The sequence below is a fragment of the Psammomys obesus genome, unplaced genomic scaffold, assembly GCF_907164565.1.
Source record: "Psammomys obesus unplaced genomic scaffold, mPsaObe1.curated_primary_1811, whole genome shotgun sequence".
Taxonomy (NCBI): domain Eukaryota; kingdom Metazoa; phylum Chordata; class Mammalia; order Rodentia; family Muridae; genus Psammomys; species Psammomys obesus.
The window spans coordinates 1-62258 of NW_026595552.1; the positions used below are offsets into that span (position 1 = coordinate 1).

General features: G+C 47.3%; 2 protein-coding genes across 2 annotated transcripts; one reads left to right on the plus strand and one right to left on the minus strand.

The window, feature by feature from the left end:
- Positions 1-3223: 3223 nt before the first annotated feature.
- LOC129685791 (GMP reductase 1) lies at positions 3224-9899 on the plus strand (the record flags this gene model as incomplete). Its single annotated transcript, XM_055619295.1, is given in 3 exon segments — positions 3224-3266; positions 6305-6464; positions 9430-9899. Coding segments are annotated over 3 exon segments (384 nt in total), but the record flags the coding sequence as incomplete, so codon positions are not given.
- Positions 9900-15218: 5319 nt separating this feature from the next.
- Atxn1 (ataxin 1) lies at positions 15219-57182 on the minus strand. Its single transcript, XM_055619296.1, has 3 exons — positions 57117-57182; positions 30313-32317; positions 15219-20786 (listed from the first exon to the last, which is right to left on the minus strand). Exons 2-3 carry the CDS (start codon positions 32152-32154, stop codon positions 20256-20258), a joined length of 2373 nt encoding a protein of 790 aa, XP_055475271.1. The 5' UTR covers positions 32155-32317; positions 57117-57182; the 3' UTR covers positions 15219-20255.
- Between the last annotated feature and the right edge of the window lie 5076 nt (positions 57183-62258).

The following is a 62258-nucleotide window of genomic DNA, read 5'->3' on the forward strand; positions in this document are numbered from 1 at the left end:
CCATCCACACCCCTCACAGCACCACCTTGGGGAACGACCATAGTCACGTGCCTTGAGCTGCGCACTACAGGGCCCGTCCTGTGGTGGACCGTGGCACCTGCTCGTGAAGCTGAGATGGGTGGGTGGATGGCTAGATGTGTCTAGTTACTCCTTGGCCTTCTGGAGTCCAGCAGTCCCGTGAGAAATTGCAGTCCACAGTTGCTCAAGTCCTTGTGTACAGCAGCCTAGTATTGGGGTATAACTTCCATGCACATTCCCTTATAGTTTAAATCATCTCCAGACTTCCTGATACAGGGCAAATGCCAGGTAAACAGTTGCTCCCCTGCATTACGTAGGGGACCACAGGAAAGTCTGTGCATGCTTAATAGAGGCACAGATCTTTGTTGTTGTTGTTTATTTTTATTTGTGGCTGGTTGGGAAAATCATAGCTGTCTAAGCTTAAGAGGCAGCTAGCCTGGAGGGCACAGCACAACAACAGCCACAGGAGACTGCTTCCACATGGTAGGAGAGAACCGACTCTCAAGGTGCCCTCTGACCTCCACACATGCTCTCGGATATAGAGACACACAGAATAAATACAAAGGAAAATCAGCTCTGTGCACAGGATTTCAAACCATAATCAGATTATGTAAACTCATGCCTCTGTGAACGTAGGTCCCCAACAGTGTGACTTCAGAATGCTCTTTGCTCGCTCCCTAAGTAGCTTGGGACCACACGAGGATTTATCACGTGAGAGCCTCAGTATTGCAGAGAGTAGAGCCATAATGTGCACGTGTGTGCATGGAGGGTCAGAGGACAGCCATAGTGTCACCCTCAGGTACTTGCCATCTTTTGTTTGATTGGCCCGGAACTTTCCTACACAGGCCAGATTAGCTGTCTGGTGAGTTTCCTGTCTCCGGGCCTCATCTGTGGCATTGCTGAGATTAGAGGTGCGTGCTGCAGCTCCAGTGGTTTACACAGGTTCTGGGTATATGAACTTGGCACCTCCCAGTTAGGAGGCAAATGCCTTCCCAACCGGGCCATCATCCTTCAGCCCCTGAGCAATTATTTTTAAGCAGAAGAGGCATGCTGGAAATTAATGAACCAAATCACTCGCATCCCACGATGCCGTTCGTCCTTAAATATAGTGCTAATAACCATGTCGAAAAACAAAACAGGCAACACTTGTCAGTTCCTGCTTTGCATAGCTGGCCAGGGCCACTTTGTTTCACAGTCTTTCAGCAGCTGACTGTCACTGTGTGAAGGTGTGAGTGTGTGTGTCTTACTAGAGCATGATGGGATTCATTGGACAGTGCTTGGACATTACCTGTAAACTGTAGAAAGTGCCAATTCCGTCGTCTTAACCAATCGTGTGAAATTTCATTCAGCACCTCCTGTAGTCTGGCACACCAGCATCGTGAACGGACAACACTTTCGATACAGTATTCTCTCTGTGGCCGTGGGTAGCACGTTAACCGAGACTTTGGGTCAACTGGAAAACCAGCTGTTTTCTTTCTTAATTTAAACAAGTTTTTATTGGGTAATTTTTTTGGCTTTCATGTATCTGTATGCCACATGTGTGCCTGTGGAAGCCAGAAGCGGGCACCAGATCCTCCAGACAGATTTACAGACAGTTGTAAATCACTGTGTGGGTGCTGAGACTTGAACCCAGGTCCCCTGGAAGAGCAGTGTGCCTATCAGCTGAGTCATACCTCCAGCCTGAAGCATTTCTTGAGGTCTCAGCAACACAGGGCTTCTAGTCAGGCTGCAGCATTGACCACATTCTGCAATACTGAGGCTCTCACGTGATAAATCCTCGTGTGGTCCCAAGCTACTTAGGGAGCGAGCAAAGAACATTCTGAAGTCACACTGTTGGGGACCTACGTTCACAGAAGCATGAGTTTACATAATCTGATTATGGCTTGAAATCCTGTGCACAGAGCTGGTTTTCCTTTGTATTTATTCTGTGTGTCTCTATATCCGAGAGCATGTGTGGAGGTCAGAGGGCACCTTGAGAGTCGGTTCTCTCCTACCATGTGGAAGCAGTCTCCTGTGGCTGTTGCTGTGCTGTGCCCTCCAGGCTAGCTGCCTCTTAAGCTTCCCTGCCTGATCCTTGTCTCCACCTCTCATCAGAGGAATGCTGGGATCCCAGATGCCTGCTGGGATCACAGATGCCCGCTGGGCTCATGGGCACACAACGCCACATGTTGTTTTTTATACATGGGTTCTGGCGATCAGACTTGGCCTTTGGGTCATCAGGTTTGCATAACTGACACTTCTGCTCGTCCTGCTCCTAGGTTTGGTTTTTGTTTGTTTGTTTTGTTTTTTTAATCTAACATAAAACTCTAGAAAGTTGAGTGAGTGGGATAAGCAAGGGACACATGGAGAGCAAACGCCCGGAACTCCGAATCCTCTCCTGCCTCCAGCTTCTGAGTGCTGGGATCGCAGGCATGCAGCGGCAAGGTTAGCTAAGCAGCAGGATTTGAATCCTCCTCCTAATTGGGGGCCAATTAGGTGATAGAGAAAGAGTGATGAGCACGCTGGAGTAGTGCAAGCCTGTAATCCCAGCACTCAGGAAGTCCTCTTTCTATATCACCCAGGCTCTGCTGGGAAGAGCAAGTAGCAGCCTGGGCATTTGGGGAAACCTGAACGCTGTGTCCCAGGAACTTTGAACCTGTGACTGCAGCCTGAGGTTGCAGCTTAATCACGCTGCCCACCCAGCTAGCCTGTGCTGTGTGGGCAGAGTGGGATGCCAGCAGTGAGCACTTTTTTTTTTTTTTTAAGGACAGGATGGACTGGAGACCCAAGGCAGCTGAGAAGATAAAGGAGCCGGCTCCATGCCCTTCTCTCGGCACCTAGCACTTAGACTAAATGAATCTCGCCCTCCGCAGGCAGGGAGGGAGAGGTGGGCTTCTGACTTTGAAGGAGCAGGGTCCGTGGAGTGGCTGGGCATGTTATACAATGGTCTAGCAGAGGACAGTGACCAGTCTGGCATGCTTTGTCCTCCTCCCCAGACATAGGTGCTTGAGCCCAGAGGATGGACGGACAGGGGTGACAGCCTTTGACCGTCAGAGTAAGGATGGGGTTGGGAGACTGAAGGTGCAGGGCAAAGGGGAGTAACTTAGAACACCGGAAAGCCAGCCTCCAGGCTGTCGGGCCAGCGGCTGGGAGGTAGTTCCTGGCCGCTTCCTCCTCGCTGGCCTGGTCCCACCTTGCTGATATTCTCTGCTTTCTTCTTTTGAAGGATGGAGGCTGCACATGTCCAGGAGATGTCGCCAAAGCCTTTGGTAAGTTCCAAGGTCAGCCCTGCCAAAGGGGGAAGAGAGACTGGCGGAAAAGGAGGGGGTCTGGGCAGCTTGGAAGAACCAGATGGAGGCAGAACCCCCGAGGGGCTTCTGGGCTCATCGGGAGTTTTCTTTGCCTGGATTTCGTTCCCCTCTGACAAAATCCTGGCTCGGTTTTGGTTCGTGTCTGTAGCGGAGCGAGCACGGTGCTAGAATGTGGGTCTGGAGTGATGTCATGCAAGGCAGGAGTGGATCAAATTGCGATGTTTCGTTGAGAAAGAGAACACCCAGGGTACCCGTGACACTGCAGAGCACTTACTCTGCCGTGCAGAGGCCAAGGGCTGCTTTTGCTTTTAGTCAACCTGGAGCAGCTTCCGGCCTTCCTCCCCTCCCCCCCAACTAAGAAAGAGGTCCCCACGTCATCCGGGCTGGACCCAGTCCTGGCTGGAGGCTAACCAGCCTGCTTTCCCACTAGAGGGCAGCAGTGCCCGCTGTAACCCAGCAGGGTCTGAGCCGTAGGGCCTCTGGGGTCCTGGTTTTTGCTGCACCTGGCACAAAAGGGCCAGGGTGGTAAACTAGGGCTGCTGAGCATGCGCATACTGCTTGCTTTCCACAAACCATACAGAAGCCAGAACTAGCTGCCCCGCTCCAAACTGTTAAGTGGTACCGTGCAGTTTGGTATGAGTACACTACAGTATGGTGTACTACAGCGCGTGCGTGCGCGCGCACACACACACACACACACACACACACACACACACACACACACACTGTGCTAGAAACTTACCTGTCTTAGTGATAACAAAAGTTCTGGTTTTTTTATATTTATTTATTTATTATGTATATAGTATCTTGCCTTAATGTATGCGTGTAAGCCAGAAGAGGGCACCAAATCTCATTGTAGATGGTTGTGAGCCATCATGTGATTGCTGGGAATTGAACTCAGGACCTCTGGAAGAGCAACCAGTGCTCTTAACCTCTGAGCCATCTCTCCAGCCCCTGTTCTTAACATTTGAATTACATCGCGTATTTGTATGTGTGCAGGCACACGCACGTGGAAGCCAGAGGACCAGTCAAGATTGTCCTTCCACCACGTGGGGTCTGGGGGCTCGAACCGGGGAGTTTCGGCTTGGCAGCGAGTGCCTCTCCCTGATGAGCCATCTCGCCAGCACCTGTTCTGTGTTTAAAGTAGCCACAGAGGGGGATTCGGATGGTGTTCCTGCTGGCAGGGTTTCCTAGCAACCCAAAGTGTATCATAAAAAAAAAAAAAGGATGCTCCCCCCCCCTCCCCCAGGCCAGCTGTGGAAGGAAACATAAACCCTTCGTTTATTCTATCTTGCCTGTCTTATGGTCCAGAGGACAGAGGTCCCCGGATTGCATGGCAAGGTCGTAGTCCTACAGTTACATGCAGGGAGAACTCCAGCTCCCTGGTGTCTGTGGCCTTGGCCTTATCCTGGAGCATCACTAAGTGTCTGGTTCCCTCTTGGTACCTCCCACGGACCACAGCACAAGGTGGGAGCTAACCACACTTAGAAGCGACTGCTCTCCAGAAAGCACCTGTTCTGAGGCTTGGGACCGGCCCTTCGCTCGGCTTTCCTCAGGCATTCTCCCCTACTCTGTTAACACGCAGTCCTGCGTGGACCAAGGAGTGAGGGGAAGAGAGACCTTGTCTAGGAAAAGCCAGTTGGGAAGCAATTTGAGTGCTGAGAAATAAAAGCCACTAGGAACCACTTTAAGTAGTGATGTTTTAACGGATCTGTGCTCAAGGTTCCTGCAGTTGGCTTTCTTCCTCTGGAGGTGTGGCCAGACCCTTCCACTGCCTCCTTAAAATCACAGCAGGAGGGCAGGCGGGGCATCCCTGCCTGGAGCTGCTGGCAGTCCACTGTGCAGTCTGTGCTGTGCCCTGCTTGCCAAGGGGCCAGCGCTACTCAGCATCCCTTCCTAACGGACAGAGCATTGAGGGATTGTGGCGTTCTGTGTAAGTGTTCAGATGGCCCCAGCGGAGACATCAAGGCTGCTGCTTCACCTGCTGTTGGCCAGCCCATTCACCCCGATTACTCGGCACCCTGTTATGGACGGGTTTTGTTCTAAACGGAATCCTCAGTGACTCGGCAGGAGATATTTCTATTAGCACCTCACGTCGTAGCCCACTTTTCAGTTGACAAAAGTTAATTTGGTTCATGGCTGAGGAGGCTGGGATGCCCAAGCACACAGCATTGGCACTTGCCTGATCCCTAGAGAGGACCTTCTTGCTGTCTGTCCCACAGCCGGACCGAGGGCATCGCATGGGGAAGGGAGCAAGTGTGTTCTTTCAGAGCTACTGAGACCTTCATGACTGCGTGTAACCTGCATGACTACCCAGAGGCATCACCTCCAGAAGCCATCATTTTAGGAATTGGGGGGGTTGGGGGCGTTAGCTTGCAACACATGACCTCCCCTGTATGGTGCATCATATTTGATATCCATAGCTGCCCAAGAACAGCATGGAAAGATCACTTAAAATTTTGCTGAATTGCTTTGGTTTTGAGATAGGGTCTCAAGTAGCCCAGGTTAGCTAGATAGCCAAGGATGACCTTGAACAACTTCTCCCCCTCCTGCCTTCACCTCCCAAGTGCTGAGATTACAAGCATGTACTACCATGCTTGGTTTATGCAGCGCTGGAATCAAAAGCAGCACTATCCTGGAGGATAGTGCCAACTGAGCTACAGCCCCAGCCTTCAGTCCTTGTACTGAATCCAAGGTCAGGCAGCTTGCTTTCTAAGGTGCGGGAAACTGGTCACGCTCTTGTTGGTCTAAAGGAGCAAGACCTGCTCAGAAGGTTTCCCAGCCAGTCACTGGTCCCTTCAAGGCAGTGACGACTGTCCTCTCTTCCCCCCCATCTCCAGCCCTCAGTGTCTCTGACTTCCTGCAGTTTCTGGTCTTACAGGAAGGCTGAGCTGTTCTGTGCACAGAAGGGTGTACTGGGCAAGACCCTCTTTCCAGACCTTATATTCTCTGAGCCTGCCTCTGCCTTGTCCTTTTGTCCACTTGTTGGCATGTAGGAGCCGGTGCAGACTTTGTCATGCTGGGAGGCATGTTTTCAGGCCACACAGAGTGCGCAGGAGAGGTGATCGAGAGGAACGGGCAGAAGCTGAAGCTCTTCTATGGCATGAGCTCGGACACAGCCATGAAGAAGCACTCGGGAGGCGTCGCCGAGTACAGGTACTGCTGCCACCTGGCTTAGGCTGTGTCTGCTGGCCTGGCTAGCTGCTCTGTGTTCCGTTCCCTGAACGGGAGGGGCTGGAGATGTGATTATAGGCGTAAGTGTGGGAGGGCCAGGTCCAGCTTCAGGTGGCTATGCGTTGAGTATCACCTTGTCCTGAAAGAGCCTTTGCTGAACAACTTCTTTCCCCTCATCTCCGGCCTAAGATAACTCGTTCTGCAAGCCTCAGGATGAAGAATGATCTCTCACTGTGCAGCAAACAGAGCAGGCCTTTCATAGAGGACACTGTGGCTTACAGTACTTCATTTGGGCTGGTCACCTGCCCCAGGCTCGGACAGCTGACACTGGCAGTGTTTTCGGCTGATTAACTGTATAACCTGACTGCTGAGGCATGGTTTATTTGTCTGTTTTTAGGTTTATTTATTTATTATGTATACAGTGTCCTATCTGCATACACACCTGCACGCCAGAAGAGGGCTTCAGATATCATTATAGATGGTTGGGAGCCACCATGTGTTTGCTGGGAATTGAACTCGGGACCTCTGGAAGTGCTCATAACCTCTGAGCCATCTCTCCAGCCAGTCCACGATCTCCCCAAGATCACATGGACTTTTCCATCCACTTCCAGAGTAGCCTCGTGTATGCTCAAGAACCGTGACAGAGCAGACCCTGTCTGTCTGTCCTCCAAAGAGCCAGCCACTGTAGCTCATCAGAGCCAGTACTAAGGACAGGGTGCAGGAAGGACACAGGGCAGAGGGGCTCATGTGTTTATAAAGAAGCCTGGCCTCACACAAGGATGGAGAATGGGAAGCCTACCCTTCGCTGGCTGGCCAACACTCTCTGTGGCCAGTCAGAAAGGCTTTTTTTCCCCCCCATAGGGAGGGTGTTGCTATTCTCCCTAGTCGTTTGTTACAGCAGAAGAAGCTGGGTGGACAGAGGTGTGGGGCTGGCCTCAGTGAGAAGTGGGGCCCACTCCTTATTATCCTTCAGAGCCCACTGTTCAGCCAGTAGCTACCGTCACCCTTCGAGGGCCACACGGAGTCTGTGCTGGGCCAAGGTGGAATTGAGCCACGTGATCAGGTGGCCCCTTTGTGTTCCAGCTGTTGAAGAGAGCCCTCCCCAAAAGCAGTGGACAGGGAAAAAAGCAGGTCAGGCTGAAGCAATGGAGATGCCAGGAGCTGAGGGAGAAGCCCCCTGTGGACATTCAGCAGGGTGGAGGTGTAGACACACTGAGCCTCACTTCCGGAGTTCAGATCTTCGAGTTCATTTAGGATACTGAAGGAAGCAGGACCACCGTCCGCAGTTAGCCTGAGCATCCAAAGTTGACCCTGCTGCTGTCTTGTCTGCACTCTCAGCCTCTCTGTGTGAGTGATTGGCACATGTGTGTACCCCCTCCCCCCACTCCGATCTGGTGTTTAACTCCTGCCTGGTTATTAGTGTAGCGCTAGCTGCTTGTCTATCATTAGCACTCACTTGGGTGATACAGATGAGACGACTTTGGGACCCCACAATGAAGTACACACAAGAGATGACATCACCTCAGCAAAGAGAAAAGACCCCGGGAAGGTCATGAGCCGCCTGCAACGGCAGCCGTCATGGGGACTCACGGGCGTGTTCTGAGATCTAAGCCATCTTGGATGTGTCGGTGACCCCAGTTTCTTGAGCTTCGAGCTCTGACCTAGCCACCAAGCAGCCCATTGCCCAGACAGTGGTTTAAGGGGCTGGAGTCTATGCAAGGTGCACAGAGCACCCATGTTAGGAGAAGGGAATCCTTTTCGAATCCCAGGCGATGAGTTTCAGACTGTGAGTTTCTTTTTCTAGTTAATGGCTAGTCCCAGAAAGTTCTAGAATTCGGGTACTTACTAGGATCTGCCTGGGCCTCGCTTTCTGTAATGCTGCCGTGAAAGCACGCACAGACTGTGTCTCCATTTTGCGGGATCCAGGTCTGACTTGTGATGCAAGCTGTTGGTTTGTTTGGTGGCCTTCGTGTAAGCGGCAAGGGGACACTTAGATGTTGCCTATGTTTATGCCTGCCTGAATTTCCAAGCACGGCTCCGAAAATGTGGAGGTGGCACCCAAGGTTCTGAGGGTTCTCCACCCACAGAGCTCTCAACCCTGGCTCTCAGCGGTGGGTGTGGCGGCACACGGAGCTGCTGGGTGGCCGTCGGGGTGCAGTTACTGCACCGCCAAGGCAGGACTTTTCATGTGTGTCGTAGGCAGACCCGTGTTGTCCCTGAGAACACACAGCGTTCACGGAGCTGGTGCCTTTTCTATTGGTGAAGAATGGATGGAGGGGGCTGTAATAGGAGGCAAGCCAGCGGGTCTGTTTTCCCCAGGGAAGAATTAGGCTGTTGGCTATTTGGTAGCTAGCGCCTGAGTGGAACCGTAAGAGTGGAGGGACATGGCTAAGGAGAATGTCACCGTTCCTATAAGGGTAGAGGAATGCAGCATCTGCCAGGGACTTAGTAGGGATGGGAGAGTGAGTAGAACACCACCCTGTGGCCACACCATTGTTGCACTCACAAACTCACTAAAGCTGTTGTTACCTGGGTAAGACTCGGACTGGATGGAAGAGGGCCTCGTGACCCCCCCCTTCTCCAAGGGGCTATGAGCAATTAGTAGTTGCTGGGGGAGTCATTTTCTTCAGTGGTGTGACCACCGGTGAGGACCCCATGCTCTTAATAATTGACCTCCACCTGCTGAGTTTATTGACTCAAGGGGACACAATAAAACAAGCCAAAAAGACATGAAAATGGGGGTGTTGGGCTTATGAGTAAAGAGCAGGGCTTTGATGGGAGCAGGAGCAGGATGAGAGAAGGTGACAGCGAGTGAAAATGAGCAAAACACACCATTTACATGTATGGAATGGTCAACAAAATAAAAGCCATACGGGGGGGGGGGTGTTCTGCCTGGGTTATTAAGGGAAAACAAACTGGATTAACCCTCCCCCTTCCTCTCCCCCAGGGCCTCTGAGGGCAAGACTGTGGAGGTGCCTTACAAAGGGGATGTAGAGAACACAATTCTGGACATCCTCGGAGGACTGCGGTCTACCTGTACCTATGTCGGGGCTGCCAAGCTCAAAGAGCTCAGCAGGAGGGCCACGTTCATCCGGGTGACCCAACAGCACAACACGGTGTTCGGTTAACCTCCAGGAGGCCACCCCTCGCCATGCTTCTCCCACCCCTTCTTGTCTGTCCTAGCAGGCTGGCTGCCACCACAGATGCCGACACTGAGCCGCCGTCCTGAGCATGCACATAAAGGCCTTGGGGCTTGCCCTAGTGCCTGTGTGGATCCCGGGAGCACGTGGGGCCCTGGGTCAGCTCCTAGAACTCATTGCCTCTTTGTTTCAAGCAACCCCTGCAGCCTGTCCTTCCGCCTCTGTTTTCTTCCTCAAGGACAGTGGTTTCACTTTTAATATAATGCTGTGATCTTGACTGAGTGCTGAAGTTTGCATGGTCAGGAGCACAGTTGTGGTGCAGCGTCACAAGAGTTGGGAAAGCCATCCCAGCCAGGTAAGTGACCCTCAGATGGTTAACACACAAGACCCCTGGCCGTGGAGGGAGTGCGGTGTGAGGCTGGGTGTGAGCTATGCTTGTACCCCACCTCTTCCCTCCAGCTTTTGTTTCTGGGAAGAAACAAGGCGATGGGCCGGGTTGACGGACGTCTCCCTGCCTGTTTGGAGCCGATAGAAGCTAGCAGGCCGATCCTGTCCCAGATTTTTGTGTTGTTTTGTCATATACACACCCCTACCCCTTATCCTTCTCTTCCCTATCTCATCTTGTCAGATTGCCCTTTTTTTTTTTTTTTTTTAAAAGAGTCACGATCTAGTTATTAGCCCTGGCTGACCTCAGGTCTTGCTTGAGCTTCAGCTCAGCTAGGCTGGCCCCTTCTCCATGAGGTTACAAAACCATCTTGAAGTCCCATAGATGTTTTTATGAAGAGGTTCTGAAGAAGCCTCCCTGAAAACCAAGTGCTTTGTAGCCTAAAGGGGATTTAAAATGTGAGTTAGGAGTTTGAGAAAGTCCCTTGTATTACTGCTTCCTGGGAAGAACCGTATAGCTCTGCAGCAAGGTGCCCATTATTGGCTGGTAAGAGAGACTCCAACTTGGAGAAAGGCCCTACTTAGCCCAGAGAACTGTCCTGCAGGATGTCAAAGCACTGACGCTCATGAGGGTCAGGTGTTTTTCCTAACAACGCTCATCAGCAGGCACAGGGCTATGTTTTCTCTGAAAAGGCAAATATGACATTGGTGGGGAAGGACTGGAATTGCTGAGTGAGGATCAATTAATCGTCTGGTGTGTACCCTATCTGATGCTGCAAGAAAGATCCAGCCACATCAGTACCTGGGGGACTGCCAGCCTGTTTACAGCCTGGTATTTTAAGACCTTCAGGTTTGAGAAGGTTGCATGCCGAACCCTTCTTCAATCTCTCGCCCAAAGTCCTAAAGCCCTGTACCTATGGAGATATGAATGGCTGTACTTGGGGGTGGCGGGGAGGCTGTGCTCACTACTATTCTCATCACAATGACGGAATTCCTGAAAGAAGCAACTTAAAGGGGGGGGGGGTTCTTCTGGTGCAAAGTTCAAGTGATACTGTCCATTGAGGTAGGGAAGGATGCCAGTGGCTGGCAGCTGTGCCTGGCAACACAAGGCCACTCACTCACACCTCTGTAAACCAGGAAATCAGAGGGGTGAATCCTCACATTCTATCTGGGTTCCCGTCTCCTCCACCCCCTTTATCCATTGCAGGTCCCCAGCCCATGCGGTGGTACTATTCACTGTCAGGGTGGGTTTTCTCTTCTCACTTAAACCTCTCCAGAAACACCCTAACAGGCACACCTGTGATTTTACCTCCTCCGTGGTTCTAAGTCAAGTCAGGCTGACAAGGCTAATCATCACAAGAGTCATCACAAGAGATGGTATTCAATACAAACAAAAAGATGCAGGACCTGTTTAGAGGACCCCACTTCCTCTCTTCCCCATCTGTGTCAAGTGTCAGCCTCTCTTGGTGTATACCCCATGGTGAGTGTGTTTCATAGATCATCCCTGATGGCAGCTTAATGAGCCTAGAATAAGTGAGAGGAAAAGGAACTCTCAAGCCCATTAAAGTGGACTGTCCAGACCTGTGCCTTTCTCCAAATTTCTGGCGTTGTAATGAGCTGTCACCTGTGTCTTTGATAGGCCTGGTCCCTGTGTTCACACTGCAGCATCTGGCACTGTGAGGACACTGCCCTGAGGGTGCGGTGCCATGTGGTCAGTACGGGGGCTGCAGGTTTCCTTCCCCTGTAGCAACACATTCAGTTATGCTCTTTCTCTGTAAGGGGTCTTTGCAGGCCCCTTGGCATCAAATTCTAGGCCGATGAAACCCAAGCTCTTGCAAAGCCCTGGACACCTGGTGCCACCTGAAGCGAGGCTTCATAAAAAGGAACACACATTCTCTTTACCAGAGCAAATCCATGATAGGAATGGGGCTGGGGGGAACCCACTGTGGGAGCATTCTTTAGTCCAGGCAGCAAACATGCCGTGGACCGAGAAGGCTTGCTGTCAATGCATAGGACTTCCTGTGAGGGAGCGGGAGGGACGGTGGCAGACCGTGGTTTCAAGAGCAGGAGGCTGCCTACTCATATCTCTGCAGACAGAGAAGCAGAGAGAGAAATGTTGCCATTTACCTATCAGGTAATAAGTGTGGGAGAACATTTTCTTTGGAAAGTTGGGCACAACCCTGGAGTAAAGGAGAGTGAACTTGGTGCCTTTGGTCTTGGACTGGAGCAATGCTTAAGAGATTTAAGGCATGCCTCAGAGTAGCACAGCAAACTGTATTTGAGTTGTCCTAGCCATAAGTAGGCTGTTACTAGCATCTAATTGTGAGCAAGCAGGGGCTGGCCCGCTGCACATCAGGAACAGCCCTTCTAGTCTGTTTCACTGAGGCTTCCTAGAATGCTACTCCTTTTCTCATACACTAAAATATAGCGTATAGAACCTCAAATCCTTGTTTCAGGAGCCGCATGCTGCCGTGTAGCCCAGGCTGCCTGATTTACTGAGATGAGTCCTAATTGGATAGCTCACAAAGATATTACTAAGAAGAAAACAGAAGCAGAGAGTTCCCATCCTTTCCCGGCCAAGGGAAATCGCTGAACTCTTCTGGCGTTCTCTTTCTCCCCTGTGTGAACTCGGCTTTCAGATAGAAGAGCACCGCAGGTGCATGGGGGCAGGGCATACCTGGGGGTGCTTCTCCTGGAGGCATGACTTTCCTAGACAACCACCCACGCTACGTCTTTCTGAAGCCGAGTCCAGCGCCATCCTGTGCACTGTCCTCTCGAGGCAAACACAGAGGAAGGAGGCTTCCTGTGTGGAGAAACCTCTCCTCCCCAGGTTTCTAAGAAGCCCACGCTGCACGGAAACATACTCACCAGCTGCAGACCACTGACCACACCACACGAGGTGCAGAGCTGCCGGTCATTTGAGAAGAACAACCTAGAACGTTGAGCAGATAGGAGACGGCAGGTTAGGGACATCCGTGCCTCATTTCATTCCCTGCCACCGGTCTCCCCAGGGTGCCCTGAGGTGACACAGTGAGGAGGAACTTCTGTCACCATCACAGCCATTGCTTTCTTTAGGAACCTGACAAAAGGCAAAGACACAGGTTTGCAATTGGCACTGTTATTTTATTATTAGTACGAGTATTATACAATAAACTTGTACTGGTATACAGACAATTTATTTAAAACAATTTTGTTCAAATTTTGAATCAAACATTGTTTTATTATAATAATGAAATAATTTCTACCTAGAAAACCTGCAAGCACCATCAAAGAAAGGGACCATAAAATTCAATAAACAGACTCGAGTGTATCCTACAAATAGACACACCACGATTAGAAAATAGAATATGAATTCTTCCATTTTTTTTAATATTTGTTTTTAAAAAAGCTAGTGCAAGTACAACATTTTACACTGGAATTACAGAGAGTATGCACGCATATGGAAAAGTTCTCCTGTCACAATAAAAGCTCTTAACTATGTATGCACTTAAAAGTTTCTTTTCAATAAGGTGCAAAAAACGTTTTTTTTTGTTGTTTTTTTTTTTTTCCCTAGTTCTCCACATGGTAGTACCCTCAGCCCAAGTTTTGGTGTCCGTTTCCCCTTGGCCTGTGGGAGGCGTATGAATGGAAATGGGAGAGGTTGGGAACCTGATATCCAAACCTCCTCTGGTTCAGCTCTCAGGTTCTTTAGGGCCAAGACTCCACTGGTTGGAGATGCAGACTGTCTTCTTGAAAGGCCACCACAAATACTGACAGGACTCTGCTGCAACCCCCTTTCAGTTGATGCTACCTGGCATTATGCTGTGTGGGTTGGGGAGGGGACAGTAGTCACAGAATGGGGCTCTGGTGCGTTGTCAATGTTACACCCCACCGACTCAAAGGATCATCCCACTCTTGGACTAGGAAATAACTTCAGAGCAGGTGGCTTGTGTAAGAACTGGAGAAAACCGATGCACCAACCTTCTTGGTAACTGATGTTTCACAAGTTCTAAGCCGGTGTCACCTCAGCTGGGGAGTCTGGGGGGCAGTATGCTATCTTGGTAAGGGTTACTGTAAACAGTGCTTTGCACAGCCCTTCAGCTCGGCCATCCAGACAGTAAAGGAACAAGAAAGCGTGAGTGGGTAGAGTCTCCGAGTGATCTGTAGTGGAAGACTTGAGTCCTTTCAGAGACAAAGTGTTAGGGGAGTTCCTAGAGACCGCTATGGTGCAAATGGTTCCTATTGGCCAAACACACTTAATGTGAATTCAGGTGGAGCTCCTGTATGCAAGTGTCAGGATGTGAAAAGCTGAAGCCTCTGCCCCCCTTCCGTCTTTGCCAAGGTGAATGTCAGCTACAAGAACTTGCACAGTAAGGGAGGGGACGTGAACCCAAATGTAAGAATCAGGGCGAAGATCTGTTCACTGCCCCTAAGCTGTTGGTGCCACCCCGCTCCACTGTCCAATGGGAACATGACTGAGAAACAGTCAGTTGCGTCTGGCCTCTACTTGAGAAACATCAAAACGAAAGCTAGGCATTCAAATTGAGATGTTTCCCCCCCATGTAAATGAGGTGTGCGGTGGGAGGCAGAAGAAAGGCTCACCTTTTCGTCCCCACCATGAGTCCTGTCTTACTGGGAAGGAGAAGATCCCTCTTAGAAACACTTCATGTTCAGGATTATATTCTTTGGGTTTATAGGAACAGGAAGTGCTGAAAATGTCAGACATCATCCAAAGAAAAGAAGTTGCAATGGCTTAAGAAGGGAACTTAAGGAAGTACTTCCGGCCTAGGAATGGACAGTATTCTCAAAATATCGGAATACAGAGTTTCCCATTCTTCACACAAGAGCCACGTGTAACGAAAACAGACAGTAAGCATAGGTGTAGGATAGCTGAAGAGCCTCTGACATCGTAATTCCTCCAGGCCATAACCATACAAATTTGATCATCAGGACAACAAATTTCTATATACAGGAAAAATAAAACCCCAAAACATGTAACTTCCAACCCTCCTCTGCTTTGTTTTTTGTTTTTCATTTTTTTTATACACACAAAATATGAAACTCATGGTTTCAACAGATCTGTCTCTTTCAAACACTGAATGAATCATTTCAACATTCATTTTTTCTTTTGTGCAATTTTTTAAAAAAATTATCTGTACTCCCCAAAGTGAGTGCCTCAAAAAAAAAAAAAAAATCTCCCTTTTTTCCCCCCCCCCCCGCCCGCTTTGGCTGCTCAAATTGGGTGTACTTACTTTAAAGAAAACAAAACAAAAAAACTTCCCACAAGGTATAGTGCTACAAGAAAAAAAAAAAAAAAAAAGCCTATCAGTAAGGTAACATTTGAAGCGAGGTCATCTATGTAAAAGAAATCTCAGCTCCAGAGTAGAGAATGTGCAAACTGTTTGGAGTTGCCTTAGGAACAAAAATACAACACTGTCCATGGAAAAGGGAGGAAACCAACCCAACACAACCGGTCATATGCATGTGCTTCATAAAAATGTAGATTCTCTATAATTATTACTCCATTTTTTTCCTTAAATTCTCTAGTTCAGAAATTCAAAAGGCCTTCACTCCATTTTTTAAATAACGAAGTCTAATTCTCTTGCCTTTCATTTCAACCATCAAAGACACTGGATTGGAGACTAGAGGCCCTGTGTTCCCCTGGAGTCAAAGGGGGCTAACTAGGAAGCTGGAGAATGCAGAGGGTTTCAGGAGAGAGCAGACTAGTTTGTTGAGCTGCTCGCTTGTTCAGGAAACAGTTGCCATGCCAACCAACTCAGCTCAAAAAGTCTGGCTTTCTATCCCAAGAGCTCTGCCTCCTCAACCATGTCTGAAATAGGTGTTAGTGTCTTCGAAAGCATTTACAAAATAGGTTTCCTTAGTAGTCACAGATGTTAAAGGGTATTGTCAATTGTTTCCTTAAAAAGAGAGAGAGAAAAGAAAAAAATGCAAAGCTACAACAAAAACAGATTTTGGCAACATTTCAGTAAAGATCAAACTGTGTGCAAAGAGTGGATTTTCTGATCGCCAGTGGCTGCCGCTCATCTTGAGCGTGCAGCCTTATATTGCAATCTGCGCACTAGCTAAGGAGCAATCCACACGATGCGGGGGAAATCCAAACATTCCTTGAAATTGTACAACCCTACTCCAGAGCAGTCCAAAGTGCTGTCGCTGAACACGTCCGTGTTCCACACACACACACCAGCCCCATCCCTGAGTAAGAAGTGTGAAAGGTTCCGCAGAGTTCCTTGCAGGGGAGAAAGAAAGGATGCTGCCACTTCCTGGTGGGGGGGGGAGGGGAGGGAAAGAGGGATCCAACAAGCTCACCCTAACAGAAAACATACAAGGTCAAGATTCAGAGTTAAGGACATTCTGTTGCCACCACCACAAAAACCAGGCCATCCAAAATGAGTCGGATGAATTGAGAAAAGCAAAATGTGACCAACACAGACGATTATCCTGCAAGTCCAAAGGGGGAAAAAAAGAATGCAATTGGGATTCCCACTTTTAAAAAGATTTGAGGTAAGTGGCATCCTTGGCCTTTCCCACGATCCCTATCCCCTCCCGCTGACCCCAAGGTGGCCCAGACAAACTGAAATAATTCTAAAGTTAAACATTCGAAGGAACAGTCATTTTATGTATTTAGAAATTCCTATAAAGAGGTTCTTGTTTGTTGATTTCTTATTAGTAATATTACTATGTTTTCTTTTTGCCCTGACTAATTTCTTGGTGATCATGTTCCATTGTAAACACAAAAGGCCTGCTGTTATTTGTTTTAAAAAATGGAAAGCAGGAAAGAGCAGAATGAAAGACGGCTGTTGATAAATATTGCAAAGGTACAGAGGGAGGCCCATGGCTGATCCTTGTACGCTGAGGGCACTGCCATTACCATGCTCCCTACGCAGAAAGATGAACACACTGCTCCGGGAGCCTGGGGGGCCACCAAGGTCTGCAAACCAGAGGTGGTTCCTGCCCCTCCGTGCTCTTCCTATGTGAAGAGAGCGCTGCCGCAAGGGAATGGTGACTGTGGTTGCTGGGTGGTCCCCTGCAAAGCCATTGGTAGGTGTGCTCAGCACACACACACATATGCCATAAGTTGCTTGTGCTCAAAGGCAGAGGTCAAAGTCTCAAGGACACAGGAGAGACTGAAAAGTGGGTGGACTTCGGCCCACATTGCTCCGGAGTGTGTCCTAGGAACCAGTCTGCCTCCTTGCTGCATTCCAGGTTCGCTACAGAGAGAAGGGCCTTTGCCAAGTACAGTGATGGGCCTTCCAGGCACTTCCCTCAGGTCTCCTTGGCTGGCTGTCGCTGTGTCCTGGTGACAGACACACAGGCCCTCTATCCCGGTATTCTTATCCACATTAAGGGGAAAGTGGTTTCTTCCCTTGAGCCTGTCTTTGGCCAGTGAGGGGAAGGAAGGTTGACCCACAGAACGAGGGAAGAGCCAAATGGTGATGAACTTTAACCAGAAAGCACGCTATTGGCACACAAAGTATTGCACATGCTAAGAGAGCGAGTGGATGATATGGGACAAAAGCTTCAGAAGAACCAATGGTTTTTTATAATTCCTATACCTGAAATAGAACCACAGAAGTGAATGATATTCCTATTGCTCTGAACCGTGTGTGTTTCCCTGCTTTAGTGTCAGTTTAGCGGGCACAGTCAGTTCTGTCCTCGAGGTCAGCCAGAAAGCAGTGTGTGTTTTCTGAGCCCACAGCAGCTGTCATGAGTATTACCGCACGGCACCTCTGAGGCAGCCCCTTATTCCTCTCACCGTCCAAGGTGAAAAAACAAACAAACAAACAAAAGAAAAACAGAAACCTATAAGTGCCAGTACCCTGAGCAGAATATGTGGAAGATTAAGCAAGGTCTCTGAACAGAAACGTTAAAAAAAAAAAAAAAATCACAGCACTAAACAAACGATGTGACTGTAAGAATGAGCCCACTCTGACCTGCTAGCGTGCTGAGAGGGTAATGAAGTTTAGGGAGAGGCCAGCTACTCGAAACCTACTCAGATATTTTTGGTACACCCCAGAAAATGGTCTGTTAAAAAAAAAAAATCATCAGTCCCAATGAGAGCCACTATGAATGCAGCCTGTATGGCCAGCATGGCGGTTGCTTAGGGAGGTCTCTCTTTCCTAATTTGAGAAGGCTTTTTTTTTTTTTTTTTTAGTGGTTAAAAGTCAAATAAGAACTTATTTAGGTTAGTTGCAGCCAGCCAAGTAAGAATGTTTAAAAACGTCTCCCTATTTATAAAACTTGGTTTAAAGCACTTTAAGACGTACTCAGAACCCACAAATGATATTTTTGATCTCTGGGAATGAAAACTTGTGACTTTATGAAATATCCTTTCTGGGTTTTTGTACCAAACATTAGATCTTTGTTTGATTTCAAATAGAAAAAAAAAGTCATTGTGAAAAATAATATTAACACTTATTTCTCCAGAAATGAAAATACTCGCTCACATATATAAAATGTCTCTATGGAAAACTCTCAATGAGTCTGAAGAAAACTCTCAGATCTGGCTTCTCATGATGGGTATGGCAGATAACAAAAATGAAGTCTCAAGGAACAGAACCTTCTAAGAAGGGCCTAGGGTGTAGGCAGGTTAGAAAGTAATTTTTGCTACATTTATTTATGCTTGTTCAACCCCCACCCCACCCCCAAAACCTTTCCCACAATGTTATTGGATAAAAACTGCAGGAATATCACACAAATTATAAACTCAAGATGTGCAAATCGCAAAGTTCTTCTTTAGGAGTTCACCCTAAAAACACTGGACAAAAACGAGTGTGTCTTTTCCTCCGTGTCTTTCCTCGGTTTCTCTGCCAACTCTGCATACGCCTTCTAACTTTCTCCAACATCAAAGTGACAAGTGCCTGCCGTGGCAGTACTGGGTGGTCATCTATCGTCACGTGCTAGTTTACAGCTCACATTCATCCCCTTAAGCCAGATGGGAGCCTTCGACTGCTGGCTTGTGAGCAGTCTTGCAGAGCTGAAATATAGTTACAGTGTTGGAAGAAAAAAAAAAATCGAAAGCAACTTAGGTTTGTCTTTTCTTCCCAAAGAGTTTGAAGTGAGATACAGTACTCATTGAAGGACAGACCAAGATGCTCGGTTAAGAAGTCTGCGCAGCATTTTTAACTGCTTAAGAGATAGTAACAGATGTATACCTTCCATATCTAACTCCTCATGTCGCACTGGGATTGAGGGAAAAAAAAAAAAAAAACAAAAAAAACAGCGGCACCCGAGTTGTCCATAGTTATGAACTAGAAACAGTACTAGACCCTAAAAGAAAGGATGCTGCCAGCTCAGCCCCGAGAGCTGCCCTGGCTCTCTCGGGAGGGGAGCTTGCGTTTCCCTCTTGGGAGCCCAAGGCAATGCAAACAACCTGATTGGTTTTTTTTTCCTAACACTGCGCAGAGACCAGTGTGGGTGCTCCCTCTGTCCCCCAGCCCCACTGCCACCCGCCTGACCAGGAGGGACCTGAGCAAGGACTTCCCTGCCCTCTGTGACACCTGGTGATGATGTCACCGGGCCTGGTAGAGCAGAAATGAAATCCTGCACGTGGCAGCTGTTCTTAAAAATAAAAATAAAAACTCAGTGCAGTCAGGCCCCATGGGGGAAATATACATATATATCTCTATATATCTATGATTAAAAGTTGCTTTTTATAGTAAAATATGTTGGAGAGAACCACGTTCTTCGAAACTAGCTTCCCATCTGCTGTCTGATGCCTCCCCTCAATGCCCGGAAGCTGGGCCTCCTGAGGATGACTTTGCTTGTGGGAAACCCAGGTCCCCCAGTCCCATGCTGAGAGTGAGCAAGCGAACGGAGAGGGGAGGCCGAGAAAAAGAGAGCCCCTCATTCACCACCATGGCACCATGGCACCCTTCACAGGAACGCACCCAGACACCCTTGCAGGTCGCTTCCCACTGACTTTGCTCTGGAAACCAGTGAGAACTGATGCCCCTCAGCTCTGTGCTGCTGGGGAAGGCAGGCGCTCATGAAGCCACATCCAGGGCCGCCCGGGATGCCCTGGAGCTCCAGGGCCGCGGTTCTGACCACCCTCTACCTGCCGTCTCAACAGACACGCGCAGACAATGCCAATGCACCAGTCTCCTGCGACACACCTGTTTGACTCTAATGACAAGGTTAGAACACAAACCTAAAGAGAATAACATGTAAATACTGTGTTATTTAGCCTACAGTACAGTAATCTGGATACAGACAGCAGAAGAGGCCCGGGCCTCGGCTGCCTGCACGGTCTCTACTTGCCCACGTTAGATCGGCCTTCGATGCAGATCTTAACCTCCTGAGGAATGAGCGAAGGCTTGGGAAGAGTCAAAGGAGGCTCATCCTCCGACTTCTCCAGTTTGCGGGTCTCCGGTGCCGACCACCTCCTCTTCCTTGTGGCTGCGGGCTTGCTCGGTTCTATTTTGGTGAGGAAGGGTGCTGCAGGCAATCCTAATTTTTCTGGAAACTTCAGTTCGCCGTTCTCAGAGAGCACCTGCGCGCCTCCCTGGTTGATCCCGTTTTCCTGCTCAGCGTATCTGTGTCTGCTGCCAGCCAGGCTGTCCGTCTTTGCGTGCTTCAGCAAGACGCTGGCAGGGTCCACGGGCTGGCCCTTTTTAACAGAGCCATTCTTCAGGTTCTTGAGGGTGAGCGAAATGCAGACGTCCCCGACGGAGAGTTTGGAACACGGCAGATCAAAGAGCTGGCTGGTTCGCTCAGGACAGCAGGATGACCAGCCCTGTCCAAACACAAAAAAAGGATACTCTACCAAAACTTCGACACTGACCTGTGGAAACAGAAGCGGGGGGGGGGGGGGGGGGGAGGAGAGAGAGGAAGGAAATATGAGAAAATGGTTTTTCCATGTGTACGCACGTGTGTGTGCACGGAGGCAAGAACTCATCCTCAACCACTTTTATTTTTCTACTGGCTAATTTATCTTCATTAAGTTTTTGAAAATTATGTTGGGGGGGATCCCTCCCATACATATATACAATGAAATATGACCACAGTACCCCCCCATGTCCCCCTTCTAACCTCCCGCACATTCCCCAACATGCCTCACTCCAAACCGCATGTCTTGTAAAAATATATAGCCCACTAAAACCATGCAGTGCTCCGTTTATGTGCAGAGGTGTGGGGCAGTCCACCGGAAACTTACCGCAGCAGCCATTGACCACCAACAGCATAAAGGTCAAAGTGTTGAGAATAAGAAGGGGCTGAGTTCTCAGCCCTGCAGAGGACATCTCTATTAACGCCCCCCCCCCCCCCGGAGGCGGAGCATGCATGGTGGAAGAGGGGGAGGAAAGGATGTAAAAGGCTGAGAAATGGCAGCTTCCTTCCGGTCATGATGGTGTGATCGCAGTCTGGTCTTTTCTTTTTTTCTCAGTGGCCTGTTGCTCATCAAGTAGATGAGGCGGATTGGCCTGCAAGCCTTGAGGATTCTATCTCTGCCTCTCCGGCTCTGGGATTACAAGTGCATGCCTCCGTCTCTGCCTTTTTCCCCCCCACGGGTCCTGGGATCAAACTCATGTCCTCATGTTTGCATAAAAAAGTCCTTTACCAACTGAGCCATCTCCCTGGGTTCCCATGAGTGTGAGTGTTTTCTTTAACACAGACACACATGGGCTGGATGGGAAGAAAACGTGAGAATTTGTTCACCAGCCTCTCACCGCTGCAGCAGTACTTTGAAACAAGGGTGCTAACTGTTGTACTCAGTGTATTCAGACCCTGGGCAGACTAATGAGACAAGTGTGTTTATCATTCAAAATATGCTAAATCTACTAAATACCGGCTTTGTAGAGGGCTCTGGTAAAAGCATCACCCACTGACCAGAAGCAATGTCAAAATGCCCACTTAGAGTTCGCTTGTGAGGCTTTGCAGGTAGGCCTCAGAAGCGCAGTTTACCATCATGCTAAATGCTGCTAAGACCAAGATGCTAGGAGAGCCTCATGAAGAAAAGTGTGTACCTGTTTGGCACTGGGTTCCTAGCCTCTAAAAGAGCATGGAACTAATGACATTTTAGTGTCCAAAAAATTTTTTTTTCCATGACAGGGTTTCTCTGTAGCCTTGGCTGTCCTGGACTTGCTTTGTAGACCAGGCTGGCCTTAAACTCACAGAGATCCTCCTGCCTCTGCCTCCCTGAGTGATGGGATTACAGGCGTGTCCAATGAATTTAAGGGATCATTGTCATCAATAAGGGCTGAAGTAAGCAGGGAGGCCTTTCCTGGGACCCTGAAGGATGGGTAATATTGGAGGATTTTTGAGAGTGGACACTATGAGGACAGAGAGTGGACACTATGAGGACAGATAGCTTCAGTGCATGGTCCAGCCACAAGATTGTTTTGTGTGCTGAGGTCTCATGCCCTAGCTTTAATCCTAGAACATAGACTTCTTGAATTCCTGGGTTTCCTTTCTTTATTGGATTTATAGGTCATGGAAGTATTTTTAGAAAGAAAAATCACAGTGCATGTCATTCAGAGGGAAGTTTCATTGCTCTGGGCGATTTTAATCATGTTAAGGCTGCTAAAATTTTTTCTGATCTCTCTGCAAGCGGCCAGCAGTTACTGTAGAGGCTGGTTAAACCCATTAACATGCTGGGAAGAAGTGTCGATTGAGTTTGATGAGCCTTAAATAGTATATCCATATCAACCCCCTGCCAAGACTCAGGGAACATCTCGGAAGAGGGCGGAAAGACCGTAAGATCTGGAAGATGAGGAGTGGCGTGAAATGCTGTCTTTGGGACATGACATGGCCATTGCATACCCAGATTCCCCGCAGCTGTGATCACCGGCGCAAGATCCGGTCAGGATAATTGGCAGTACTAGTTTGACTTAGCAAGTTACTAAACAAAGGACACAAAGTAGGCAGGGGTATGTGTTGGAGGCGCATGTGATCAATATGCATTGTTTACACACATGAAATTGCCAAGGAATAAATAAAAGATATTTCATTAAATTTTTTTCTGAGTGCCTACTGTTTTTCAAATGATCTGACTTCACAAAAGTACTTTTTAATGCTTGTACTAGCGAGACAAATAGTACCATTTTAACTTTCTGAATTTATAAGTAGTAAAATTATTTTCCTAATATTACAGCTATTAGCCAATGGAAGTAGGATTGAATCTAGGTTTTGGATCAAGACACTCTCCTCCACCCCCCATCACCAAACATTTCCTTTCTTCTTTACTCTCCAGATCTTTATCTACATGGAACGAACACTGACATTAAAATATGGTAAAGAGGTAACTTAACATTCCTGTTATACAAGCGTCAAATAAGTGAGTGTGCAGTGAGCATGTCCTAAGCGTGAGAGAGCATGAGTGAGGACTTGTAGGAGGTAGGGGTCCTCGTCTTCTTCTGGGAGACAGATATGTTCTCAGGGGCTTCCAGGGTACATACTGGCTAGCCGGTTATCTGACTATGCACCCATTCAGATGTCTCACCAGCAACACAACCTCAATATGAGGAAACAGACCTCCTGATGGAGCCTCCCTTATTACCTCCTCAACGTGAAAAACAGCATAAAGTTCCTGTAATGATGTAGTCAACAACTACTGTATCTAAACACTGTGCACATACATATAGTTATGCTGTTTGATTGCATATTTCAATCTTAGATTAGTGCTACGTCTATACACACACATATGGACATTTCACCAAAAGCAGGGCAGAAAGAAAACAAAACGTCTGTTGTTTAACTGTGTCTCTTCTTCCTTCCCGAGACTCCCTGTTTTCACAAATGTGAAGGGAGTCTGCTCTACCAAGCCCTCCTCCCTAACCCCAAGTTAACACCATCTCCTCCATGAAGCTTCTGCCTGGAGGTAGAAGCCATCAAGTTTCTCAAAACTGCTTTTTAGTGAACAAGTCCTGCTTTTGGTCAAATTACTTAGCCTGGAACTCATGATTGCCTGCGAAGTGAAATTACGAATTCCTTTTTTACCTGTAGGTTTGGTCTGCTCTTTTCCTCAGAGGAGGATTTGCAGAATTAGGCTCCCAACGGGAAGCAAACCAGAGAATTCCACAGTGATGATGAAAGGGCTGAAAGTGGGCTACTGATTTTAGTGTTTAAAAATCATTAATAAAAACCACCAAGCTCTTCGGTGTGAAAGAGTCCGTGAGCATTCTGTTGAAAGCATCTAATCACAGGACTTTGCCTTGGTGGAAGCATTTTGGGGCCCCTCAGAAAACCCTTATCTCTGCATTGGGACACATTCAAACACAAACCCTAAACCACGGGTCAGAACATGGCTCCCACAACTCTCCGAGGGGAAGGTCCCATCAGGAGGCCCATAGTTGGCCAAGATGGACACGGTCCAACAAACGACCACACAACTAATGTTGAAGCATTCTCCATTGGATGATTTACACAGTTTCTATCCCACATGCCATAACATTATGGGTTGGAGAGGGTTAGCTTGGTGATATAGTGCTTGCAGAGCATGCATGAGGCCCTGGATTCAACCTCTAGTAAAGACACACAGAGAGATGTGTGTAAGCACACACACACACACACACACACACACACACACACACACACACACAGAATCAGCTTTAGTAGCCCATGGCTGAAATTATAGCTATCGTGAAGCTGTAGAAAGAGGCTCACAGCTCACAGCCTAGGCAACACAGTGACACCTTACTAAAACAACAACAAAACAAGCCACCAAAAACAACAATAAAAGAAAAGGTCTCATATTTAGCATTGAAACAAAAAGAAGAGCAATCAAAGACTCAGAAACACGTGAAGGAAAACCCCAGACACGCGGTTAAGTGAAAGAAGCCAGTGTGACAAGTACATACTGCATGATCTCAACTGTCGACCACTCTGGAAAGGGGCAAAACTAGGGACAGGGAAGACTGGTGAATCTCAGTGCTCTGTGGTGTGACATTGGGATATGGGTAAACACAGAAGGCATAAGGGACTTTTAGAGTGGTCAAATTATTCTGGATGGTACTGTAATGCTGGCTATAGAGCCCACTACATTTATCAAACTCTCAGAAGGCATAACCCAGAGTAAATTCTAATTCAGACTGTGGGCTGCAGTCAATAACAGCCTACTGATATTGGCCCAGTTATAATAAGTTTAATATACAGTGCAAGGTTTTCTTTTTTTCAACAGTCTCTCTATGCAGCCTTGGGTGTACCAAAACTTGCTCTGTAGTCCAGGCTGGCCTTCAACTCAAGAGATTCACCTGTTTCGCCTCCTGAATGCTGAGATTAAAGGTCTGCACCACCAATGCCCTTCTAGAAATTAAAATAATTTTTAAAATTTATTTTTACAAATGTCTGTTTGTCTATCTAGTGAATGTATGCGGGGGGGGGGAGTGATTTGTGCAAAGGTCAAATGGCAACATGTGGGAGTTGGTTCTCTCCTTTTATCATGTGACAGGCTTGGTGGCAATTTCCCTTATATGGTGAACAATCTCATTGGCCTCCAGTACAAGATTTAACAATGTATGTGTGTGTAAACTTCTATGTGCACATAAAATTCAGAAAACAACCATTGGGTACTCCTCAGGCTCTGTTCACCATCTATCTGTCTGCCAGCTATCTGTCTGTCTATATATCTACCTTTTGAGACAGGGACTCTAACTGGTCTGGAGCTAGAGTTGGTTAGGCTAGTTAGCTAGTGAGCTTCAGGGATCTTCCTGTCTCTGCTTCTCCAGCACAGGGATCATAAGCGTGTTTCACTACTCCTGTTCTTCTGTGCTTGACTGAGCTATCTCCTAGCCTCTAAATAGAAAAATTTAAACAGTAAAGTCTATGTTTTATGCTCATGATCTCAGCACTCAGGAGTCTGAGGCAGGGGGACTGCCAAGAGCTCAGAATCAGCCTGAGTGACTCCTTAAGAGAACTAAACTCAAGCCATAATAACCATGGTCTAAGGCAACCTATCACCAAGAACAAGACCATCAAGGAGGGGACATTTATATCCCAGGTTGAAGAGCAACATATTTCTTCTGTTTGTTTTCCCTGAGATGGCTCTTGCTATGATGCCCAGGCCTCTCTCAAACTTCCAGGCTCAAGCAGTCCTCCCACCTGGGGAAGCTAGGGCTACAGTCCTGCGCTACCCCATTGGGTCAAAAGACACATTAAAAACAAGTGTGGTTTACACAGTTTCCTAGAGGGATCCTTTTGATTTCAGAACTGAGAGGAAGTGAGGTATTGTCTACAGCTGGGCCACAGACCTAGCACACGGCCTTCACTCAGGCCACTGACCACGTATGTTTTAAGGAATTTGTTTTTGTTTCTACCAGACTCAACTGTAGATATTGCTGAGTATGTTTCTACTGGTAGCTAAGAGACTGCTTATTCGGGCTTATCTGCTGCCTGCATGAGTGCCTGGACTATTTTTCGAACCCAGCTAATCCATTAGAACACTGCCACCAGTGACTCACAGTCCCCAGCCGTCAAACTGAGAAATAGCGGAGTGAAAGGAAAGCCATCAGTCCACACGCAGTGAGCACAGCATCGTAGCCTGCTGTGGGAGCGTGTGTATCTGCCCACACTGGGAGAAGAAAACAGCAGTGAATATTAAGGAGCCGCCAAGGAAGCTAGGGAAGCAGTCACCTCAGGAGGACCTGGGAAGTGACAGACAACCCCAATAACACGAAGCTCAGCACTGAGGAGAGTGACAGCCAGAGGAGAGTGTTGGGCCAGAGCACTTTTCAAATGGCACACATTTTTTTAAAGTATTTATTTATTTATTTATTTATTTATTTATTTATTTATTTATTTATTTATTTATGTATATGAGCGCTCTCTCTGCATGTACTCCTACAAGCCGGAAGAGGGAATCAGACCTCATTATAGATGGTCATGAGCCACCACGTGGTTTCTGGGAACGGAACTCAGGACCTCTGGAAGAACAGGACCTCTATTTGTACACGGGTGCCCTCGCTAATCGGAAGGGGTGGACCTCCAGGTCTTGCTCAAGTCCAGTTCCTACTGATGGCTGGATACGCATGCTCATGCGGGGTAGCATGTCCATTCACACTGCCTAGCAGGAGTGTGATTAATGGCTTTCCTCAGCAGGGGGACAGACAACAAAGAGAGGGTGGCTCTCTCTGTTCACTGGGAAAGCCATCTTTCTGCCTAGGGCTGAGGAGACTGCCTTTCTTTCTGTGCATTCCTTCCAGAGTGTATGATGCTGCATTTTCTCTTTAGGAGCAAACGTCTCCCTTCTCAGAGTCAAAGTCACCTATAGAACTGTCCCAGATGCTGGGGTTGGCAGATGTGGAGGATAAAGTCAGAATGTGGCTTTTTGTCTTTGTTTTGGTTTTTTGAGACAGTTTCTCTGTGTAGCCTTGGCTGTCCTAGAACCTGCTCTGTACATCAGGCTGGCCTAGAAGTTATAGAGATCTGCCTGCCTCTGCCTTCCTAGGGTTGGGATTAAAAGCATGTGCCACTGCCTCAGCCATAACCACCACCACCTCCACTGGGCAGACTGAGACTTTTTGTCTTGAGGTATCTCCTAATGCATTTTCTCAGCACATAATTTGCTCCCTATGCAGCTATCCCATAATACTCATTCCTTTTTCTTTTCCTTTTCTAAAAGACCATGCTTTACTCCGGCTCTCATAGCTGAGACATGCCAGTAGCTTATGGCCCAATACTTGGAGAACAATAAGTGGGCTGTATTTGGGAGTGAACCCAAAGGAAGCAATCTGCCGTCCTGTGGGAATCCCAGGCTGAACCAAGGCACAGTGGGAGCAGGAAATCTGTCCCTGCCTTTGTGGAATGTCTTACTTATCCACCTGGAGAGAAGACACAGTGGTAGGGAGCCGTGTTTACAGCTTTCTCCGAGGCACTGTTCTGCAAAGGGCATAACAGTGCAGCGTACATTGAAGCCACGGGGACAGTGGGCGATAAACATAGAAAGGCATTTTCCTACTGTACTATCACTGCCTTGTCACAAATGCCAGACAAGGACAACACGAGAGGCATCTTCCCACAAGAGAGATTAGGATTCAGCTCCTTAAAAATCCGTCTGGGTACATGGCTCAGTGGGTAAGGGCACTTGCTGTGAAAATAGGAGGACCTGAGTTTGAATCCCCAACACCCACTTATAAATCCAGGGCGGCTATGTGTGCTTGTAACTGCAGCATTTGAGGGCAGACATTTCTGGAGCTTGCTGGCCAGCCAGCCTAACCTTAACGTAAGTCCCCATCTGAAGGTAGTTCGGCAGGGAGGTAGGGAGGTAGATGCCCAGTATCCTTCCCTGGCCTCTTTGTGGGGAGTTTCGGCTTTTGCATCTACACATCTACACATATCACACACACACACACACACACACACACACACACACACACACACAATATCACCACCATAGATTCCTGCCTCAGTTCCTACTGTATCCATGTGCCAGTTAGATGGAAGTAGGTAGGAGCTCCCCTGAATATACTTTTAACTTTTGGTTACTTAAGCAAATAAAAACAACCAAGCAGAGGGAGAGGGCTATACTTGGAATGTAAAGCGGATAGATAGATAGATAGATAGATAGATAGATAGATAGATAGATAAAACAACCAAGTTTGTTCTGGAAGACAGAAAAGCAAAGGCTCAAAACAAAAACAAAATAAATAGCTGAGGAGGATGAAGGGGAGAAAGCTTTAATAGTTTAGCTCCTGCCTGGTGACACACAAGGATCTATGCTCTCTCTCTCTCTCTCTCTCTCTCTCACACACACACACACACCCCTCATAGGCAGACATGCAGACCACGGATAAACACAGACAGACACACACACAGATACACACACAATTGAAAAACCCCAAACAACAATGACAAACAAAACAAAATCCTACAATCTCAAAAGATTGTCTTTTTGTAGCATCCTTAGGTTAGCCTGTTTTAGAGAAGAGAGAGCAATGGCTGGGGGCAGGGGGGTGATGGGAAAAGTCCCTTGCCACACACAAATGCACAGCTGGTCTTCTACCTCTCCCCACCACCCTACAGTGCTCTCTGGGAAGGACCATGGAGGTTGTCTGAAGCTGGCCATCCTTTCAGATCTCTGACCATGCAGGGTTTATGTCCAGGGTCCCAAAGCTATTTCTGTCCCAGAGAAAACCATCTTTCTTCCACAAGTTCCATAACTGGTTTTTGTTTTGGAACTCCAACAATTTGCTTATTTCTCCAGTTCCCTGTGTGTGCCGGTGTGAGCTGTATCTAACTAGTTGCAGAGGCCTGGGCATCTTCTCAAGCTAGGGAGAAAGTTCCTCCAGGATACCGGAGATGGAGGGCAGCCCTTGCAAGCTCAGTCACGCCTGTTGTCATTCTCTCTCCCTTACCAGGCCCCTTTGCTCGCTCTCTCTCTCCTCTTCTGGCTCTAGGATTCCAAATCTGCCACTTGTGCAGGCACTGCTTGTGGTGCACGCATTTCAGCTGTGATGACGTCAGCTGATCTCTGACAGGCTTCCTTTTATTTCTGTGGCCCCAAACCCGAGCAGTCTCTTTAGCCACAGGCCTCTCCGTGTGACTTTGCAATAGCACTTCCCGTCACAGGAGAAAAACATTAGTTCTCTCTGTTCATCATGCTGCTGAAAGCCCGGCTGTCAGGCTACAGAGGAAGTGAGGAAGTGGGGTCTGACCTCACAGGGAAGCCAATCTCTTCATGGTTTGCACATTTATTTTGTGACATTCTGAGTAGGGGCAAACACACAGAGATTGCTGCCCATGCAGGCTGAAGAGAACTGTGGGGTTTTCTTACCTCTTGGGCTTGTTGGTCTGCTTAGGCCTGGATGTGCAAATCCCTAGGCTACAGTGGCTGAATTTATTCCCAAACTGAAAGCTGCTGCTCAGAGAAAATATAATTTAAAAACTGGGCTGGGGAGGTAGCTCAGTGGTAGAGTGCTTGCCTAGCCTGCGTGAGGCCCTGGGTTCGATTCCCAACACTGAATAAACCGGGCATGGCAGCACACGCCTGTAATCCCGTAATTCTGGAGATGGAGGCAGGAGGATCAGAGGATCAGAGCATCTTCAGCTACTGTGAGGTCAAGGACATACTGGGTAGCTGTGTTTTCCTAATTTGTGAGTTCTGGCCCGTAGTCTAGATCTCACGGTATTAAACGGCCCTTCCACTCCCTCCTCATATAACCCCAAACCTAGAACAAGAACTTCACCTCCTGACACCTCTTCAGGAGCTACCATACCATCTGTGAAAGGGAGCTCTTCTTCATCACGGAAGGGTCTCAGTCTCTCTCTCTCACTGGGTGACAATGAAAACCCTACCTGCCTGAAGCAATCACCTTGCCAGGAAATGACAGAAGAAGGGTGTGGGGTCTCCCTACCTAGATAACCCTGGCGGGGGTTACCTGAGCCCGGTGTTCTCCAACAGCAAACTGTATCACGGCCACACCGGGGCTGTGGCTCTCCTCGATCCTCTCCACCGTGCTGGAGTCGATCTTGAGGTCGCTGCTAATCTCTGCACTCTGGATGAAATCCTCCGTCTTCAGGTCCTCCACCTTCTTCAGCTCCCCGTTGGCCAGCTGGATGATGGAGCCTTTCATGAAATATGGCGGCAGCGTGGGTGGCGCCGCCGCAGGGGACGCCACTGACTGCACCACCGGCAGGTGGATCTGGGCCTGCACCATGGCTGGGTAGGCGGCCTGGGTAACCAGGGCCTCGGGGTTGAAGTTCTCGCTCTTGGGCAGGGCGGTGGTGACAAACGTGTGAGGCACTGCAGCGAACTGGGGTGATGATGTGACGATGGCTGAGGCTGCCCCAGGGGTGTCCATGTCAGGGCTGCCCACGGGGATGAGCAGAGGCTGGGTGCCTGGGATCACCAGGTGCTGGGGCAGACTGCCAGCATAGGTGATTGCTTGCTGCTGGCCACTCAGGTAGCCGATGACGGGAGGCTGAGTCCCAGCATAGAAGGCTGTGGCTGGTAGGCCCACCGGGAGGGGCTCTGATGCACTGTGTGTGGTCTGAATGACCGTGTGGGGGGACAGCGCGTAGGACCTGTGGCCCGGCTTCCCTAGGTGCAGGCCGCTCTTGTCATTGAGGGTTGATGGGGAGGCCTCTCGGTGGGTGCCCTGCTGTGCCTCCAGGTCGGCCGAGGGGGTGCTGCTGTTCGGCAGGACCATCACAGATCCACGGACCCCGGGGGTGTCACGGCTGCTGTAGTCTGCTGGGCTTGGGTGGACCACCACATGCCTGGACTCATAAGGATGAGGCACTGACTTGCTGCTTGCCTTCCCCAGGCTCAGCTCCACAGAGGGCGGTGCCCCATACCTCCGGCTCTTCTCCATCTCCCCGTTCAGGACCTCCTTGGCCTGCATAGCCTGCTGTAAGCGGCTGCTTTCTGCTTTTTTGGTGGACTCTCGAGGAACGAAGTGGCCTCCAGCGTCGCTGTACTGCACGACCACCTGGGATGAGGGCCCCAGGGTGAGCGTGTGCGGGATCATCGTCTGATGGGGATGGAGGTGGACCGGGATGGGTGGAGGAGATGCTGCCCGCCCGGAGCTCTGTGGAGAGCTGGAAATGTGAATGTACTGGCTCTGCTGGGTGGGTGGAGGGGAGCCCGGGGTGACGAGGCCCGCAGCCCTGCTGAGGTGCTGCTGCACTGGGGGCTCAACCTTATGTCCTGGTGCCTGGTTCAGACTGCCCATGTTGGCCAGCAGGGTGGAATAGGCCTCCAGTTGGGAGCGCTGTGATGGAGTGGTGGCCCCTGCAGCTGAGGCCACCGCGCTGGTGACCGGGTTGCCTGATGGGGAGATCAGCTGGGAAGGGATAAAGCCAGCGTAGGGTCCACTGTACTGGGAGGACCCGATGAACTGGAAGGTGTGTGAAAGGTGGGCATACGGCACGGGAGACACCGGCGTCCCTGACTGAGGAGGAGGGTACGCCGTGGGCAGCGTGGTGGCTGCGGGGACCGACCTGGGGGCGCTGGGCGGAGAGTAGTCCAGCCCTGTGGACAATGCTTTATGTAAACCCATTCCTTGTAAACCCAGCTCCCCGGAAGTCCCTGCTGGCCCATGCCGCCCGCCCCCGTGGCCCCGGCTGCCAGGAGTGCTGGGGAGCCATGCCACACCCTCCACGCAGTGGTTGTCGCTGGGCAGAGCAGTGGCCTTCTCCTCAGAGGGCCGGCTGGTGGCGGGGATCTCACGTTTCTTGGGAGGCAGGCATTCATTGCTCCGCTCTTGGTTGGATTTCATTTTTCGCCGTCCCCCCTCCACGGTGGCTGTTTCACTGTCTGGCTGGCTCTGATTTTAGTCTGATAAACAGAGAGTCACATTGGATTTCTGTAGGGGATCCAGGCCCTTCATGAGGAATCATCTCCCCGTGGGTTCGCTAGGCCAGCAGTAGCAGCTCCGGATTCTGAGAAGGGGGAGAGAGCAGGAGAAGAAAAACAAAACATCAGCACAGGGGGAGAAACCCCACCAAGCCAAAACAACCAACAGACCCACCAACCAACAAAAACATCACTACCAACAAGATCAAGAGGAGGCCCTGGATTCAGGTGGAATCCCTAAAGCAGATTATGGTCTGTGTTAAAATAGATAAAATGCTACCTGGGCTAATGAGCCGGTAAGAATAAAGAGAGTAAGCTTAAGGGTATACTTTTCTTAAACATTTGCTTACTGGCTTAAGGTCGATTTATTTGTATGTGAGTGCCTGTGAGAGTTTATGCACGCCATGTATGTGGCAGCTCCCAAAGAGACCAGAAAAGGGCACTGGATCTCCTGGCACTGTGGTTATAGGCAGTTGTGAACCATATTGTGGGTGCTGGGACCTGAACCTTGGTCCCTTACAAGGGCAGTTGTACAGCTGTTTTGACCACCATCCGTCGCTCCATCCCAGATGTACTTTCTCAATAAAAGAGGTAGGCAACTCAAACATTTCCCTACACCCTCTGTCCTTCTCCTCCCCTTTCTTTTCTTCTTGGAGGGTAGATGCTCAGTTTTTCTTTTTCTTTTTCATAAGGGTCTCTTTGTTGCTCAGACTGGCTTCAGATTGGCTGTGTAACAAAGGCTGGCTTTGATTTCACGATCCTCCTGCCTCAGCCTCTCAAGGTCTGAGGCCACAGGTGTGTGGGACTCTGCCTTTTTTTTTTTTTTTTTTGTGGGGGGAGGGGGGGAGATGATTCCTTTTTTTATTTTTTTTTTTTTTTTTTTATAAGTGTTGGCCTCTCCTTGTCTGCGGCCTTTGGTGTGTGGGTGTCTTTTTTTTTTTTTTTTTTTTTTGTGGGGGAAGGAGGGTAGATGATTCATTTTGTAATTTTTTTTTTTTTTTCATAGAAAGGTTGGTGCCACTCCTTGCCACATCTTTATCTGGGCAACCTTAGCTTAGTCAAATGAGATCCCAAGAGCTGGGCTTTGGGAAGGAGCAGCTTTGGAAAAGAGATGCCCAATTATTCTTCAGGCTGTTTCTTCATCTTCAGATGCCAGAAGCAATGCTATTAAGATTTCACCTGGCGTCAGGGCTCTATGTAATCTATGGTGGTGCCCCTTTTCCTAAGCGTGCCTTCCACACAGACACCAATGTGCCATAATTAAGCAACAACAGCCCAAAGTAAGTCTTCTCACTATAAGTCTCAAGAGAATTCCAAGCACAGTCATTTACGGGGAAACACTAAGACATCTGTAAGATAATTACAAAAACTATTCCAGTTAAAACAAAAGCAAAAACAAAAACACACAATATGTAAGATTAAGCCTGACATGGTGGCTCATGCTTGTAATCCCAGTGCTTGAGGAGAATGACCTCAAAGTTTAGGCTTTCCTGGGCTACAGTATAAAATGCTGTCTCCTAAAAATAACAGATAAATAAATACATGAATATGTAAATGAAATAAAGCCAAGACTACGGAAGCTTCCTTAATAAAAGTCAGGCACTTGCTTCATCCATGTCTCTTCCCTTCCAGGTTTAGTCTATGAATATTCTCTCCCTACCATCTCCTCCTCTTCTCCCTGGCAAGGGGCCTGCTAGCTGTAAGCAGGAGATGAAATATTTGCCAGACAAATCATAGCCACGTGTGGAAACCCAGCCATCTAGTGATGCAAGGAACTCTTCTGGAGTCATCTCTGGCCCAGTCTCACAGACACTGAAGTCTGAGTCACCACCATTGTGTGAACACTGTCCATCTGGCATGAGGGGGACTCTCAAGAAGACCAACTCGAAGCATGCTGGCAGCAGGAGCTGTGAGCGCTGCCCACAGGGAGACGCTGCAGAGGGAAGCAACATCAAAGGCTCTGATTCTGCGGTTGGGACCTGAATGTATTTCATCCTCAGAGTCTTCTTCCTGTGATCTGACTTTAGAACAGACCTCCCCAAACTGAGTGTGGTCACGAATGTCTGTAATCTCAGCCCTTGGAAGGCTGGGACAGGAAGATTGGGACATTGTAGACCATCGTGGGCTATAGTAAGTTCCAGACCAGCTTGTGCTACAAAGAAAGGCCCTGTCTAAAAGGAGATTGTTGTCGTGAAACAAGCAAGCAGGCAAACAAACAAAAAAATCAACCCACAGCAAAAACTCTAAGCCCCTCCCATGTTAAAAACCAAACTGATACTGTAAGGGCTGTCTTCAGCAATTCAGGCTGTGTCCATGCTGAAGCAACAGCAAGATCTATAATGCTGAAGAAATTAAAAATAACGTATACTTGAAGATGCAGAAAAGCCCCAAGTGTATAAGGAATTGTGTTTCAAATAACTTCATTCTGTAGGACTCTCTCCTCTTAAGAGTGCAGAGCGTCATTTATACCCAGTGCTTAGAAATCCATTGCGAGGACAGACTAAAATCAAATCCCCAAAGTATCAAAAGTGTTGTTTCCTTTTGCTGTCTGAAAAAGTATAGGTGTCAAACTTTTATCTTTAGACTCCGAGAATCACCCTTAAGAAGGATTGCTAAGTTCTAACTTAAAAAAGAGGTTTGTTTATTGTGTGTGTGTGTGTGTGTGTGTGTGTGTGTGTGTGTGTAAAAGTTTAGCTTTCATTTATGTCTATTATCCACAGAGGTCATAAGAGGAAATCAGAAACTGGAGTTATAGGAGGACGTGACCACACAGGTGCCGTGACTTGAACCTGTGTCCTCGGTGAAGAGCAACCAGCACTCTTGGCCGCTGAGCTATCTTTCCAGCCCAGCACCTAGTTTCTTATACCAGCTGGCAAGGAACTGAATCACTGCCAAGGTCTACTCAGAGAACAGTTCCATGCGGCCCCTGCTGGTGGCACAGGTGCACTGCCCCATAAAACGCCGCAGGATTTCATCAGGGATGTTCATGCAAGAGTGATATGTCAGACTTGGAAATGAGAGCATTTGCATATAGTAGTAGTTCCAGCCAGTGAGGGAATAGGTTAATTAGCTCAAGGCAGCTCGAGGGAAGAAAACGCAGGGGGCATGAAAGTCCTTTCAAAGCCAAGTAAAATGTCAAACTCATTCAGGAAGAGCCATTAGCAACAGGCAAACAGAAAACTGCCTGAGCATATGACTGTAGTATGCAAACCCAGCAAGCTCCTATGGAGGCTGAAATGCTTCTCAGAGGCACAGGACTTTATTTATACTACCTGTTTGATAGATTCTGGCTGGCCCTTCAGCCCTGAACACTATCTAGGCTGAGCTTCTGCTAATGAACTAACAAGATATAACAACTCTCTATATTTATTTTTAGTACCAAGGATCAAACCCAGCATCTTGTAAATGCTGGGCAAGTATTATATCACTCAGCTCTAACTACTGGCATCATATATCAATATCAATGCTGACCAAAAAAAAAAAAATTCAAATTTATTCTGAAAAAGTATCAAAGGTGAGCAGTAGCACCTTTGCTAGAGAGTGGCTTTGATGAAACAAGGATGGAACAAAACATGAAGAGGCAGGAGTGTCTCAGGCTGAGCTGACACAAATCTCCAACCACCATCCTAATTGTCCATACTTTAAAAATGTATAATTAATACATTATCATCATTATTGGGCACATGTGCCACAACATGCATGTGGCACTCCCACAACAACAGTGTGGAGCTGCTTCTCTTGTTCCATCGTGTGGGTCTTGGAGAACTGAACTCAGGTTGTCAGGCTGGGTGGCAATGCCTTTTCCCACGGAGCCCTCTTTCTGCCTAGAATAATAGTTTGTAACAGGAGAGGGGTCTTGCTATGTTGTCTGGGCTCCAGAGATCTTCCTGACCAAGGCTCCCAAGTCGCTACCTCTCTTGACATTCTCTTAAATGTGGGAGTGTTTATTATGCATCGTGGAAGACAGGACCAGTTGGAGGTGATGACTCCTTTCTCTGTCCTACTAACTATTGCTGCTCTCTGCATCTTTCACAAAGCAGTACTGGATCCTGCTGGACTTTCACTAAACCACTAGGGGGCACCATGCCATGCCACTGATGATCCTTTAAGTAAGTTTATAATTTTGCACTAGCCACATCCATAGTTACAGGCGGCACCTGTGGTCTGCAGGCTGGACATGCCTTTAGGCTATTATTATTCATTCCATACAGGACTCAGTCATCATGTCCGTGCTCAAGTTTGGTTCCATCTTTTTCTCCTGTCCTGAAGTGGCAGAATAGTAAGATCGTTCTGTGCCGGAGATGTGAGCATAGACGGCCACTGATCTGTAAACAGCAACTGGCGGCTCACAATAGGGGGCACTTCTAGAATTAGACATGCATGATCTTTAAAAATGCACTTCAAGTAAGGAATAAGTGGAGATGCTGTTTCTTCCCAATCCTGACATTCTCAGTGTGAGTGAGCTGGGTGCCCCTGGCTTGCAGAAATAAGAGGAAGAAATGTAGATGGCTCATCCTGGTTAGGGCAGGTTCAGCAACCCAAAACTGCAAACCCGAAACACAAAATGCACCACAAATCCTCAAGTCTGTGGGCAGCCATGCAGCACAGGTGGGAAATTTCACACTTAGCCTCACACAGCAGATCGCAGTCACAAGGTAGGTTCACTAAAAAGATTATATAAAACGAAGGTGTTGCTCCCCGATCAGAAAAGCTCAAATACGAGTTTTGGGCCTGTTCTTAAGACCTCATTTTATTTGCACAAATATTTAAAACTGAGATCTCACTGAATGAGGGACGGTTCTTCTCACGGTTGACTGACCAGGCTTGCCCGGAAGGAAGCTGTTCACATATTCGCTTACCAAATATCTTCTTCCCTTTTAGTGTATGCTGTGAGCCTTCACTGCCTATTGTCAGCACAGGGCCCAGTTCTGCTCTATTCAACACCTTATTAGTGTTTGGGTTATCATCTTTAGAGGTAGCAGGAGGCTGCAAGGGATCTTTAGAATGTTGTGATTAGGATGCAAATCTATCCTCAGAGGCTGGAAGCGATGGCATAGAACCAAGAAAATTAAGATTAATGAGAATAAAAATAAATGCCTGGCCTTGGTTTTTAATAGCTCAGTTAGCTTAGTTAGCTTAGTTGGAGAGCTTTGGCTTAAGAATGGTTTAAATGAAGGAGTCTAGAATATTTTTACTTTTTGAGACAGGCTTTCAGTTAGCCAAGGTTAGCCCTCAGATACTCAACACAGCTGAGGATGACTTTGAATTTCTGGTTCTCCTGCCTCTGCCTTCTGAGGGTTGGGATCACAGATGTGTGCCACCATACCATGTTTGGTAATCACGAGCCCAGTGGCCATGTTTGGCACACTCGCATGCCAGAAGTGTGTGATGGCAAAGAGTGGTTCCCCACCCCGCTGTGTGTTAAAAGGGGGAAAAATGCACAGAAGTAAGTGGGGTGAGAATTTTCAAGTAAACCTTTCACTATATGAAAACTAATCAAGGACTTTAGATTTCTGTGGCACTAAGTATCATGTGTTGGGGTGACTCAGGCTGTCTTTAACAGGCAAGCAACAGGGGTGTTGGGTGTCCCCAACCCAGTTCCCAAGCTCAGTGTGACTCAGGCCTCTGCACCGCCTGTCCTGGGGGGGGAGGCACTAAGAATTGTGAGCACCAACATGCCTTCAAGGGAAGCTCTCTGTGTGTCAGAAAAGGCAGACTTGTGCCTGGTGTGCCGGCACACACTTATAAACCCAGCTCTGTGGAAATGGAGGTGGCAGAACAACAGCAAAACCCTAAAATAACAAAAACAGCTGAGGAGGATGAGAAAGGCCTTAGTTTCAGTTTGCATCCTGCACAGACTCCCCTCAGCTGGAGGCAGCCACACAGCACAGTGGCCTTGCCTTTGAGGGAGGCGCTGTCTTACAGAGCAGCAGTCTGAGGGGGTGTAGTGAGGGTGGGGTCATCACAGTAAAGTAAGAGAAAGGCCTCACTGTTTAGCAACATGAACATCTTGGGGGCTGGGGAGTGGTGCATATTTGAAACCTTTTTTTGGGTAATGAATACGGCTAAACTCAATACTTAACATGATTAAAACATTTAAAGCCTGTCAGAATAACACAAATCCCATTTGGGTGCATATCGGCTAAGGGAAACTGTATTCAGGGCGGAGTGGTCCTTTTGGTTAAAAGCCTGTAGGATAGCCACAGTGAGGGGTTCCTCAAGTGTTCTGTCTGCTCTGCCTTCCCCCCCCTTTTGTGATTATAACATAATGACAACATTTCTCTCTTCCCTTTCCTCCCTTTGAAACCCTCTCAAATGCTCCTCTTTGCTCTCGTTCAAACGCATGGCCTCTTTTCTTCACTAACAGTTCTTGTATGCATGTAATCTGTATGTCTAGTACATATATATCCCTAACTATAAGCTGCCCAGGCTGTTACTTGTTTTGATTCAAGGCTGCCCATTTGGTATTAGATAACAAGTCAGTGTGCTGGCTGCCTTGCCTTTAGGTCCTTGATTGGCAGGTAGTTAGGTCTTGTCCCACTTGTCCTTCTGTGGGGCATACTATGTGCTGTAGGGTGTCAGAATGATGGAGGGCAGCCTTTACTAAGTCTTGGGTGAAGTTGTCCTTAGGCTCCTGGCTTTTTCCAATGCCATTTTGACCCATGTGGTGACAGAGGGCACTGGGAACATCTCAACGGCTTCCCTGTGGTATGGGTCCACCACACAGGTTCTTGGCTCTCAAGAGCCCAGGAGCATGAGTCTAGACCAGGATGGAGAGGGCAAGGCTGACATCTGCCCTAAGATATCCTTAGAAGCTGCTCACAGTGAGAAGGCGGCCGTACTTCAGTGTGGCTGGTGTCCTGTGGCTGCCTGCCCACCCTGGAATTCCTGGAAAGGCTCAAGGCAGGAAAATGACCATCTGGATCCAAAGAGATCCCAAGAGAATTGTCCAGCAGAGGTTGAGTCAGAGGTTTTGAGAAAAGCTGGAAATGCCTTTCTGTCAGGACCTTTCCTGGTTTCAGTCCAGAAGCAAAAACCCTTCAGCTCTCCAGCATCCTTCCTGACAGAACAGCTTCCTAAGGCGCCTGGGTGGCTGGTGATCTCCGCTTGGGCAGGATGGCAAGAGAGAGTCACAGGGACCTTTAGGGCTCTCGCTCTGGTCTAGAGGAGAGAGGAAGGTGGGCTTCCATGTGGCCACAGCCCCGAGACTGCTGGGGCAAGGTGACAACTGATCAGGGCAGCATTGTCAGGATGGGGAGGAAGTGACCCTGGCCTGTTCAGCTCTTGACAATGTCCTGTTCCCTGCAACACAGCTTCCTGGAGAGCTCATGAAGCATTTCTTCATAGAATATCAATAAAAATGTTAATGCTATTATTATTAATAATGATAGGAAGATAATACTGATGTTCTCTCTCTCTCTCTCTCTCTCTCTCTCTCTCTCTCACACACACACACACACACACTCCTTTTATTGTGTGTGTGACTGATTCTCCTGTAGTTCAGGCCGACCTGGTTCTCCTTATTTCCACAAGTGCTGAGATTGCCTCTGTGTCCCATCAAGGTTTGGCTGCTACTGGTAAGGAGTTGCTCAAGAATAGGCTATTATGTAATGACAAGGACATGGCAAATTATGGTGTAAGGTCAAGGAAAGGGCAGGCTGCAATCCTGTGTTTACTCCTACTTGCCTACATAACCTTTTTTTTTTTAAAATTTCTTTTCCTCCTAATAGTTTTTATTTTACTTGAAAGTATACATATGTCCTGTTTAAGGAGATAATTATTTAACTTTAATAATTTAAATTATTTAATATATAATTTTGTAAGTACTATCTCTTTTGATAAAATGAGGAGAAATTAATTTGCTAAAAGCCTGTCATAATGTATATGCTCGATCACTAATAACCATCACGAACAGCATTCCACAGACATCTCCTCACTGTCTCCCAGCAAGGACCCATAGTCAGCTGCTGCTCATGTCTCCTGGTCCTATGATGAAATAAACCTACCCCTTTCAAACTGCCCATCCTCTCAAAATCTGGGTCTTTATTTTTCTCACATCTGCATGGCTGCTTGAAAGTTTATTGCTGTTCTTTGCCTAAGAGACAGGACTGTATCTATAATCATTCCCAACACAGGACTCCAGTCATATACAAACAAACAAACAACACAAAAAGGAGAGTGATTCCATACAGAGAGAATGCTCAGAAGAGATGGATAATGAACTCAAGCGAGGTGTTTCTCAGCAAGGGTTAAGCTCAGTGTTCCTGGTTCTGCCCCGACTGCTCTTCAGTGCTTTTTGGATGAGTAATTCCCAAAGGCACTGTGTGGAGATGGAGGATCTTCTTGCCCTGCCCCACAGGAAAGGCTGCCAGCAGACTCTCTCACACACACTCTTGCAGCTTCCCTGCACACCAGGAAGCCAAGTGCTGACACAGCTACACCCTGCATCCTACACTAAGGGCCACCAGGGGGCTGCACTTCCCGGAGTTAGGATGGACCAAGCATTGTAATAGGGGAGGATGGGGAAATCTCCATCAAGTCAGAAGAATGTCTTTTAGGAACTAAAGCACTCTGGGAAAGATTTAAAAGATATATATAAATATATATGTAGATATAAAATATGTAGCATATATATATTAAAAATTATATAGAAAGTATATATAATATATACTATATATTAAAATATATAAAGTATAAAAATTATATATAGCATAATATATTTTATATACTATATAGATAGCATCATATGTATATATATGTATATATGTATATATATATATATATATATATATATATATATATATATATATATATGTTTTGTTGCTCTTGATGTGAAACTTCTAGGTAATTCTTAAGCTCATCTTCCATCTCTCAATCAAGGGCAGTTGCACACTGGTTTCCTTTCTGTGTGGTTTTAGGTGATAAAATAAGGGAAGTCTCTGCCCTAATGAAGGATTGCTGTCATTATTGCGGGTATGGGCTAGTCGTGGCAGGTGCGAGCTCATGACAGAAGGATGGATTTGGTGTCTGATGAGGTTTGAACCTGGGATGCTACCCCATGGATCTTGGATTCGAGCACCTGGATCCGAGCTGGTGGTGCTGTTTGGGAGGGTGGCAGGACCTTCAGGAGGAGGTAGGGCCTCACTGAAGGAAGCGGGACACTAGACTTGAGGTTTTCTACCCCAGCCCCACGTCCTTGAGCTGTCTGCCTCACTGACTGTGAGCCTGGGATGAGACCAGTCAGCTGCCTCATGCTCCTACTTCAGGATCTCCCCCACTCCAACAGACCTTCCTTCTTGAGTTGATTTTAGTCAGGAATTTTGTTATGGAAGTGTGAGACATAGCTACATATAGCAGGGTCTATATTACCCAGTGTGATCGTGCTGGGGAGGAAGGTCCATAGAGGAAGGTGTCTGTTGACAGTGTTGGAGAAATGTGGGGAACACAGCAGCCAGCTTGACATAACATTCTCCATCTATTCAGTACAACCAATGCATCTAGAAATCGTCCACAGCCACAGCGAACCAAAACATCCTAACACAAACGAAGTCAGGACATGGTTCTAACCCTTGGCTCTCCAGAAGTGTGAGGATATACTTTCCCCAGAACACAGAGAAAGCTGCGTGTGTACCTGATACAAGTTCCCCTGAGCCTGTGATCTCCCTAAATGGTGAGTGTGTGGGGCACAGCTCTGAGAGACAAGACGGCTTGGAGCCTTCGAGTTAGCCCATACCCTTCTTGTCTGCAGAACCCAGAACTAAAGGCGGTCGCACAGCATACAAGGCCAACGCTCTGTCTACTCTGGGACAGCTGCCATTACAACGCCTGGAGTGGGGACATCAATAGCAATTTATTTGTTCGTGTTTGTGTTTGTCCGTGTGTGTGCATATACACATGTGTGTACAGGCACGTGTGTATGTAGGTCAGAATGCAATCTCTGGGGTTCCTTTTCCATTTTCATTTTAAAGACTGGGTCTTTGGCTGGCCTAGAACTCACCAAATAGGGTGGGCTAGCCTGTCAGTGAGCTCCAGGGATTCTCCGTTCCCAGACTCCCCAGTTCTGACTGTGTGTACCACAGTGCTTGGCTTTTCAATTTGGGTTCTGGGGATCAAACTCAATTTCTTTTTGCATTTCATTGACTGAGACCAACTACTTCCCAGCCCAGCTACTGGAATCTAAAGAGCACACAGCAGGCGATCCTGGTGGGCAGTGAAGAGTGAGAACCCATGGCGCAGAAGATCTTCGAACTCCCTTTAAAGTGCCCCGTTCCTTAGGAGGACGACTCGGATAACATTAAACGCGGCCACCAATCATTTTCATCACCCCTGCCAACACAAACATAGTGTTCTCACCCCTCTGCCTGAACTTCAAAGATGAACAAGTCCACAAGTGAGGGGCCATCAACACCCACTAGGATTGTATTAAACAACCACATTAACAAACAGAACAAAAACAGAAACCGGGAAGTAACGATGGCTGGCGAGGAGGTGGAGAAATGGAAGCCGAAGGTTCCCAATGCCGACAGTTTGTCAATGCCTGAAAAGTTAAGCACTGACTTGTTCGCTGACCAACCCAACGATTCTTTTTTCTATCTAACACCTATGGCTGTTAATCTTCAGTGTCAATGTACTGGATTTGGAATTACCTAAGAGACACCTATCTGTGAGACACAGCTTCTGGAGAGGTTGACCTGAGGAGAGAAAGCCCCACAACAAATGTGGGTGGCCCCGTTTCACATTCTAGGGTCTCAAGATGAATGAGTAGGAGAAGAGGAGAGAGTGAGCTAAGGACCAGCATTCATCTGGCTCAGCTTCCTGTGAGGACAACGCGCCCACGCTCCTACCACCACTCCATCGCCCTGCCTCCTTTTCCACGATGAACTGCGCTCAGGGTTGGTGAGACCCAACAACCCCTTCTTCCTTAAGCTGTTTTCCACAGGCATTTTTGTCACAGCAAACAGGATCACCGACCGGCATGATGGTGGGCTGGCCGCCAACACGGCAATACTTGGTGCCCCTCAGGGGTACGCTTGGAATAGTTAAAAGGATACATTTACATCATGCCTATTTTAATCACCAAACAGACACATCCTGGTTGGAACGCTTTGTGGGTATGAAGGTGCTTGCCGCACCAGCGTGGCAGCCCAAGTTCCATCCGGGAAAACTACGTGAATGTGTAAGGGAAGAATGGCTTCCGGGGAACACGTGTCCCCACATTCCACACGCACAGCGCACGTTCAGTCTTCGATTGGGTGGCCACAGCCCATTTCTTCATGCATTTGCCCACGGAAGGCGCCCTGCCTGCCACATCCTTCCGTAACAGTTCTAAGATCTCGGCACACAATTTCTACTCCCTTGGCCATCCTTGGTTCTGACTGTTCACTGCACTGTAAACCCCGCAGCGGGCACCAACCCGACGCTACCACTGCTTCCTTCGTGGGTACCGTGCTTCACCCTCTCTGGCGGGTCTGCAGATTCTGAAGGTGACGGATGACAACCCGGAGGACACAAAATGTTGCAGCTGGGAAGAATCTGCCTTGGAGATTCCCTTTCTACCATGGACTGGAAACGATGACGCCCTCCTTCCGCCCCCAGCCGCCCAAACGCTCACACCGGCCTCCCTAGATCAGGCAGCACCATAGACTGCCTAAGGTGCTTGTTGCTAGGGGTCCTGCCATTCAGGAAGGCCCATCGCCGTAGCCCCTGTTAGTGCCAATCTCAAGGAAAGGCTTCACAGAAGCCTTTGGGTTTACGGGAAGGAACAAGCCTTTACAAAGACAACAGTTTTATTGAAGCCAGCCTAAATCAAGTGGAGAAAGGACAGCTGTAAAAACCAGCCAAGGTAAGAATTCTCTCTGAAACAAACGTTTGTTTTAGACTCGGGGGCGGGGGCGGGTGACTCACACTTCTGTGAATGGGTAGCTGCGTTCTGACCCTCGGAAGATGAATGGTTCATTTTGAAAAGCTCAGCAAGCGCAAAAACCTACTTTCTACCTCCGTTCATTTCTGAGCGAGGCTGCAGAGCGAAGCCTGGCGATGCCTGGGTCGTTCGCAATCACCAGCCAAACTGACAATGGGCTGACCCGCTACCTGCAGCTGTTTTCAATCAGAAAGCGGAGCAATTATGGCAGCCTCTCCCGGGGCCCACATGCAGGCCCACATCAAGCCAGGGGAACAGTAAGGATGTTTGAACCAGCTCCCAGAAATCTGCAGTGTTCGTCTGCCAACTGCTCCTCTTTGCCCTGCCTGGGCATCATTAACTCCATTCGGTATTCATTCAACAATCAAAAATCTACATTCTTCCCGGATGAGCGGCGGCGTCCTCTGATCTGGGCATACTGGCACACTGACTGCACCACGTGTGGGGGGGGGGTGTCTGAGTATTTACATATTCTTCAGCTTATCTTTCAACATTGGGTCTCATGGAAGGAGGGTTGGTCCACTCTGAAACCCATAACTGTGCAGAGAAAGAGCTGCTGAAGTGATGAGCCTGTCAGAGACTAGAGGAGGACACGCCTTGCCGAATCCTTGTATTTGAGACTCACTCTGGAAACCACACGGCGAAGTGGTGGCCAGAATTACATGGCTGGCTTGGTGTTACATAAGACCTGAGCTAGCTTCCTAGCTGCTGGACTTTGGAAGTTGGTGACTTTAGGGGAATCATGCGATCCTGTACATGTTACTTTCCTCTTTAAGAAAATGGAGGTTGGGATGGAGAGGTGGCTCAGTGGTTAAGAGCACGCACTGCTCTGGCAGGGGACCTGGTCAGGTTTTGCATCCATAATGGACAGCTCACATGCCTGTAACTTCAGTCAGGGGTTCTTGTGCCCTCTTCTGGCCTCAATGGGCACTGAAGGTATGTGGTACACACACAGACAAGCAGGCAAGCACAGTAGCACATTTAAAAAGAAGAAAGAAAATGGAGACTGGCTGAGGAGACAGCTTGGTCAGCTAAGTGTCTGGCTCGCAAGCATGAGAGCCCGAGTCTCATCTTCCAGAATTCATAGTGAAACCCTGTTCTGTTGTCACACGCTTGGCAGGCAGAAGGAGCTGGATCCTGGGGGTTCACTGGTCAGCAAGCCTAATCTACTTGGTGATTTCCAGAGCCATGAGATGCTCTGCTTAATAAACAAGGCAGATGGCGCCCGAGAAACCTCAAGCCTGTGCACATGAAAGGAACACACAGAGAGATGAGCCTAAGGCCAAGCTTGAGAGGCCCATAAGAGAATGTGGGATGAGACAGTGCCCAGCACTTCTAGCAACATTCTGCTTTAATTATCAAACATCCTATTGTCTCTGTGGAGGGAATTATCTTAGAGCCAAGACGGTGTGGGTGGTTGTCCTGGCTGTCTCGATCCACCTGCTGAAAGTTAGTTTCTAGGTGCCTTAGTTTTCTCATCTCTAAAGTGGGAACAACACCCATGCTAGCCCATGCAGGCTTGTTGTAAGTTCATACATGAGAAGAGAGACTGGCCAGGGCTGGGGTGTGGCCAGGGCTGGGGTGTGGCGAGCCCCGAGGACTATTGGCAGCTGCTGTTGCCTTCCGAGAAGGGCTTTCCTCCCTCCATCCTCCACTTAGCTCCTATTTTTATCAGTGTTAAGATGTCCTCGTTGTCCGCCCAAGTTTTTCCCAAGGTAACAATGTCCATTATGAATACCAGTCAACTCTAGAAGATGCTGGGCAGAAAATCCACTAACTCAAAGGCTCCTGTCTCACTTCCCTGAAAGAGGTGCTTCAAATCTCCGTTCACACACTGCCCAGATCTTTAGAACCATCTTCTACTCACATATATACATCTACATATAATCACATGCAGATATATATATATACATACATATACTCACAGATATTTACACACATACATATAATCATACACACACATATACACACAAACATTAACTGAAATATATCCACATATACATATAACCACATACAGATATACACATACATAAATTTACTCTGTACCTCAAACCGGAATAAAACTTTGCCTAACAAATGGTCAGTTGCAACTGCATTCGGACACTAAATTCAAATGTGTCCATATTTTAAATCTGATTTTGTCTCTACTGTACCTGGGATATAAACAGAAGCTTTCAGACTTCTTTGAACATAGACCACAGAGCACAGATTTGACACAATTACTTATTATGAATTAAAATTTGTCCTTTTCCTCTTTTTCACCTTGGCATGCCCACAGTCTGTCTGGAATTTCTACAGCATTAGACAAGCACAAAATCTGGCCAGGTATTGATTGTGTTCAAGGCTTTGAGAGCAAATGGAAGATAACAAAGAATGATGCTGTGATTTAATGACGGCAATTTGAACAGGCAATCAAGTGTTCAACAAATGTAAAACAGCAGCAGCTCCTGCTCACAAGGCTCATTTCCTTTATTAGCAATGTGATCTTGGAAAACATGTAAATTGGTTCATCTTGCGTTGCTATCATAATATACCTGAGGCAGGCTACTTCTGAAGGAAAGAGGTTCATTTAGTTCACACTTGTGGAGGCTGGAAGTCGAAGGCCAGGAAGCCCCTTGGTTCAGGCCCTGGTGAAGTATTAATAGCAAAGTATGTCACAAGAGTGGGGATAGAGGTGGAAGAAGATAGCAGCTTGAAACGGGAAGTTTTACGGGTGATTCAGGGGTTAGGTCAGGTTTCTACAACTCTTTCCAGGAAACCAGCTTGCCCTTTCTGAGTTAGGGCCCTAGCTCCTCCCTCTTAAAGTCCCACACCATCTCTTAACACCATCGTCATGAGAAGCGAATCTCCACCACACGAAGCCCTGGGAGCAAAATGTCGGAACACAGTGACAGCCAATCGGCTTCCTTATCCATATATGAAAACGACAGAAGAGCATCTTTTGAGAATGCTAGGACATGAGAAGTGAGATGCTTTACTACCTCCTGTCTATCGTTTATCTCTAATCTCTGTCATTGATTGAGACTATAATTCCTAGCATAAAAATTCAAATGCATTGTCCTTTCTGAACTTCAGCCTCATAGTTCAGTTGTGGGTCAGGAGTTTCCCCCTTGGATGCTCCAACATTCCCTTATCATTCCTCTAAAACTGACAGCCACTTGAGCACTATATTTATGCTAATGGCTATGTGCCATATCCACAGGGGTGTGGCCAGAGTACTGTTTTTTGACGTGACTGTGTCACTTAGATCTCACGAGGGAGGGAGGACTTTGAGTCCCAGCATACTTGACTCCTGCCTCACTTTTCTCATTTTAGAATGGGACAAAAGCAGCCACTCTGCAGGGTCAGGTGATAAGCCAGTGAATACTGAACCCTAAGACCTTTGGTATAGTGTGCATTCAGTAAATCCTAGCTCAGAGAAACTTCGTAAAGGAAGGAATGGCTGCAAAAGAAGGGGATAGAAGAAAGGGTGAATTGGGGAGAAAAGACAGACAAAAATAGTGTGTTCTCTCATGCAGAATCTAGAATGTGTTTAGTGAGAGGAAGGGCACCGGGGGGGGGGGGGGGAGGACAATAGAGAGTCGTGAGTGAATAGGAGTTACACCAATGACAGACATGAATGAAAAGATAATGAAACCCGCTATTTTACATGCTAACTAAAAATTAAACTGCCTCTCCTATTCAGGTAGAATTACGAAAGTGCTCATTTCTTCTTCCTTCATGAGAAGACAAAGCAGGACTCAGAGTGTTCCATAAGAACTTGGTCAACAATTTCAGACTTTCCAACATCTGGTACCAAGTATTCCGTCCCGGCTTTTGTTAATATTATTTTCCCTGATTGATTTTTTTTTTCCAAGTTCTGCCTCATTCTTGAGTGTGTGGGATCGATAATTTTCTTTCTCATGATTTTTCCCCAATGGTGTGATGGGAAGGGGGATGTTTCCTATTTCTGCTCTCCTCTGTGGGCAACCCCGCTGATTCCAGGGCAGAGGCTGTATGCAGTTTAAGAAAAGAGCTGGGGTCGGGGGAGCTACCTTCAGCCAGTCACATGTGTGAACATTCCAGGCTTCTCAAGGAATTCACATTGAACTGGAAAGGGAGAAGCCTTTATGTCCGTAGAGAACAATTTTGCTTTCTTTCTTTCTCCCTCCCTTCTTTGCCTCCCTCCCTTACTACCTCCTTCTCTCTCTTCCTGCCTTCTTTTCTTGCTCCCTCATTCCCTCCCTCCCTTTATTCTTCTTTTAGACCCTCCCCCACACTTTTTGAGACAGAATCAACTCTGCTGCCAAGGCTTGACTTGAACTTGTGACAGTCTTCCTGCCTTATCCTCCAGTGAACTGGAATTACAGGAATGTGCTGTTATGCCCAGCTATTAGGGGATAATTTCTTGGAACAGGTTAATTTGACTTTCTATACAATATAAATAAGAGACTCCCATCAGATAAGTGTGTGACTGTCAAGTACACAAGTATATTTTCTCAATACAATTTTTTAAAAATCTTGTTTGATAGTCTCATTCCCCCTCCCCCCACAAAATTAGGATTTTCTTTTTTTCAACAGTTTTGCACAGTCTACATTCTCTCCATTTGGCTATGGGATGGTGGGTAGGAGGATGAAAAGCAGCCATAAGGCAGGGACTAAATCAATCAGAAACAATTGCCAGCATGGAGGATAAAATAGGAGCCCATCACACACATATTCATTCAACCACAGACAACTGCAGAACTGGGCAGAAAGCCTCTGCCTAGAGATCCAGAAAGGAACCAGGGGCTTGTGCAAGCCAGGAAGGTCCAGGTATTTAGGCGTAAATACACATGCTTTGCCTCTTCTTTCAATGACAGTGTGGAATATGACTGTTTCGATTCAATGCAAGGATTTGCAAGTTCCCTCATGCTAAATACCAGAAGGATACTACCTCACAGGGACATGGGTGGAGCCAATCAATCGAAGGTTGGGTGGACCCTAGGAAGAATGCCTCTGAGATGCTTAGAGGCTTGCTGACAGCATTACAGTCAGATGCCAGGGGCAACAGGGACTCAGGCAAGTCTTGGGTAGAGTTCTAAGGAACACGCTCATGTTAAAGGCATTATCTCAATATGGAAAGTAACTCCCAGGTAGAAACAGGATGGAAAAGTAGATAGGAAGAACGCTCTGCCAGTGGAAGACACTGTCGTTTGGTTGGTAGCTTTAAATGGCTGTGAAACTCTTAATTAAAATGACAGGTAGAGCATCCCTTACCCAAAATGCTTGGGACCATAAGTGTTGCACATTTTGCAGTTTTCAGGATTTGGGGGTATTTGCACCATACATTGGGACACCTGGGGGATGGAAACATGACAGCTGCATAGCCTGAAGGCCACCTGAGGCAGGTGTTCTACTGCACTTGGATTTTGCCCGAGAACTCACCACGTGAAGTCAGGTGTGAGTTTTCTACCTGTGTCCATAAGGTCAGCACTCAACAAGTCTAGATTTTGTAGCAGTGCAGTCTTGGGATTGCTACATTACGGATGCTCAACTGTATAGACTCGCTTTCTGTTGAACTCGAACTTGGCAAAGGGCTTGACCAGCATGCATGAAGCCCCAGGTTTAACCCCAGCTCTGTAAAAGGCGGACACAGCTGTTATCCCAGCCCCAGGGAGGAGGGGAGCAGGAGGATCAGAAGTTCAAAGTCACTCTCAGCTACATAGGGAGTTTGAGGTTAACCTGGGAAAGAGATTGTCTTTAAAAAAAAAAAATCACCATGGAAACACATTGCTGGAATGTCCCTATCTATAAATGTGTTTTCAGACTTTAAGTGAGGCTGGAAGACCCATCCTGAATGCGGGTGGCACAACTGGGGTTCTCAGACTAAACAAAGAGGAGAAAGCAGAGGGAACATCTGTACTCAGCCCTCTCTGCCTCTTACTGTGGATGAGCCATGGACACAGTCTCACGATGCTGCCCTCATTTCACGTATCTCTTAAACCTGAGCCAAAATAAATCCTGTCCCCCTCTCAGTTGCTTTTGTCAGGTGTTCTGTCACATCAACAAGACAAGTGAGCAGTACGCCTGGCTGATGGTTGATGGGAGAGTTGCTTTAATGACAAAGATCTCTGTTGTGTATGAGGAACAGTTTAACTCTAGGGCATCTGAACGCCTAAAACGGATGGGAGGCCCTCAGCCCACCCCCCTGGACTGACCCAGGCTTACTTCAGCTTGTTGAGAGCAGAATCCAGCTATGGGTGATTGCCCAGAGGCTCCTATGCTTTGCACATTGAGCCCCTACAATCTGGGGTGCTAAGTCATGGCAATTCAATCATATGGAAATTTCAGTGGTAATTTGCTGTCACCTTCCTCATCACCTCTGTGCTAGGAACACCTACTCCTAGTGACAGGTGACTCACTGGCCACTTTCCTACCATGCTATTCTAAGTTAAGACACAACAAAACAGCAGTGTCATCCCGATACAGGAACTTGGTAGGGGCGGGAGAGCCTCAAACATGGAAATGGATTTCTTTTTCTTTTCCTTTTGCATCTCCTTTCCATAAACTACTGAGTACTTCTCCCATCCCTTGGACTGGCCAACTGAACTGCTCTCTCTCTCTCTCTCTCAAATTTTCCTATAACCTCACAAATCTGTCTTTTAAGATTATCAGAGGAAAGGCCGAATCTGTCTGTTTTGCTAACAGCGTTCTGTGTGCGTGTATGTATGTGCACATGTATGTGGCTATACATGCATACATGTACAGACTGGAGGATAACCTCAGCTCTTCCCTGCCTCAGGCCCCCACCCCCACCACATTACATGATTTCTTATTATCTCTGGAACTCACCAAATAAGCCAGGCTAGCCGGGCAGTGAGCTCTAGGGATCTGTCTGCTTTTCCCTTTCCAGTGTTTTACAAGTGCCCATCACCATGTTTAATTTTGTTTTGTTTTGTTTTTCTTGGTGGGTTTCTCTTGTGTAGCCCTGGCCGTCCTGGAACTCACTCTGTAGTCCTGGCTGGCTTTGAACTCAGAGATCTGTCTCCCTATGCTTCCCTAGTGCTGGGATTAAAGGTGCAAGCCATCACACTGAGCCTGCTTTCTGTTTTTTTTTTTTTTTTTTTTTTAACATCATATATTAGTTAATTTTTCTGTCGGAGCGATAAAATTGAAAAAAGAAAAAAAAAAGAGCCATTTAAGAGAGGAAGGGTTTATTTTGTCTCAAACTTCAAGGTCATAGTCTATCACAAGGAAGTCCTGGCATCCGGAGTTTGAGGGAGCTGGTCACATTGCATCCAGCCAGGCAGCAGAGAGCAAAGACTGCCTGTGCTCTCTCTCCTCTTTGTGCAGTTTGAAACCCAAGCACGGGGCCTGATGCTACACTGTTACAGTTGGTCTCCTCACCTCCATTAACCGAGTCAAGGGAAAGTCTCAAAAGCATTTCAGTCTCCTAGCTGACTCTAGATCCTTCCAAGCTGGTCATCAACGCTAACCGCCACATTTGGTTCTGAGGACAGAACTCAGCTCCCCCTGTTTGCAAGGCAGGCACATTACCACCTTCTCGGCCCTTTATTCCTGGTAGTCCCTGAAGGCTCTGGACTCATCAACAGAGGTAAGCACAAAATTAGCCACTTTAACTAAGTAGGACTTTCCTCCTACTGACATAGGCAAAATCCAGCAAATCAAGTGCTTGAAATGCCAGTCTCTGAGGCCATGCAGTAAATCTCCAGAAGTGGTTTCTTCTTTTCTTCCCACTTCTATTTTCTGCCCACCCTGTGCAAGACATGAGCATATTTCAGACAGAAGACTTGGAGACTAAACACCGAACCAGGCCATGGGTGCCAGCCTGTTCCCAACCTGCTCTGTGACTTAAAATGCTCAAAGAGAAAGTTTTCCTGCCCTCACTTGGCTCAAAGTGGGAAAAGAGGCCATTGTTCCCTCACAGCGCATTTCAAATCACAGGAGACATGAACAGGGCTGAACTTAATCCTGGGCAGAAGCTCATTGCCGTTGGCTATGTCCTGGGAATAGTAATGTACTCTGTCCATTCATGAATCAAATTTTCAGAACCTAGAGCCAAGGTCCAAATAATTGCTAGATTATCAGTATTTCCCTACAGTATTTTTTTTTTAATTTTACTTGAGAAAAAATAGATTAAATGGCAGTCTCTCTGTTCATGTTGTGAGCTGCCAGGAGAAATATGGACACGCCTGAGACTAAAGGATCCCCTGACAAGTGAGGTGACACCAGGGCAAAGGTGCGACGTTCCAGAGGGACATCTCTCGCTATGGAGACATCTTTGGATTATTTAATATTTTCTTTGCACGAATGCTTTGCCTGAAGGTATGTATGTACACCATGTATGTACTTGGTGCTTGATATCAGAAGAGGGTGTCAGATCCCCTGGAGATGGAGCCACTTTGTAGGTCCTGGGAACTGAATCTGGGCCCCCTGCAAGAGCAGCAAGTGCACTTAACCACCGGGCCCCAATATCTGAGGTTTTTAAATCCCAGCATCCTAACTGCCTACGAACTTCCTTTGGGTTAGGTTTCTCTCCTGGGGGTGACTAAGACAGCAGGCTAATTTTCAAATTAGGCGTCTGTCAGACATTTTTGGCAAGATAAGTCTTGGGCAGACCAAGTTTTGATTGTCATTTTTTTAAAAGAACTTTTGGAAGTGTAGACAGACACGAGGTTCACGGAATTATAAATGTGTTTGTATGTGCATACGTGTTCCACAGAAAAATGACACAGAGGATATGAATGACAGAAGGAAAGAGTATAAAGTACAAGTTGGTGTGAGTGCACCACCCCTTCTATTTCTTCACCATCCATTTTTGGCCTTTTTTCCCTCTCTAATCTAGCCTGATGGTTCTCAGTCTTAATATGTACCCAAGGCTGGTCTTGAATCCCTTCTTCTTCTGCGTCCACCTCCAAAGTGCTGAGGTAACAGGCATATGCCATCATTTATTATTTTATGTGTATGTGTATGTGTGTGCCCGAGGGTTTGTGCACATTATGCCAAACCAGGTATCCACAGCAGTCAGAAGAGGGCATCTTATTCCCCAAAACCGGAGTTACATGCAGGTGTGAGCCACCACGAGGGTGCTAGGAACCAACACCAGGTCCTCTACAGGAGGGCCAGTGCCCAGCACTCTGAAATACTTGCTTCAAGCCAACATGAAGAAACCTAGAGATCTTTGGAATTAATGCAAATCCTACAGAATTTCAGCTTTGTTTATAGTTATGCCACTTATAAAAGGAAGCATCCTATAGCTAAGACTGAAGTCCAGAGAGATGATGTTTATTGCCAGGGGCCTGCAGCTTGGAAGTGTTTTCAGTAAATGAATCATCAGGTCCAGACTCACTCTTTCTCTCTCCCACTTTCACTCTGTGCTCTGTGCGGAGGACGGCAACAGTTAAATCAGCTTTCGGGTAGTTGAGACTCAGGCAGTGATGACAGTGACTGGGGAAGAGAGAGGTAGAATGAAGTAGCAAGGCCAAGGGAATGGCTTAAGTAAGCTGGGGTGACCGAGAGGCCTTGAAGCGTCCACGTAGGAATGAGAAGGGCATGGCTACTAATAAATAAATAAAATGGAAAGGATGTGATTATGAGGAAGAGGCGGCAATGACGTTTAGGATGTCAGGGGCCTGGGAAGGTGGTTCCGTTGGTCAAGTGTTTGCTGCATGAAGACCAAACTCAGATTCCCGGAATTTGCATGAGAATAACACCCAACCAGGAATGGTACCTCACCCTTGCAATCCTAGCATGGGCAAGGCAGAGCTAAGAGCATCCTCGGGGCTCTCTGGCCTGCCAATCTAGCCTAATCCAGGCCCAGGGTCTAAGGAGAAACCTACCTCAGGTAGGCATCTAGATAGCTTCTTAAATTTAAAACATGTATACATTTATGTATGTATGTATGTATGCATGCATGTATGTATGTATGTATGTATGTATGTATGTATGTATGTATGCCTATGCAAAATGTACATGTGGAGAGCAGAGTCAGTGTATCCTTTCTATCTTAGTGGGTCCTAGGGATTGAACTCAGTTGTGGCGGATGGCTGAGCCACCTCTCCAGCTGAACTTATTCAGTTTTATGAGGCTTACAGTAAAACTAGTGTCAGTACTTTTGTCTGTGAGATGAAGAAGTAAAGGGTTTATTACATAGAAAGCAGCCCTGGACCCAGGGAGAAAATTGATGCTTGGAGTGACACCTACGAAAGGCAGCAAAAAGCACTACAAGCTCCTGACTTAAGTTTGGTTAGGACAGGAAAAGATTAAAACACTATCAGCTATATTACATGCAGCTGAGAAAACTGATGAAAACATGAACTGAGACAGCACCTTACTGGACTGGCAGTTTCCAATCTCCCCTGCACAGCTTCTGTGCAGAATCTACACTGATGATCACTGGGCTGAGCTGTCTGGCCGCAACATCAGAGGACAGTTCCACGAGTCCTGCTTAGAAAGGGGGGAGGGGTGTCTTATCGCATCTTACGTGTGTTTTCCAGCCTACACACCCAATGCATACACATGTGTGTTCTTGGCGTCTAATTTTGTGTTTGCATATGTCGATGAGAGGAAATAATGTACTCTCATTGCATATTCAGCATTTGCAAATTCCCCCTGCCTGAGATTACATTGCTGAGCCTCCTGTATCATCACACAAATGCTCGGATAAACATACAGGCTTTATGCAAGTTCCCCAAGATCCAGGGAACATGACTGTGTCCTGATGGAACCCCTCTTCAACTGGTTATCATTTGAGAAAGTGCTTTAGCCAGTATCAGCTTCTCTGATGGTAACACACTGAGTGAGAAAAGAAAACCCCATGAAGTCATGCAAATTGTTAATAGTATAAGTTGCTCCTCTGAATCCATGGTTTTGAATCCTTAGATGCAACCAATCACCAAAAATATTTGTGTGTGGGCACACACACATGTTCATGTATGTATGTGCTCATGCAAGTCTCTGTGTTCCTGTGTGCACCTGCACACAGATGTCAGAAAAAAAATGTAGGCAATACTTCTTAGTTTGTTCTGAGACAAGATCTCTCACTAGCTAAGTAGGCTGGGCCAGCTGGCTCAGGAGTCCCAGAGATCCACGGGTCCCTGCCTTCCCAATGATGGGATTACAAGAACATGCCTTTATGCTAAACGTTCTTTTAAACATTTTCTTTTAAAGGTAGGCTCTAGAGATCAAACTCAAGCTCTCATGCTTGCATTGCAAGCTCTCGACTGAGCTGTCTTCCTGTATCCCCAAATGTTTTCCATTAAAAAATACACAAATATAAACATGTACAGGATTGCTTGTCACTGTTCCCTAAACAACACAATGTAACAAGTGCTAAGACAGCTTTTGCTACGTTCAGGTAATAGAAGACAAGCCAGAGGGATATTCATAGGTTAGGTTGCATAAAAACAACACAGTATTTTATACAAGAGACTCGAGTCCTTAAATTTTTATAGCCTGGAATGGGCCAGGGAGACAATCCTCTCAGCAGATGGCAACATGGATAAAGGCAATATGATTTGGGAATGTCACATATGAAGAGATCCAGGAGACACACACACACATGTACATGTATGTACCCACATGTGGACACACATGCTTCCATATGTATGCACACACATCACTTTCAGCCCTCCCTGTCTCCACTATCCCTACACAAGCCCAGCGTCCTCCTGCAAACGCACAAACTATATTCTAAGGATGAACGCACAACTATTCGAAGGCATGGACTGAAAAGCAAGAATGTGTGTTAGGTAGATGGTTCTATACAGGCATTCCCACTGAGAGGCATCAGTCGACTATCATAATCCCAGTGGGAACAGAGTGGCAGGGGGCGGTGGGGGAAGAGAAGGATGGTAGAACTTCATGTTTCATTCACATTCTGTTTTGAAACAGGATTCGGAAAGGATACCGTACCATTTGGCATTCATTATTTTGGTTCCTGCACATGGCTAATTATTTCTACAGCCCTTGTGGTCTCTTTTAAAACAAACATGTTTTGTGCATACACACCCACTTTTCGAAATATGCCTTTTATCCTCCCTTCCTAGAGCCCTGGGAAAGTAGTTGATGGATTGTCTTAAGGGCAAGAGCCTCTGGAAGTGAGTGTGGATTATATGCTAAAAATGTAACTTGCCCCTAAAACTTGTATAAACAAATCCAAGGAAAGCATGGTGCAGCATTTGGGGTATAAACAAAGTGTCTCTTAATTTCGCTTGCATATCTCTGAAAATATTTGGTACTAAATCTTAGGTCTTCTAGGCTCCCACAGTTTATTACTGTAAGACCCACAGTTCAGCTCGAATGCAAGGCACCAATGTGTGAATTCACAGCACCACCTTTTTTGGTGATAGCAACCTTGAGTGAGGGCAACCTTGAGTGAGGGCTTCTGGTACTACCACATTTGTGTTCCTGGAGTCTCAGGCATCGTTAGCTGCAAAGGTCTGGCCTTCTTGAGGCTGCTATGAAGCAGAGCCACAAGCTGACACTTTGCATAATGATATGGCGTGTGTCTGGCTCCCCATCAAGTGATCTACGAGGTCCCATAGGCCCTCTGACAGGAACTGCCTGGTCTGTTGTGCAAACAGGCTTAGTTTTTCTGATGGTCTAGCTAACACTGACCATGGTTAGTGGGTCTGCATGACTGTCAAAGCTCAACTCACCTCACAGCAAAAATCTGCAGCAGAGAGCCCATTCCTGCCTCCCTCTCATGTTTCTTGGTCTGTGATGGAGGACAAATGGGATGCCTGGCTCTTCTCCTGGGAAGATGGCTTTAGTTGCCCAGCACTGAGGATCCGGTTGCAGATGCCTAGAGCCTCCTGCCCCTAAAGCCAACAGCTCATTCCAACTTTAGGACGGAAGTGCTGTGCTATCCCACTCTATACTCTCCATTTTAGAGCGGGAGATTACTGGAAAGCAACCTGGAGAGCAGGACGAAAACTCGACCCCGGTGTCCTTACACAGACATTCCGTCCCATCCCACTCACCTCCTTCGCCTCTGCGGCCACTGCCACTGCGAGCATCACTGCATGCCCCGTCCTGTTATCATTCGCTCCCTCTACCGTGAAACAAAGGAGACACGTTACCATGGCTCCACGCTGGAGGCACCATGGAGATGCTGCTGCCAACTCTGTAGATAGATGGAAGGTCACATTGGGCCGAGGAACATTTTTGAAGCCGATCGGGCAAAGCTAAATTTGCAGATCATTTTTTCTGTCAGAGCAGAATGAGAAAGTCTTCCTCTTGTTGTACTACAGAAGGCTCTCTCTTCATATAGATTCCAGATCCAGTTTACATCCAGGCTTAAATTACAATACTTAATGTGCTATATTCACTAATGCAATCTGCTATCCGCTCACTGCTAAATCTTTGCTGAGTGGCCCCTCTGCATATAGGAAAAACCAAATAGCTACTGTCTACAGCTGAGTGTTTTCACATCCACATCTCTTTCGTACTAGTTAGCTTTTTGCAGCTGCAACAGAGACAGCAGATATCATCCACTGAAAATGAGGAAAGGTTTACGATTGGCGTACACTTCTGGATGTTCAGCAGAGGCATCCCAGTAAGCATGCTGGCTGGCTGCCATGATACTGCCAGATTAAACCAGATAACCCATTGACACGAATTGCAGGCCAAACTCCTTGCTTGCTTGCTTCTCACCCCTTTTGCCCACTCCTCTCACCTCCTTCTCCAAGCTCCTAGAAGAGCTTCCTTGGAGCAATGGATGCTTATGAGGTGTTGGCTGGCTGTTTACAGTTTACAAAACCACATACAGAAAGACTTGGAAACAGAAATCTGTTCATGCTACACTCTGGACAACCGCGATTTCTCCCTTCGCCCCAGCCCCGAGGTCGAGTTCAGCACTACATCCATACTTGGGAGGGGCAGGTGGAGTATTTGTTCCCCAAACACATCCCACGACGGTCTAATGTACCTTACAGTAACTGCTCGGTGTCTAGCATTTGCTAACTGGGGCTTTCTGCTGCCTGCTCTGTTGAAGGACAGGACACAAAACGAGAGATCGATTCAGGGTTCTGCTAAGAGTAAATAAAGTGTGGGGTGGGGCCAGGGCCAAAGTGTAACTAAGTAGAAGCTGATGCTCTTTAACACAAATCGATGTCTTTGGCCTGACCTAACCACAGGAGAAGGCAGAGTTTTCCTCCAAGTATTGATGAGCTCCCTCTGGGAGTTTTGAAGTAGAGGATCGCAGAGGCAGCCTGGCTTCCATCGTCACCATTTACAACCAGCAGCTTTCTAACACATCCTCCAGATTTACTCCCTTTCTTCCTCTCAAGCATTCTGTCCCTTCTAGACTTGCTCGCCTGTGAAATGACCTGGGGTGTGATGGGTGGAGCTCAGGAGATGTCTGTAAACATCGTGTCACACCTGGCAGCAGAGGGTGGTAAGTTTTATCAGCCAGCTTGCTGAGATGATCACCTGACCCAGAGTGAAAGCTTTGTTAAGTGGCTTTGAATACAATCCTGACTGAGATTGCTGCCTGAGTGAGCTCCCCCGGGCACCCACAGTCAGCAGCCCTGAAATGAGTGACTAGGAGAGCAGGTGCGGGCTTTTATCTTCTCTGCTCGGGGCTTACAAGGCTCTGGTTCCGTACGCTTCTGTGCCGCCGTCCATGAAAGGCAGATGCTGGCGGATGCTTGAAGAGCAATCCCCACAAGGGATTTCTTAATTTTATAGTTTATTTTGAGACAGGGGCTCAGCATGTAGCACATGCTGTCCTTGAACTAGAGATCCTCCTGCCTCAGCCTTCTGAGTGCTGGGATTATAGGCGTGTGGTACCAAATCCAGCCTGCCTCTCCATCTCTTTGTATCTGTCTCTCTCCCCTTCCTCCATCTTTCCCTCTGCAGTGCTAGGGATGGAACCCAGGACCTCACACATGGTAGGTGAGTATCCTACGACTGAGCCGCATCTTCAGACTTCTCTGCTATGACATTTTAGTTATAGTAAATATTAGCATTTGGGGGAGTGAATAAAACCCAGGCCAGACCTTAACATCCCAAATACTTCAATTATACTAAGTTCCCAAGCTGAATTGTCTACTTTGACGAAGTGTGGGGTGCCATTGCTAAAGCAACTTCAAATCAAAATTCTAGACATTTTCAGCATAGAAAAATAAGGCATTGATAGGGGACATGATGTAGATCTCTGTAATCCCAGCACTGGGGAGGCTGAGGCAGGAGGATTTTGAATTGCAGGCTAGACAGAGATACAAAATGAGATAGATATTGACTTAACAGACAGACAAACGGAGCAGCGGTTCTCAACCTTCCTAATGCTGTGACCCTTTAATACAGTTTCTCATGTGGTGGTGACCCCCCAACCCTAAAATTATTTTGTTGCTACTGTTATGAGTTGTAATGTAAATATCCGTGTTATCCAATTGTCCCTGCAAAAGGGCTACCCCCAAAGGGGTCATGACCCACAGGTTGAGAACCAGTGAGATAGACGCTGGGGAAGCAGCTCAGTGGTAGAGCATTTGCCTAGCTAGGGACCCAGATTATCTCAACAGAAAGGTGTGGGCACGAAGATAAATGCCACACAGCTCATTAATACGATATAATAAAGTAACATAAGTAGACTTAACCCCATTTTATTAAAAACAGGTAACCTGTTTATTCTGATTATTCAACAAAGGTTCCCGTGTCAGGCCCAACAATTTGGTTCGTGGGGGTCTAAAGTAGAATTTGATCTGCTGGCCTGCCTCCTTCAGGTCCACACAGGGGACAGGAACACACCGATCATTCCAGATAGGATGCGTTCACTCTTGTCTTCCCAGCAGGGTGGTGTGTAGGTGCTAGTTTTAAAAACACTACTTTATTTGAGGGTTCCTTAAAGCCTCTACCTCCCTTCCAACCTCCCCCAGCCCCAGGTCGGGGAAGGAGAAGGTTATAAGGGAGAGAGGACTTGGCTCTTTTTACTTCTTCCTGCTGGGTAGGGTCGTAGGAGTCTTTTGGGGGCAACACCAATATCCTATCACTCATCAGGAAATCCAGACGTCCAGGTAACCAGCAAATCAGCAAGCCAGCAAGAGCAGCAAGCAGTCCTCCTCTGACTCCTCCAAGCTGCTGCCCCCTCTGGGCTATCATATTTACACCCCGCAAAATCCACAGAATTCAACTAATTCCAGCTGGCAATGAGCTCCTCTTAGAGCCTGTGCGAGGCAAATAGCCTGATGCTGTGGACAATCTGAATCAGTCCCACACCCCACACTTGGGATTAAAACAAAAACATGTACCTGATAAACCAGGGTCAGATGGAAGGGGAGGAGGACCTCCCCTATAAGTGGACTTAGAGAGGGGCAAGGAGGAGATGAGAGAGGGAGGGTGGGATTGGGAGGGAATGAGGGAAGGGGCTACAGCTGGGACACAAAGTAAATAAATTAATATAATTAATATAAAAAATTATAAAAGAAAACCCAAAACCAGCCACAACAGTGGTGTTACCTATAAGGCCGATATTATAGGGGCTGACATCACCCTAGGCCTTAGCTAGAGCCGTTGGTGGAGGGAAACACTGGCAGTAGTAAAGTGGAAGCTCCTTTTTGAAAGATCTGACTGTGTTGCACAAGCGGACCTCAGAGCCTGAGCGATCTTCCTGGTTCGGCCTCCAGGGGACTACCAGGTTGTCCGTATCTGCTTTTTAGTCCATTTGTACACAAACGAGGGGTGTGCTCAGAGCTGAAAACTTTTCAGAGGGTTTAACCGAGATGAGGGGAAATAGCCCGCAAAGCCTCGTTTTTTGTTTTTTTTCTTTCCCTCCCCAGCTTTAGGAACTCACTGCTGCTCATTTACATAGAATTATCTGCAACTACTACTACTACATGCTAATCATACCTACTGATGTACCTGTGTGTGATGGATCTATTTAGAGACCCTCTACTTTTTTTTTTTTTTTTTTTTTTTTTTTTTTTTTTTTTTTTTATCCCCACACACTAATGTGGCATTTTTGCTTCTGTTTCCTTCCTTTATATCCTGTGTTTAACTTATTCTGACCTCAGCCCAGCTCGGGGATTCCATTTTATATCTGTAGCTCAGTCTTGGTCAGACCAACAGCAAAATTTAGAGAAGCAATCTCAGATGTCTACGTTTTATTACCAAAAGGTCTTCTGATATATAGCAAAGGGACCAAGATGGCAAGCTTTCTGGACATGACTGACTGTTAAAAGTGACAGCTGAAATACCATCAGCATCTTCCTGAACTCATGGAGGTGAGCTGGATGCAGGCCGTTTCCTAGGCAACAGTATCACTCTGCAAACACCATATTAATTCAGGACCTACCTTCTAGCTCAACCCTAGTTTTGCTGGCCTGCCGCCTGACACCTCAGCTATTACAAGAAACAGATGGGATGTTAAAATATTACTAAAGGAACTTGTAGATTTTGTCCATTGCTCAAGAATCTAAGAGACACCTAGAAATATACATGCATGAATCAAAACAGACACAATATATATGTGTGCAATATTCACAAACATCCCATAGGAGATATTGGCTCATAACAGAGAAATCTTGGGTTTGTTGTTGTTGTTTTTATTTATTTTAATATTATAGTTTATTAACTTTGTATCCCAGCTGTATCCCATTCCCTCATTCACTCCCACTCCCACCCTCCCTCATCTTCTCCCTGCCCCTTTCCAAGTCCACTGATAGGGGAGGACCTCCTCTCCTTTCATCTGACCCTAGCTTGTCAGGTATCTTCAGGCCTGGTTGCAAAGTCCTCCTCTCTGTGGCCTAGCAGGGCTGCTCCTCCCTCGGGGCAGCAGCAGGGGGGGGGGGCAGAGGTCAAAGAACCAGCCATTGAGTTCATGTCAGAAACAGTCCCTGTTCCCCTTACTAGGGAACCCACTTGGATACTGAGCTACCATGGGCTACATCTGAGCAGGGGTTCTAGGTTATATCCATACATGGTCCTTGGTTGGGAAATCCTGGTTTTAATTACATACCAAGCTGCTGGCATTAAAAACAAAAATCTATGAATGTGTGATTCTTTTGTCCCCATTTATTATTCAAGACAATCTTACATAGAGCCAAGGTTTGAGGCTTGTAACATTCACTTTCCCTGACCATGTGATCTAATACACAGGGCTACAAGCGCTAGCCTCAGCGATATCA

What these genes read in the sequence shown, in the direction of transcription:
- Atxn1 (XM_055619296.1), bottom strand. Translation starts at nt 32,154, where the DNA reads ATGAAATCCAACCAAGAGCGGAGCAATGAATGCCTGCCTCCCAAGAAA. An exon ending in TTGGAGAACACCGGGCTCAG is followed by an intron (nt 20,787 to 30,312) that starts GTAACCCCCGCC and finishes CTGTTTCCACAG; the next exon opens with GTCAGTGTCGAAGTTTTGGT.